Here is a 72,089-nt window from a genome sequence, read left to right on the forward strand (position 1 = left end):
GTGGACACAGGTGTTCAACAAAGGATCGCACAAACACATATTAAATACTACAAACTGAGGCAGATGTAAAAAGGCAAGGATGTCATGGGAGGTCATGGTGAGGGCACCTATTCTGAACCAGGAGGACGGCTGGGATGGATCAGGCAAAGCCTCTCTTCAACGAACTTGAAGCTGGATCTAAAGGATGAGCAGAGTGCAGCCAGGCAAAGGAACAGTGTTCTCCTTAACCACTTCTCATGCTGGGAAGTGCACAGATATCTCTGGCAACCCCAAGTGACAATAACAGCAGCATCTGCCCAAGCCAGCTTCATCCAGTTTTCAACATGTGTCAGACTCAGGGCCAAGCACTACACAATATTACAAGAGCTTAATGGACTCCAACTTCCTGGGCTTGAATCCCAGCTCTACCTTTGATAAGCTGTGTGAGTTGAAGCAAATTAGTTCAATTTTCTCATCTGTACAGAAGGGATTATTCATGGTACCTGCCTCATCACATTGTTGCCAGAATTAAGTGAGTTAACCCAAATGGATGGGGCTTAGGAAAATGCCTGGGGCATGGTAAGTACAAAATAAATTGCCAAATAAAGCAGTAGGGACCCAAAATCCTTAACAACTTGCTTCAGGCAAGCACCACCTATTGGCACATGCAAAGAAGCCCATTCGCCATCCCTGAACTAGCTGATTTCCAAGAGGGTTATCTTTTTTTCCATTCTAATATTCTAAATCTAATGGGACAGAAGGCTGAAGTCTTCAAATCTGCAGGGCCCTACAGACAAAGGAAGCAAGGAGAAAGGGAACTAGTCTGACTCCCTGCCCATAATTGCCATCTCTGGGCCTGGATTCACCATCACTCTCTCCTGGCTGATGATTTTCCAGCTCATCACCAAGGACACAATTGATTTCTCCAGAGAACTATCATAATGGAATTACAGTATGTTTACTGGATGCAGAAAACCTCTGGCTAGATAGTTAATTAGTGTCTTCACAATGCTGAAAAATCTTCAAGCTTTCAAGAGGCCTAAACAGATCCGAAATGCCAGGTTCAAGTCACAACAATAATTTAAATTATTTTGCTGAACTGAACATCATCTCCCATATAATATGATTTAAAACGGTTCTCCAAAGATAAAACTCAATCTTGGCTTTGGGGAGGCATCGATCATAAACCTGCAGATTCAGAGACAAAAAAGCAAGCTGTTCCCATTGTACACAGGCTGCATCTAATTCCCCAGGATGGGCAAGAACAGGGAGGCTTGGCTGGGCATTCACAACTCCCGTTGCCGGGAAGTGGTGATGAAAATGAGGAGCAGGCCTGTTACTTGCAGGACTTGCTGTGTATTTCTGTTCACATCCATCTTCTCCATTTGTCCTCTCAGTATCTCGCCAAGGTTGGCAGCGCAGGGATTTCAGCCCCACTGCACCTATAAGGAAACTGAGGCTTACGGTGGCAAAGTGACTGGAGTCAAGACAGGCCAGTAAGTGGCACAGAAGGATGAAAACTCAGATTTCCTGGAGTCGAGGAAAGATGAGGGAGGTGGGAAGAAGTAGGAAAAGGGAAAACAACATACCTTTACAAAATGGCAGGAAAAGGATAGAAACTGTCAAGGCAAAACCCTTGTTTGGAACAACTCTGAGCAAATTCACACAAAAAGACCGGCTGTTAAAATTATGCTTGTTCCTACACACTCTTAGAAGATGCTGATATTATTATACAGTTCCTGACATAAAATTACCTACCATCAGCCAGCAACTTACTATGGGCTAAGGATGTGTCTAAACACTTTTCACAAATAATAAGCCCCATTTTATCCTCAAAACAATCTAAGTAGAAACTGTCATTTCACAGTTGAGAAATTCAGGTTCAGAGAGGTAGATTATTTGCTGAAGCTCACACAGGTAGTGAGAAGTAAACACTAGACTTGACCTTGGTCTGACTGCCAAGCCCACCCTCTTAATCACTTTATTATGCTGTTTCCATAGGTCTCAGTGGGAAAAGGTTAGCATTAATTGGGACCTAGCTATAGGAAATGAATGAATTCATACCAACCAACGAGTGCTATACAGTTCCTGTGTGCCCCATCAGGCAGCTTCACTGGGCCGTAACTTCTGTTATTCACTTGACAAATATTTATTAAGCACCACTATGTATCAAGCAATGTGCTTAACATACTGGAAATATAGCCGTGAATAAATAAATATAAAAATCCCTGCCCTCATGAGGCATCTACTCTGTACAGGAACAGACAAAAACAAAACAAGTAATATAAATATTATGTTAGCTTGTAGTAAGTGCTGCAGAGAAAAATCAAAGCAAGCAAGGGAGATGGGATGGAATTTTTAAAAGAATGGCCTGGGAAGGCCTCACTGAGAAAGAAGGTGAGCTTTAGGTAAAACCCTGCAGCAAGCGACGCAGCGATCCATGTTGATGTCTAGGGAAAGAACATACCAGGTGTCGAGATGAGCAACTGCAAAGGCCTTGAGGTGGGAACAAAAGGACTGTGGATAGGGACTTCCCTGGTGGTCCAGTGGTTAAGACTCCACACTCCCAACGCAGGGGGCCCAGGTTCGATCCCTGGTCAGGGAACTAGATCCTGCAGGCCACTACTAAGAGCCCACATGCCACAACTAAAGATCTCAATGCCTCAACTAAAGATCCCGCATGCCGCAACAAATATCCCGCATGTCGCAACTAAGACCCAGCACAACTAAATAAGTAAATAAATAATATTTTTTAAAAAAAAGACTGTTACTAGAGGGGAGAGTGGTGGGAGATGAGGTCAGAGGCCACAGGTCCAGGTGAGGTGGGGTCTTATCAGCCATTTTTAGGACTTGGGCTTTGAGTAAGATAGGAGCCATTGGGGATTTAGCAGAAGAGTGGCAAGATATAAGATCCAACTCACATTTACAGATCACTCTAGATGCCACTTGGACAGCAGACTCAGTGGGCAAGGGTGGAAGCAGGGAGGCCAGTTAGGAGGTGAGAGATGATGGTGGCTTGTTTTTTGTTTATTTGTTTGTTCTGTGTTTAACTGAAGTATAGTTGATTTACAATACCATGTTAATTTCAGGTGTACAGCACAGCGATTCAGTTTATATACATACTCTTTTTCAGATTCTTTTCCCTTCTAGGTTATTACAAAATATTGAGGATAGTTCCTTGTGCTATATAACAGGTCCGAGTTGGTTATGGTAGCTTGTTACTAATAATTTTTATGATGTTAGTATGGTCCTTTACTCTTTACCAATTCCTTCACATAAATCATTTTACTTAATCTTCGCAAAAACGCTCAGAGTTTTACTCTCCCCATTTAGATAAAGAAACCAAGGCTGTGCCTTGCTTACATGGTTTGTTAAGTGGCTTGCTTAAATGTCCTCAGCGAGTTAGCAGCAGAGCTGTACCTTAAATCCAGGATGTTTTCATTCCACATCCAGGGCTCCAGTTCCCTCCCACGCAATTGCCTGCCTCTCTGACGGTATCAGATGATATCCATCTGACCATCACAGCCACATGGCCTGACTGTAAATGACATTGATGTGTGTCTGGTAACCCAGATCCCAGACAACACAGAAAAAGGAATCCAACAAAAAGAAAAGCCATCGACATCCATCCTCACAGCAGCATAAGCCTCTTGACGAATGCGTGATGGGAAGGGAGGGCAGGGGGCCCTAGGATGTAAACTGAATACTTATTCAGCACTTCTATGGGCCCAGAACAGTATTAGATGTTGTGTGGGGAAAAGGAAGAAATAAACTTCTCTGCTGTCAAGGAGATTTTAATGCAGTGGAGAAAAAAGACACACTTGAGGGTAGGAAAGGCAATGCAACTAAGGGGAGACGGGGTGTCCCACACAGACTGAACATCCAGGGGTTCAGTAAGAGTGAAGGAGATTAAACATGTCTTCAGGGAAGGGAGAAGGGGAGCTTGGGAAAGGTGCGCTCCAGACACTTTCCAAAGGTGGTCCCCAAATTTCACAATCTTCTGTATTTTTAGAGGTACGTCTATAACCATCTCAGGAAAGCCTTCAAACATTGTTCGTAACATGTTGGCATGCCAAGCAGCCTTCATGGGTCTATTATTCCTTTCCATACTAGTGTCTCTTTCAGGGCCCCAAACATACATGCTACCAGAACTGGGATTTTTCTACATTAAGGCCAAGAAACCAAGCCAAACAAAGCTCCTTAGAAGACGACCAATAAGGGTTTTAAAATATCCAAGGTCTGAAGGTCTCCAGTGCCTTCTAGTCCAGGTGTCGTAAAACTATGACCCACAGGCTGGCCTCCTGGTCTTGTAGTTTTATTAAAATACAACCATGCCCTTGGGCTTCCCTGGTGGCGCAGTGGTTGAGAGTCCGCCTGCCGATGCAGGGGACACGGGTTCGTGCCCCGGTCCGGGAAGATCCCACATGCCGCGGAGCGGCTAGGCCCGTGAGCCATGGCCACTGAGCCTGCGCGTCCGGAGCCTGTGCTCCGCAACGGGAGAGGCCACATCAGTGAGAGGCCCGCATACCACAAAAAGAAAAAAAAGAAAAGAAATACAACCATGCCCTTTGGTTTACATGTGGTCTACGGCTGTTTGCCCGAGAACAGCAGAGTTGAGTAGTTGCAACAGAGACCGTGTGGCCCACAAAGCCTAAAATATTTACTCTCTGGCCCTTTAAGAGCACTTGCTGACCCCTGTTTTATTCCAAAGCCCTCATTCTCAAGGTGGGAAAACTGAGGCCCAAAGAGGTCCAGGAAATTGACCAAGGTTATTCAATGAGTGTGAGTACCGCCCAGGCAGGAAGAGAGCAAGTCACGTGAGGGCTGGCCATCCTTCTGTTACTTTGTTGTTCACTCAGGTATTTTTTATCATCATCATTTGTCAGGCACTGGGTGAGGATACTGCCATGCAGAAGACATATAAATCCCAGCCCTTAGTGTTCCTACATTTGAGGGGGGAAGGGAATCTGGGACATTAAAAACGAAAAGCGAAGAGAATAAGTACGAAGTGTACAGAGTGCTATGAAAGAAACTAACAGAAGGATGAGTCAGGGTGGGACTTGGGGAGGGAGGGAAATATTTTAGATGGGGAGTCAGGAAACGCCTTTTCCAGGAGGTAACAGTTGAGCTAAGTCATGAAGGACGAGACCATAAACAGTAGCTGGAAAAGCATTCATGCAGAGGGAACAGCAACTGCAAGTCCCTGAGACAGCAACAAGCTTGGCATGTGCATGGAACAGCAAGAGGGCGCCTGTGGCCAGAGCACAGCCGAAGGAGAGAATGCATGAGGTGAGGTCAGAGGTGAGCCAGGGCCTGTAGGTCTACAGTGATGAGTGTGGATGATCAGCTCTCCCTTGAACATGTTTTCCTTGTTACGTCATTCTCTTCTTCATCGCCCCCTTAATGGACAGAATCTGGCTCAACAAGCGTGACCTCACATAAGTAACTTACATGTTTCTGAGCCTCTGGGAAATGAGGGTAGTTATACCTACTTCTGTGGGTTGTCTGGAGAATTAGATAAGACAAGGTAGATAAAAGGCTTAGCCTTTGCATGGTGCCTGGCATATGCTCAACAATTTGATAGATAATAATTAGTAGTAGTGGGATACATGGAGAACTTGCAACTGGGTCTCAATCCTTGTGAGCCAAGGACATCAAGTTATCAAATGTACTGGTAGAGTAACCAAAGTCCAGAAAAGCCAAGTGACCAACCCAAGGTCACACAGCAATTAAGGAGAAAAGTCGCACAAAACTCAGCCCTTCAGTGCCCACCAGCTGCTCATGACATTTACCAACATGGCAGCTTCCGTTCTACTCTGACCATCAACCTCTAGGCGAATGCCAGTGTACTCTGAAAACAGCAGTTGGGAGGGGATGAAAGGGATTTTTTGAGCATCCCTGCAGAATTCAATTCAAAAGTCCTGATGAAGTACCTGCCACACATCATGGATACAAAGTTGCATCATCTATGCTCTCTGTAGCCTTGAGGAATTCACAGACTTGTAGGGAAGACAGTTATGCAAACTATTACAATCTTGGGGGATATAAGGTTTACTAGAGGCACTGGCAGATAAGGTTAAATTATATACTCTGCCCAGGGAGGCAGGGAAGGCTCTAAAGAGGAAGTGACACCTGAGCTGACCCTTGAAAGGTACTGAGGGAACCAGAAGGTGTGTACTTTGGCTGAGCAGGGAGGGCGAGTGGCAAATGGTAAGGCTGTGGGATGGGCAGGGCTCATGGAGGACCCCAGACCCCGGAACCATGCAAGCTTGAACTTGGTGGGCAAAAGGGAGGCACTGAAGGGAAGAACCTCAGGGTGACATGAGATAAGATCACTCTAGCTGGAGGAAGAAGGCTTTGAGGGGACAGGACAGGAAAGAGAACCACCGCTTCAGAGCCTCCATTGTCCATCCAAACCTAAGCTATGACAGTGACGAATGGGAGGAAACAAGGGGACAGGTTCTGGAGCCTGTGGGGAGGAGAATCAGCAGCACGTCATGACAGACAGGATGTTGGGACAGGGCAGAGTGAGAAGGGACACGGGCTGGGCCGGGCCCACCTTCCAGCAAGAGGGGGAACCCTGAGAAGGAGCAGGTGGGGTCAGGGAGGGAGGCCATGAGGTCAGTTCAGGGCAACAGGAGCCCTCAGGCACAGGGTTGCAACAATGTTGTTTTTCTTTTCACCCTGTGCAAATGTCTCTTAGAAACTCCCTGGCATGAATTGGAGGAAATCAGAGCCACTCCAGGTGGAGGGGAGGAAGGAACAGAGACTGTTCAGCTCATCAGTCCCAGAGAAGTGAGAACCTCTCAGCTCTACCAGTCTTCCACCCCGTACCTGGAGGGCTGGGCCCCTAGAACCAGGCAATGCAGTTTGAATCCCTGCTGTGCCACGCCAGCCAACAGCAGGCGGAGAGGAAGGGCCTAGAACGAAGGCCCAGGCAGTTGTAGCAAATCCACAGGAGATCCATGGCCTTGACTGCATTTCCCATTCTCCGCCACCCAACAGGGATGCTCCCATCCCTCCTTTCAAAATTATCAAAAATATAAGATTCAAATCTAGACTACCAAAGAGGCTGGAGCCCAGATTCAGAGCCTTGGCTCCCTGGGCCACAGCACCGTGACAGTTCTGTTCCCAGGAGGCCAAACCAGCCTCTCCTTCCTCCCACTCCACCTGCCCACCTTGTTCTCACGGCAGCCCCGACCCCTCAGCCTCCAGCCAGGCGGAGAGCCGATGCTGTGTCACCGTTGCACCACGCTGCCTTCCTATTTTCCCTGGGCCTGATTATTTTAAGCCTCCTCTGAGGCCTCACCAAGCTGTGCCCGGCGTTATCTCCTATGCACAGTCACCACCTTGTTAAAAGGCAATCAGAGGAGCTGACTTTAATAAATGTTAACACCCTCAGCGTGAAGTCTGGCAATTAAAACTCCTCCCCAGGACCTCTGAAACAGGCCTGTGGAAAATCCCCCGTTTTAATAAGCTCCTGTCATTAGAGGACACTGAGAGAAAGGAGGGATGAAAAGGAGGCATTAAAACTTTGAGATGGGAGGGAAGTCAAGGGCAAAGGCCCTTTGCCCACTTCTCACCCCTCTCTCTGAGAATCCCACAGAAGGCCCCTCTCGTGGGGCAGGACTTACAAGCAAACAAAGGCAGTCAGGGCTGGGAGACCAAAGGGGCCATCTAGTGAAGTGGTTTTCAGACTTGAGGGTGCATCGTACGGAGAGCTCGTTAAGACAGATTGCCAGGGTTCCCTCCTCAGAGTTTCTGATTCACTGGGTCAGGGATGGGGTCTGAGAATTTGCACATCTAGCAAGTTCCCAGGTGATGCAGATGCTGCCATTCTGGGCACTACAGTCTGAGAACCACAGACCTAGGCGAACACCCTCACTTTACAGACAGGGAAAGCAGAGAGGGACAGGGACTTGCCCATGATCTCATGAGTTAGCGCAGCCCCATTCAGAAGGACCAAAGCAAGCCTATTGAGAGCGAGCCCCAAATGTATGTTTTTAGTTCCTTTTTTCCCCATAAGTACATCATGTTTATTAATAGTCATCATCACCAACGTCATCATTAGCCTGAAATGAGACATTTGCAAGTCAAGGGGAGAAAGAGTTGGCAGTTGGCACGCTGAGCGACGGGACAGCCTGCCTCATCAATACACACGAAACCAAACTGGAAAGGAACGCTCGCTCCTGAGTTCTTTGATTTCTGCAAATGACACGATTTCCTTTGTCTCCATTTCCTTTGGATCAGAGACAGAGATTCTCAGGGCACTTAAACGTCGTCTAGTCAAAGTTCTTCGCTGAGGCCCAGAAAGGGCAGGAGGCTTCCCTGAGGTCACACAGCAGGATGAGTGGCAGAGTAGTTTCCTGGCTCTCAGTCCAGTACTTCTTCATCTCCATGGCCCCCCTGGGCCTCTCAAGCATCAGATGCTCTAGTCTCACTAACATTCCAAAGCCCAGCCTCCCTGGAGCAAGGGAGTGAGGAGCCGTCTGCGGCATCCCGCTGGCTGAGGCTGCAGGGCTGCATTTTGCTTCTACCGCCACAGCCGGCAACACCCCTGGCTGAACTAATACTTGGCCTCTCTCACCTCTTGGCTGTCCAAATGGCACTCAGGGGTTTGTTATCATTCCTTTTGTCTGGAATTTAGAAGTAAAATCCTATCAGTTATAAAACCTAAGATTCTGGGAAACAGGAGGCAGTGCCCTGGAGTCGTTAAGAATATGGCCTTGTGCATTCATTTCCTAGGGCTGCCGTACTACAGGCTGGGTGGCTTAAACGACAGAAATTCATTGTCTAACTGTTCTGGAAGCTAGAACTCTAGAAGCTAGAACCCTAGAAGCTAGAAATCAAGGTGTCAGCGGGATGCGTTCTTTCCAAAGGCTTGGAGGGAGAACCTGTCCCATGCCTCTCTCCTAGCTTCTGACGGTTTGCTGATAATCTTTGGCAGTCCTCGGCTCATAGAAGCGTCATCCCCATCTCTGCATTTAATGTTTCATGGCGTTGTTCCTGTGTGCATGTCTGTGTCTAAATTTCCTCTTTTTAGAAAGACATCAGTCCTAATGGATTATAGGCCTCCCTATCTGGTATTATCTCATTTTAATTTAACTGATTAGATCTGCAGCAACCCTGGTCTCAAACAAGGTCACATTCTGAGGTACCGTGGGCTAGGACTTCAACACGTAAATTTGGGGGGCATACAATTCAGCCCACAGCTGCGTGGATCACCCACATCTGAGTCTGTCTGCCAGCTATGAAACCCACAGCCAGTCCTGACCCCTCTGAGCACCATTTTCCTCAGCTCCAAAAATTAGAGGATTGATTAAGGAACGCATAGACAGTCACCAAACGCCAGCTACTGTGCAACACTGGCACGTGTGGGGGAGGATAAAGACCACGCCTTGAGCCCCAACTCCACCTGCTAGCTTTGTGGTCCTGTGTTCCTGGGTGTTTTCATTTATCTTTAACATCAGAGTTCAGTTTTCCTCACTGAATAAATGGGGATAACAATGATATGAATCCCACAGAGGAGAATACGAAAGGTTTCATGAGAAAAGCACTTTGAAAATTCTCAAGTGGGACCACCGACACTGGTGGTGGTTGCCTACCACGCTGTGCAAGCTTTGTGAACTACAGCGAGGGGTGCCGTGAGGAAGGCCGGACGATAGTGCAGATGATGACTGGGAAATGGGCAAGAGTGAATCAGCAGCCCTGGGGGCTTGCAGGCAGCAAGACAGCTGACCTCTCAGTGGGTTGGGAGGCCAAGAACTCTGGCAGAGACACGCATCGGAGAAGGTTAATTCACTCAGATCCTGGGGCCAAGGTACTGCTGTGGGTGAGGCCTAGATGGTCTCTGCATGACAGGTGCTTCACTTCCTCTGAGGCTGCCTAACTCACTCCACCTCCCTGCCTGCCCCTCCCCACCGCCAACCGGCTCCTCACCCATCTAAATAGCCTCCACGCATCTAACTGGTCTGTCAGCCAGTGAAGGGAAAAGATGGACTGGGGGCCTGATACAGGACTGGAAGGTGAAATGACCTGTGTTAGAATCCTGACATTGCCACTCACCGACTATGTGACCTTGGGAAAGATACCCCCCATCTCTGAGTCTCAGCTTCTCATCTGCTAAGTATGGTTAGTTGCAATACCTGCCTCATTCACAAAGAGTTAATGGACGTAATGGGTGGGAAGTGTTTACTGCAGTACCCACCCTCTACAAAGAACATTTTTTAAAGAAAGGAAAGGATAAGAGAAAGAAATGAAAAATAAAATTTCCCATGATAGAAAGAGCTCTGATCTAGGAGGTAAGAATCTACCACCAACTTCCTGTGTGATTCTGAACAAGTCACTCAACCTCTCTGGGTCTCAGTTTTCTTCCGTCATGTGAAAGGGTGTGCCTGAATGGTTTTCCAGGTCTGTTATCTGTATCTGTTATCTGAGACTTGGTCACTGCAGAAATGTTTCAGAGCCACAGAGAAGGGAGAGACCCAAGAAGGCAAGGGCAGCAGAAGAGGGGCAGCTGTGCTCACACCCATGCTCCGAGAGGGACAGGCCCCATCCAGCACTCCCCTGCCCCTGGAGCTCATGGATGCAGCACCTTGCCCCCCGCCTTCCCTGCCTTCCTCACCTCAGTCCTGTCTGCTCCACCTAGAATGACCTTTTCCTGTTCCTTAACTCTCCCGAGCCAGTTCCCACCTCAGGGACTGTGCATGTACAGCTACTGTCTCTCCACATACCCACCGTGTGCCCATATATGTGCATGTGTGAACACACAGACACACACACACATCACTTTCTCTGCCTCTGGCAGGTCCACTCCCAGCAGGAAAATGCTGCCATCAGCTGCCTGCCTGCCCAGAAGACACTCAGCCCCTGCCCCAGTCCTGACATCCCCACACCATGGGAATGGTGTGGCTAAGAGCCGCTGGTGGGGGAAAGGAGACACATGGGGGAGGCAGAGAGGGACGCAGCAGCATCAGCTTCCTGGAGGGCAATTTGGGAATAAACCCTGTATCACCTCTGGTGAGGCAAACCTGACAGTGCCTGGGCTGGAGTGGACCTCATTCTTTGGGGAACCCACAGGACTTGTTATTCAGAACCCGGGCTTCAGAGAAAGGCAGGTGAGAGTTCAAGTTCAAACCCTGCTGCTAACTTAGGGTTTTGATCTGGAGCTCTGGGTCAGATCCAGCAAACATTTATTGAGAGCTTCACATATGCTGGGCAGTCTTTCAGACCCTAGCAGGGAAAATCAACAGACAAGGATGACTGCCTCCATGGAAATGACCCCCTAGCAAGAGGAGACAGACAATAAACATAGTACACATATGGTGTTTTTCTAAATGCTATGTTGATGGCGAAAAGAAGCAGAAGAGACTAAAGGGAAATTGGAAACAAAAGCAGCAGAGGGAGGATGGCCAAGCTAGGCCTCACGGAGTAGTGCGACTTGAAAGGAGACTTGAAGGAGGTAAAGAAGTTATCCAAGGAAGACATCTGCAGCAAAGGGAACAGTTGGACAGAAAGTTCTAAGAGGTTACATGAGTTGAAATCCTGGATTTACCACTTACCAGCTGTGGGGCCTTAGTGATACTGAGCAGCACGCTGCAGGGCTCCTGGGCACAAAAGCCTTTCCATGTCCCCTGTTTCTTGCTTGTAGGAAATGGGCTTCATTCAGCCTCCATGACCTTCTCTGAGTTCCAAACGGCAGGTTCAAACAGCTGCTAATCAGGGAAGGGAGGAGATGTGGAGACAAGGGAGGAGCAATCCGGAAACAATAGTGCTGCCTTGGGGCTGGGTCCTGGTTCCCCCTCCAGGGATACACATAACAATATCTTTGAGCTGTTTTGCTGCTACTGAAACCCTCACCAGGTGGAAGAAGTTAACCGCATACTTCCCATAAGCCCATAAACCCCAGACCCTTTGGAACCAGAAGGTTGGTGATGCTGACTCCCATGTACCTCACCACCAACCAATCAGAAGAATGTCCACGAGCTGATCACACCCTCTTTGAGCCATTACTATCAAACTCCTCACTACCCCCTCCAGGTTGGGAAACACAGTTTTGAGGGCATTAAGCCCCCTGTGGTCCCCTTTGCCTGGCAAAACAATAAAGCTATTCTTTTCTACTTCAACCAAAACTCTGTCTTGGAGAATTATTTCGGAGTCAGGGTACAGAGGCCAGATTCAGCTTCATTAGGAAGTTAATGAATCTTTCTGGGCCTCAGTTTCCTTATTTGCCAAAAGCACATCATGACAGTACCCACCCCAAAGGGTTGTCAGAGCAGTTAAAAGTCACCAAAGGCCAGAATGGCAGAGTATGGATCTCAGCGGCCTCCCGTCCCCTTGAAAACAATGAAAATATGGGCAAAACAATGAAAATCAACCACTTTAGACGCTGGCAATTAACCAAGCCACAAAATGATCTGAAAATCATCTATCCAAGAAAGGCTGCTGAACACCAGCAAAAGAGCAGAGCCTGTGATATTTTAACTTCGGGCTATTCCCTCCCCCGTCAGAGTCCTGGTAGCCAACAGCCAGCAGCTTTGTGGACAACAAAAGAGATCTGACTGCACTGGGGACTCCATTAAAAATGTAACATAGCAAAACAGGAGGCAGAAAAAGGAGTGTTTAGAAGCAAATTTATAGCTGTAAATGCCTATATTAAAAAAAAAGAAGAAAGATCCCAAATCAATACCCTAAATTTCCACTTTAAGGAACTAGAAAGAGACAAGCAAACCAAGCCCAAAGCAAGCAGAAAGCAGAAAACAATAAACTTTAGAGCTGAAATAACTGAAATATAGATTAGGAAAACAATGGAGAAAAAACAATGGAACCAAAAGATGGTTCTTTGAAAAGATCAACACAATTGGCAAACTTTAGCTTGTCAGACTAAGAAAAAAGAAAGAAGACTCATATTACTTAAATCGGCAATAAAAGAAAGAATATCATTACTGACCTTACAGAAATAATAAGGATAATAAGGGACTACTATGGAAACTATATGTCAACAAATTAGATAACGTGGGTGAAATGGATAAATCTCTAGAAACTCACAAATTATTGAAACTGGCTTAAAAATTCGATAATCTGAATAGGCCTTAACAGAGAGACTGTGTTAGCAATTCTTAAACTTTCAACAACAGCAAAAAAGCCCAGACCCAGGGGACTTGACTGGTGAATTCTTAAAAACATTTAAAGAATTAATATCAGTTCTACACAATCTCTACACAAAAACAGTAGAGGACACTTTCTAACTCGTTCTATGAGGTCTCTGAAGTCAAACCAGGCAAAGACATCACGAAAAAAGAAAACCACAGACCAATATCCTTTGTGAATATAGATGTTAAGATCCTCAACAAAATACTAGCAAACTGAATCCAGCAACATATAAAAAGTACTATTCACCGTAACCAAGTGGGCTTTATCCCAGGAACACAAGGTTGGTTTAACATCTGAAAGTCAATCAATATAACTAACACACCATATAAACAGAATAAAGCCTTAACATCACTAACCATCAGGGAAATGAAAACCAAAACCGTAATGAGATATCACCTCTCACCTGTTAGGATGGCTATTATTAAGAAAAAAAAAGATAACAAACGTGGGTGAGAAAGTGGAGAAATCAGAAGTTTTGTGCACTGTTGGTGGAATGTAAAATGTTGCAGGCGCTGAGGTAAAGTATGGATGTTCCTCAAAAAAATAAAAACAGAACTACCATATTATCTAGCAATCCCATTTCTGGGTATATATCCAAAGGAAATGAAAACAGAATATCAAAAAGATGTCTGCTTTCCCACGTTTATTGCAGCATTATTCATAATAGCCAAAATACAGAAAGACCCTAAGTGTCCATCAACAGATAAATGGATAAGGGTGATATATATATCATATATATATATATCACACACACACACACACACACATACCATGAAATATTATTCAGCCATGAAAAAGAAGGAAATCCTGCCACTTGCAACATCATAGATGGAGCTTGAGCACATTCTGCTAAGTGAAATAACTCAGACAGAGAAAAACAAATACCATATGATCTCACGGGCATGCACAATCTAAAAAGCCAAACTCCTAGAAACAGAGTACAATGGTGGTTACCAGGGACTAGAAGGCGGGGGAACTGGGAAGACATTGGTCAAAGGGTATAATTTTTCAGTTAGAAGATGAACAAGTTCTGGGGATCCAATGTACAGCATAGTGACTATAGTTACATACTTCAAAGATGATAAGAGACTAAATCTTAAATGTTCTTACCACAAAAACGAAATGATTACTATATGATGTGATAGAAGCATTAGCTAAAAGTGCAGTGATAATCACATTGCAACATTAAAATGTTTCACATCAACACCTTAAAGGCACACAATGTTAAATGTCAATTACATCTCAATAAAAGAACATTTTCCCAGTCCTCCCAATACATTCAGCTCCTCAAGTGCCTACAGAAGGCCTGAAAATCTCAAGTACAATGGAGACTGTTTAAATCATCTGTCACTAACCAGCCCTGGAACCTCGGGAAAGTCACCTCTGAGCTCTAAAGCAACCTCCAACTCTAATATCCAAAGACTGGGTGTCACAGCAAAACATAAATCAGGTCATGTCATCCAGCTGGTCGGCCTGGCCTTTAGGGTCCTGAATTATTTTGGCTTCTGTTACTCTCAGCTTCATCTTGACCACTGTCCCCTGTGACCTTCTCCTGTTCCTTCAACACAAGACAGTTTCCCACCTCAGAGCCTTTGCATCCACAGTTCCCCCTGCCTGCACACACCTCCCCGTGCCCCTCCCACACTGGCTCCCCCTCATCATTCAGGTCTCAGCTCAAATGTCACCTCCTCGGAGCTGATTCCCTGTCACCCAAACCAAACACATACCATCATATTATTCTTATCAGTCTCTGAAATTCTTAGATGTTTTCTTGATTTCCACCAATCTTCTCTTCTAAAACACAGGTTCCATGAGAGCATGGATGTTCTTAGAACAGGGCCTGGCACTTACAGGTTTTCAATAATTACTTGTTGAATGAATGAATATTCTTTTTTTTTTAAAGAAGATGTTGGGGGTAGGAGTTTATTAATTTATTTATTTATTTTTGCTGTGTTGGGTCTTCGTTTCTGTGTGAGGTCTTTCTCCAGCTGTGGCAAGCGGGGACCACTCTTCATCACGGTGCGCGGGCCTCTCACTATCGCGGCCTCTCTTGTTGCGGAGCACAGGCTCAGTAGTTGTGGCTCACGGGCCTAGTTGTTCCGCAGCATGTGGGATCCTCCCAGACCAGGGCTCGAACCCGTGTCCCCTGCATTAGCAGGCAGATTCTCAACCACTGCGCCACCAGGGAAGCCCCTGAATGAATATTCTTAACTGAGTGGGAACCGTATCAGCAAAGGAAGGATTCATTTGTCTGATGAGTTTACTGACACTTGGCAGGATGCTGAGTCCTGAGGCCACAGCGTGGCAAAGCCTTAATCAGGTACGAGGCAGGTAGGTTACCCTGGCATCCAGGTCCCAGGAATCAGCAGAAGAAAGGTTGCTACAAGGGCAAAGAGATTCTCAGGACCAATCCCAGACTCGGTTCTTCAACCCTGCAACACACACATAAGCACACCAGCGCTCACACGCACTGCTCCAAACTCTGCCTCCGAGAAAAACATCTCAGCAGTGCCAGCTCCCCAAATCACAGCCTAAGATCCCAGACAAGGGGAAAGATCATTCTTTGTAATTACTGCATAGGAGCTTCCATACGGCACCCTGCTGAGAGCCGGGAAACAAGCCTGACCGAACAGAAGGCTTATTAAATTATCTGCTGCAGCAACTCAATGAGCACTTCCAAATGGCTTGATTTCTTTTCCCTATTTTTTTTTTCTATCCATGGGTGTCTTATTATTTGCTTTCTTCCCTCTGCTGTTTAGAATTTCCCTTAGGTGTTCAGATCACTGCTTTCTTTCTGCCAGCGGCGGTCTTTCATCATCCACCTCCCTGAATCTTTCATGTAGTGTGAGGCATTCAGCAAGAATCAAGTTGCAGGCTGGTCCCATCTTCCGAAGTCAGGAGACCCACATTTGAGTCTTGGTTCTGCGTAATCCAGGGCAAGCTAGCAACTTCTCTAAGCTGCGGTTTCCTCATGGGTAAAATAGGGGTTGTCGGGGAAGGGAACAGTCCCCCTTTACCCCTTTTGAGTTCTTGTAGCTGGACTATTACTAAGGTTAAAAATATACAGATTAACAGGAGGAAAAAAAACACATTTTAATTGTGCACACAGAGGTCTCATAGAAATGGGACTTAAGAAGTGGCCAAGGACTTCCCTGGTGGCACAGTGGTTAAGAATCCACCTGCCAGTGCTTCCCTGGTGGCGCAGTGGTTGAGAGTCTGCCTGCTAATGCAGGGGACGCGGGTTCGTGCCCCGGTCCGGGAAGATCCCACATGCCGCGGAGCGGCTGGGCCCGTGAGCCATGGCCACTGAGCCTGCGTGTCCGGAGCCTGTGCTCCGCAACGGGAGAGGCCACAACAGTGAGAGGCCCACACACCGCAAAAAAAAAAAAAAAAAAAAGAATCCGCCTGCCAATGCAGGGGACACGGGTTCTAGCTCGCATCCGAGCTCGGGCCCCGTAAGATCCCACACGCCACGGAGCAATTAAGCCCATGCGCCACAACTACTGAGCCTGCGCTCTTGAGCCCGTGAGCCACAGCTACTGAGCCCGCGTGCCACAACTACCGAAGCCTGCACGCCTAGAGCCCGTGCTCCGCAACAAGAGAAGCCACTGCAATGAGAAGCCCGCGCACCACAACGAAGAGTAGCCCCCGCTCACTGCAACTAGAGAAAGCCCGCACGCAGCAACGAAGACCCAACACAGCCATAAATAAATAAATAAATTTGGGGAAAAAAAGTGGCCAAAACAGACAGCTTTTATACTTTTTAGACAAACTGTGAATCTGTGAGGAATTGACCACACAAAGAAACTTAGGTTTTAGATGTTCAATTAGTGAAGAATCTAAACAGAGTTTGGACTTGGGGTAGCAAAGTAAAGAAGTAACAAGATTTGTTTATACAAGCATTTTGGCCCCAGTTCCCTGTCTCTGGCGATGAGGGTGTCCTTCTCCCTCCAGATGAAGGGAGTGCACTTTTCACATGAGATTTATTTTCTGCTTTCAGGGAGACAGAGAGGAGGATCAGAGTACCCCTCTTGTGTTGGCCGTTTCTCAAGTTTAATTCAAAATAATCAAATGCCATTGGAGCATATTTGGGGGTGGCCCCCTGAGCCCCAACAGGGTCATAACACAATTAAGCTGCCACTCAGGATGGGACAGAGCTTAGAGGGAATGACATATATCAGCCTGCTTAGCTGTCAGGGCCATGTCAGCTGGATCTCTGCCCTTTGTCTAAGACACAGTCACTTAACAAGTGCCAGGAAGACATCTTCTGCCTCCAGATAGCTCTACAGACATGCTCCATGGAAGAGTTCTTCATTTTGATTAATGGGTATCTTTGAAAATGTAAACAGATTTGTGAAAGAATGCTAGCTACTAGTAATTCTCACTTTAGTGTAACTCTGATTACAGGGTTTTCCTTGAAAGGTCCACATAACCCCTGCCTGGATGAGGGAATGAATCTTCTGGTAGCACCCCTTAGAAGCTGTGTGACCTTAAAGAAAATTCAAATTCTCTAATACCCCGGTTCTTGTCTGTAAAATGAGGGTACTAGTATCTACTTCATTGAATCATCATTAGAGTTAAATGAGATAAAGTATAAAGCACTTAACATGAGCACAGCACAGAAAAAAATTTAATGAAACTTAGCTACTGCTACCATTACTACTAGTAATACCACCATCATCATTATTATTATCATATTTATTATTACTACTATTACCACCACCACAGGAGTACAGCTGCCAATAATCAGCACAGCACCTTCAGAACCTTGTTTGGAAAGATGTGCATCTTTCAAAGCCTCTTTTCTATCATTAATCTACTGCTGTTTAACAAACTACTCCAAAACTTAAGTGTTCCAAAACACCAACAGTCATTTATTTTGCTCGTTAATCTGTACTTTATTCAGGACCTAGGGAGACGGCTCACCTCTGCTTCATGTGACATCAGCTGGAGTAGCCTAAGTGGGGACCAAAGCATCTACTTTCAAGATAACTCATTCACATTGCTAGAAAATTGGTGCTGACCATTGGCTGAGAGCTCAGCAAAGGCTATGGGGCTCAGTTACTCTCCCTGAGTTAACTGGGCTTCCTTGCAGCATGCTGACTGGGTTGCAAGAGTGAGCATTTTAAGAGCATATGAGTGGCTTCCCTGGTGGCTCAGTGATTAAGAATCTGCCTGCCAATGCAGGGGACATGGGTTCGAGCCCTGGTCCAGGAAGATCCCACGTGCTGCGGAGCAACTAAGCCCGTGTGCCACAACTACTGAGCCTGCCGTCTAGAGCCCACGCGCCTAGAGCCCATGCTCTGCAACAAGAGAAGCCACCGCAATGAGATGCCCGCGCCCCGCAACGAAGAGCAGCCCCTACTCGCCGCAACAAAAGAAAGCCTGCGCACAGCAGTGAAGACCCAACGCAGCCAAAATATACATTAATTAATTTTAAATTAATTAAATTAATTTTAATTTAATTAATTTTTTTAAAAGACTGCATGAGCATTTCTTTTTAAAAAAAGAGCATATGATAGGACGGCATTTTTATGACTCAGCCTTAGAAGTCACAGACCATCACTTGCTCTGTATTCTATTTGTCTAGCAGTCACAAAGACCCATTTATGTTCAAGGGGAGGGGACATACACTCTACCTCTTGATAGAGAATTTTAAGATTCTAGAAAAACAGGTAACAATCTACCACACCTCCCAGGTGCCACTTCTCAAGACAGCCTTCCCTGATTCTCCGACAGAAGGAGATAGAGTCCCTCCCTTTGTGTCCAAATTTCTTGTGGCAACCACATTACCCTAAACCTCTCAGCACTTTTTGTTTGTTTGTTTTTATTTTTGGCTGCGTTGGGTCTTCATTGCTGCACGTGGGCTTTCTCTAGTTGCGGAGGCTACTCGTCCTTGTAGTGTGTGCGTTTCTCGTTGTGCTGGCTTCTCTTGTTGCGGAGCACGGGCTCTAGGCGCACGGGCTCAGTAGTTGGGGCATGTGGGCTCAGTAGTTGTGGCTCGTGGGCTCTAGAGTGCAGGCTCAGTAGTTGTGGTGCGTGGGCTTAGTTGCTCCGTGGCATGTGGGATCTTCCCAGACCAGGGCTTGAACCCGTGTCCCCTGCATTAGCAGGCACGTTCTTAACCACTGTGCCACCAAGGAAGCCCTGTTTGGTTTTTTTTAATATGCAAAATAAATAGCACAGATGATGACAGAAGGGAAAAATAGAGATGCTTCACAATTTGATCCTGCTGTCACTATTTGAGCAGACAGCTCTGAAACATAACCTCATTCATTTAGTACTTTTCAAACCCTCAATTTCTTCATCTGTGAAATCGGGAGTAATAATAACTACACCTCAATGAATTTTTTGAGAAGATTAAATTAAACAAGTCTAACTTCATGAAGCACTTAACACATATTAGTAATCCTGGCTTCTAAGTGTTAGCACAAAAATGTTAGCTATTATAATGATGCCACAAAGTTGGAGTTGGCAACAATTCATAATGAAAATAGATTTATCTTACCTTAAGAATACACTTGTATTATAACCAGGGAAAGTTAAAGGTAGAGAAAAAAGGGTGGAGTAGAAGAGGAAAGATATTTTAATTATTTATGGCACAACTTTTTTAAGCCTTTGGCATAGCAGAGATGGGGCCTGCAAGGTAGCTCAAAAGTTGAGTCATTTGGGAGGGGCAGGGGAGAGGGTGGTTGTCACAGATGGTGGGGAAGGGCATAAGTGAGACTATAGTCTGCGGGCATGAAGGATCCTCTTAGGGCAGAGAAGGCCCTGCCAGGTTCAGCCAGGTCACACGGTGAGGCAGACGACATTCCAGGCCCCTTCCAGCTCTGAAAGTCTCTCCTCCTTCACTAGCAGAGGTTCTTTTGATTACCGACAACAGAATCTGACTTTGGCATCTTAAAACATAAAGGAAACTTAGTGAAAAGATATCGGAGTATCAAGAAAGGCGGCGGGGGCGGGGGGCGGCTTCCCTGGGGGGCTTCCCTGATGGCGCAGGGGTTGAGGGTCCGCCTGCCGATGCAGGAGACACGGGTTCGTGCCCCGGTCCGGGAGGATCCCACGTGCCGCGGAGCGGCTGGGCCCGTGAGTCATGGCCGCTGGGCCTGCGCGTCCGGAGCCTGTGCTCCGCAACGGGAGAGGCCGCAACAGTGAGAGGCCCGCGTACCGCAAAAAAAGGAAAAAAAAAAAGAAAGGCGGGGGCTCGGGTGGCCCTTCTTACCAGAGTGCTGTCATTATGGGAACTCAGCTCCAAGGGCCACCAGGTCAGTCTCCCCATTTCCAGCTTCCACTCCGCCGTGTCTTGCCCATGACTCGTTACCTTCCGCCAGGCGAGCGGGGTCCCGTGCTGTGGGAGTGGCTGCTGTTAGCTCCGCCCACGTGAAGGGGCAGCTGTGGTGAGTCAGGCACCTGAACCACACATGTACTCAATCCCAGCCTTGGGCCTGGCTCTGAATGTCTCCGTCTCCTCACCTGAGTACTGCGTGCCATGCTCAGCTAAGACCCACTCACGGAACTATAGGAAGCAGAGCCTTGGTGTGGGGCGAGCCTCAGCAGTTTTGGCCTTTGAATAAAAAGCGAATGAGGCGAAAAGCATCAGAAATGGGGGGAGAGGTCAAAGAAACTTACCACGACACAGAAGAGCTTTCTTCTCCTCTCTCTCCATTGTCACAAAAACTGCCCTGCACCGGGTGGGGAGCTGGGGGACCCGGAGGAGAATTTGATCACCAAGATATGTTTCTTATTCGTCTGCCACGTGCCAGAGAGTGTTTTGGTGCTGAAGATACAGAGATGAATAGACTTTGTTTCACAGCAGACAATATGCTCAGTGGTTAAGACCCTAACTGGGAAAGATAGAGACCAGGGTTCAAATTCCAGTTCTACCCCTTTTGTACTCTGTAACCTTGGCTCTGCCTCCTCAAGCTGCAGTGAAATGTGGCCAATAATTGGGCCCACCTTACGGGTAATTTCAAGGCATAAATGAGAGCAGGTAAGTAGAGCCCCCGCGCACTGCCTTGCACCTAGAGAGCCCTGGGTCTTCTGTTACTCTTACTGTAACAAAAGAAAAGAGGACCTCCTTGTCACTTTTACCTGTCAGTGCTAGAGGAGACCATAGAGACCACTATTCCAAGGTAAAGACCGATTTCCTGCCCAGTGTGTTCCAGAAACAGGAACATCAAAATCACCTGGGGAAACCTGTTAACGATGCAGCCCTGAGCCTTACTCCCAGATCATGTGATTCAGGAGATCATGAAAAAGGTCTGGGATCTACATTTTAAGCTGCATCTAAGTGATTTTGACGCACAATTAATATGTGTACCAGTGTTCTAGACTAGAAAATTCTCTTACTTAAAGACAAGAAAAATGACAACCATAGAAAGGAAGTAACTCAGGTTCAGATCTCACAATGAGAAAGGCTGGGCATATTTGCTGCATAACAAATTACCACAAACTTAGTGGCTTAAAACAACAAATGTATTCTCTCACAGATTCTGTAGGTAAAACGTCTAAGCACGCCATGGCTGAACTCTGTGCTCAAGATTCCATTAGATTGAGATTAAGGAGTCGTCTGGGCTGGGCTTGGCTGCCATCCTTTCTATAGCCTGGGGTCCTCTTTCAAGCTCACATGGCAGTAGGCAGAATTCAGTTCCTTGAAGTTATAGGACTGTGGTCCCCATTTCTTTGGGGCCGTTGTCCAGGGGTTACCCTCAGTTTCTAGAGGCAGTCTCCCGTCCTTGCCACGTGGCCCTCTCCATCCCTGAAGCCAGCAATGGATAATCTAATCTTCCTCAGGCTTTGAATCTCTTACTTCCTCCATATCTAATCTCTATACCCAGATTTAAAGGATTCATATGGTTAGATGAGGCCCATCTTTTTATTAACTCAAATTCAACTAATTAGTAACCTTAATTACATCTGCAAAATCCCTTTCGCCATGTAACAAAGCATAATCATGAGAGTGATAGCTTATCACCTTCACAAGTTTCACCCATACTCACAGGAAGAAAGCTGTGACAAAGCGAGAGAGACGCATGGACATATATACGCTACCAAACGTAAGGTAGATAGCTAGTGGGAAGCAGCCGCATAGCACAGGGAGATCAGCTCGGTGCTTTGTGACCGCCTGGAGGGGTGGGATAGGGAGGGTGGGAGGGAGGGAGACGCAAGAGGGAAGAGATATCGGAACATATGTATATATATAGCTGATTCATTTTGTTGTAAAGCAATTATACTCCAATAAAGATATTTTTTAAAAAATAAATAATAAATAAAAGAGTGAGGGTCACTTTAGAACTCTGCCTACCACACTGGGATTATAATCCAAGATTCTGACAAAACAGAACCTCATCAGTCATGCTGAAGTCACTATCCCCTCAGCTTACAGCAATAGTTTCCTAACTAACTCCTCTCCCTAAATCAACATTTGTCCCTCCAAACCAAATAGTACAAGAAAAATTTGTCAGTGTAAGAAGTAGTTTATAATAAACTTCTAATTCAAGCCGTTCTGAGCACACAGGTTGTTGATTCCTTGAACAAACACTTTCCTGGGTGTACTTATGTGACAAATTAACAACCTAGCTCATTCACCATTCCCAGCCTACATCCGGTAAGCACCCCTAAGATGGATCTTAAACTCACCATCCAAGCCAACTACACACAAAATCATGTGCTCACACAGAATCAGGTGGGAAGACAAAGGAACCTAACCTATTGTCCCATCTACGTAAAATCTTCTATGTAAAATCTCCGGCCTTCTGTGAACATTATCCCATTTAAGAGTCAAAGCAACCTTATGAAATAAATATTCTTATTCCTATTTTATAAATAAAGAACTTGAGACTTTGGTTACGTAACTTACTCAAGAAAAACATATGTTTCAAGAGGCAGCACCAGGATTCAAACCTAGATAACTCCAATTTCAAACCACATATTCTATCCACAGATCCAATATCAATAAATGTTGGTTCTCACTCTGTGACTTCAGCCATACAATGTCATTTAAAAACGAAACAAAACAAAACTTCAATCAGCAAAACGGGGCAGTGTCCTTCATGCAGCCTTAAAAAAGAATAAAGTACTGCGTTTTGTTCTCACCCTAAGTAAAACTAAATCTCTCCAACAGTGTCAGGTGTATTACTAATTACACAATTACATTAGGCAGTCATGCTGGTAATAAAATTCTTGGAGTGCTTTCAGCAAATTCAAGTTTGCAGAAAATAATGGCTTGCTTTAAAATTATTTACTAAATTAAGCAATTCTTTACTCAACATTGTTTTTAATAATTCAAGAACAGGATGATTTATTATGAACGTTTCCGAAAAACAAGTTTAAAAATAATTTTATTCTTATTAGTATGCACATGGTTGCTCCAGTAAGGTATATTTTTAAAAATATTTAATATTCCTGCTTTGCCAGGCAGTGGAGAGTTTTTAACCCTTTTGATTCTTTCAACTGAGATTAAATTGTGTCTCCCTCCTGCCCCGAGAACTGGCAGAGCTGGGAAGACAAGGCCACAATTTCATTTACTTCCCTCAGCGGGGACCACAGATGTTTGCAAATCCTTGGGAGGGAGGGAAAAAAAAAAAGATGCCGTGGCAGAAATTTTGACTCCTTTTCAAAGATAACTGCAACATCTCCCATCCCACAGGCTCTCAGCAATGTGACTTTGCCACCCCATCGTCAAGAAGTGGAATCTACTTGATCTCCGTGAATCTTCGTGGGCCTGTGACCGCATGGACCAGTAGAATATGGTGAAAGTGAAGTGGGCTCAGCCCTTAGCTGGGCTGGCGGCTTCTGCTTCCTTCCTCTTGAAACACTCCCTCTTGAGATGCTCCCTCTCAGGACCCAGCCGCCATGCTGTGAGACACCCAAGCCACCTGCAGAGACCAGGCGCGGGCACTCTAGTTGACAACCAGCCCTACCCGCCAACACGTGAGAGAGCCATCTTGGATATCCAGCCCACTCCAGCTTTCAGATGCCTGCAGCCTCAGCTGCCATCTGAGCATGAGCAGCCCCAAGCAAGACCCACCCAGCTGAGCCCATTCAACCCGAAGAAACATGAAAGATGATAAATGGTTGTTTTAAGCCATTGGACTTCGGGGAGGTTTGTTATGTGGCAATAGATAACCACATACCCACCTCTTCCAAGTAGTCATATGTATGAACCAAAGTGAGATTTGGCCATTAAGTGAGTGTCTGGGTCTCCATGAAGGCACAATTAGAAGTTTCTTTTTCTTCTTTGGGTCTCTGTTTTCCCATCTATGAAACACAGATGTAGGGCTAGATCAGGGTCACGGCCTAGAGGTCATCACTGGTAGTCACTGTTTAGAGACAATAATTCTAAAAACTGGATGCAAGCTGCACACTTACCTGTAATAAAGCCACACTAGATATAACCAAAAAACAAATTTCTCCTGTTTTTGGCTGACATGATACAACCTGGTGTGTCAACACTGTTCCCTTCTGCTAGCCAGAAGTTGGTTAGCGGTCACATATGGGCCTTAATAGCTAAAAATGAAATAAAGAATTAAATGCTGCTTAATTCAGACAGTTTGTTCAGCATAAAAAAAAATGTCAAAACGTGAGCTTCCGGGCTGAAAAGGAGTCCTCAAGGATGAAAGAAATGGTAATGACTAGGCAGTGCCACCTGTAATAATGCTAATAACTACCATGTACTGACCACTTACAATGGGCCAGGGCACACGCTATGCTACCTGTGTTATAAGTATTAGCTCATTTAATCCTTCACATAACACGTGAGGTGAGTCCCATGCCTTCTTCAATCAAAAGATGCTATTTACTTTGAGCTTAAAATGCAAACAATCCTGAGATGGTTTGCATTTTAAAAGAAGAGCCTAATAAGGGCTTTCAAGACCTGAAGACGGAACATTATGATGGTGGAATGATTCTCACTGGATCCTGCTAAATCTCTGCTCAAATCATATTCGGTCATTTTAGAAATATTTACTGAGCACCTACTAAGTTCCAGGGATCAGAGGCTGCCACGTTGCATATCTCCAGGGAAAGTGATGGGTGCCCCTGCAGTCATGATCTGCAGGCCGTGGGTCCAAGATCTGAGGGATACTACAATGACAAGGCATGAAAGGGGCATGCCTTACTCACACAGGTGACCACCCCAAATGGAGTCAGAGTATATTCAGTCATGGATGATCTCTGTTGTCCAACTGCTTCAATTTACCCAGTAGGGAAACAGAGGCCTATAGACGGAGCTGGAGTTGGACTTGAACTAGTCACTTTTTCTCCCTGAACTTCTATTATTCATCTATAACAAAGTGGCTGTATAAAGAATGGAAGATCAGTTTTGTATCATGAGCTTCCTCCACTCATTTGCTAATGGCTGTCTGGAAGTGCAATGCTAAGAAGGATTATGTGGCCAACTCTGAACTCAGTATAAAAGCCTGTCAAGATCGATTGGTGATGTCTGCCATGGGCATAAGAAGGGTGAGAGGCAACCCCCCTGCTAGGTTGAGGCCATCCATGGACTAAATGAGACCTGAGGTTCTTCTGCTCTGACAGTTCATCATTTCTCTTCTTTTATATCCAAAGTATAAGGAGTACTTTCAGTCAAATTTTCTCAAATTTTTCCAACAAAGTATCCCAAATGTCAGAGGTGAATTAACTAATACATACTTTCAGCAGACGAATAGAATGAAGATATAAACAAAAGCATAATGAAGGAGCCTTTACCAGGTCAGCCCCTGCAAAACCAGATGGATTATGTTTCCCATCTTTGGTTGCCTTGAGATTGCCTGCTATATTCTTCAATAAACCTTCCTTTATCTGAGTTAGACTGAGTTGATTGCTGTTGCTTGCAACCAGATTAACACTGCCCTTACCAAGAGCCTATCATAGTCACCACTTATTGAGCCCTTACATGTACAGGCATTGTGCTAAGAGCTAGACTTCATTTCATTTAGTCTCCATTGTCATCCTATGAAGTAGGTATTAATACCTCCATTCCACACATGGTGAAATTGAGATTCAGAGAGGTTAAGTCACTTGCTCAAGCTCACAAGTGCCAGAGCCAGGATTTGGTGCAGTTTTGCCTAAATACAAGGCCTGTGTTCCCAACCTCCATATTTGCAAAACAGCTTCCAAATTATATCCCTGTTAATTTTAAACTTTAAAGGAGGAGGGGGCGTTCCGAGACCAACCACTACTATAGAACGTGCCCTGTCTATTCTACGACCTCACATGCTTTTAGGGCACAGTGCCATAGACTCCTGAGGATGCCCTGGTGCCAGATGGAAACACAGAATATCAAATAGATCAATCAAAACTTATTCATGAAGGGCTATACTGACATCCTTTCAGAGAGCAATTGGGTACTTTTCTGAAATTGCCAGCTCCCCCAGGCTGGTGACCTCACTCACCTACTCCATCTCAGGAGTCCACACGCAGCTACGGCAACCTGACTGCACTCGCTGCAGAAGCAACCTCTGGCTTCAAGTCCTCTACTCCTGTCCTCTTTCTCAGAAAACCTTTCATCTTCCAAAAAGGCGTCCAAAAGTATTTCATAGTTTATTTACTGGGGAGTGATTTAGAAGTAGAAATATTTAATTCCCTCGCCCATTTTTTTTTTTTAAGGGAACGCTATTTATTTATTTATTTATGTGTTGGGGCTTCGTTTCTGTGCGAGGGCTTTCTCTAGTTGCGGCGAGCAGGGGCCACTCTTAATCGCGGTGTGTGGGTCTCTCACTGTTGCGGCCTCTCTTGTTGCAGAGCACAAGCTCCAGATGCGCAGGCTCAGTAGTTGTGGCTCACGGGCCCAGGTGCTCCACGGCATGTGGGATCTTCCCAGACCAGGGCTCGAACCCGTGTCCCCTGCATTGGCAGGCAGATTCTCAACCACTGCGCCACCAGGGAAGCCCCCCTCTCCAATTTTTAAATCACGAGTTTGATTTTAAGATATCAGGTTGGTGAGCTGAGCAATAATAACATGCCCAAGAGTGGAGAAATACTATCCTATTAATGAGTACCTTCAAATTAATCTGAGCATATTTCCAACATGGAAATACACCTCTTAACACCCTTATCTTTTTGGGCTCACGCACCTGGCTGTGGAAGAGATTTACACTAGCAAATTCTAAGCTCTAAGAGAGTAATAGTTCTGCTTCAAACAAGCTTCAAGCTGTTCTTAAAAAAAAAGAAAGAAAAAGAAAGAAAAGACTTTGTTGTACTTGGCATTGAGATTTATTTTGTGCAAGGAGGTGGTATTTGCAGGGATGAAGGAAGAAGGCATATTTAAGGACCAGCATAAAAAGCTGGAAGGGTTGATCTCTCAGGGGGTTTCAGAACAGACCCCCTGGGAAGAAAGACTTTTCTATTTCTGCAAATTTCATTCATTTTTATTGTTTTGTTTGGTAGGGCTGAGTTTGGGTTTGACCAAAGAAGTCTGCTGGTTCCCTCCAGGTAGAAGTAGGGAAGCAAATAAGAACTACAGAACAATTACAGATGTTTATTAAAGATGCACCATATGTCGGGCACTGTGTTAAACTGTCTACTCTGTATTATTTCATTTAGCTCTAATCCTCTCAGCAACCCAGGAGGAAAGTCCTATTATTACCACTATTTTACAACTGATGCAAATGAGAGGCGGATAGACTCAAAAACTTACCCAAAGTCACACAGGGAGTAAGTGGCAGAGCTGGGGCATTCTGAGCCCAGAGGCTGCCCTCCCGGTCACTGCATAATGTGCCATTATGGAAAGGTCCCCCAGACGCCAGAAGCTACAGTCCTGACCAAGGTCACCTTTGCCAGCCCTGGAAAGGAGCCCCTGGACTCCAGGGTGAGGACGCCAGCTCTGCAGTATTCTCTATTCCCCCAAGGACCCCACAAACTTGGGGTCCTTTATGGCTCAAAGAGATCTGAAATATAACCTAGTCCCTTTCCCCACTCCATTTTACCATGAGGTCACTGAGGTCCAGGAAGTCAAAAATAGCTTATCCAATATCAAAAGCAAGAACAGTGCCTCCAGGACCATTCTTTCCTCACTGCCACATCTCTACTGCCACCTCCACCACCCTCTTCCACCTGGGACTGCCAATCACAGCCCATCTTCATTGAATGGTACTTCTCCTACACCCACCTCTGTCATCAAAACATCCATCCAGCATCCCAACACCACAGGTTTCTGCTAGTTGAATCCCATTATGTTGAAAAATTGAAAGAATCCTGGAGTGTCCAAGTAGAAAAACCTCAAACACGTTATCTTGTCCATTTCCCTCATTTAAACATGGAAAACAGTGTCCTGGAGAAGAGAAGGTACTTCACAGTGTCCATGAACCTCAAGGAGCATGCAGGCTTGGAGTACAGGAAGAAAACAAATCAGAACCTCTTCTTATATTCATTTTTATGTTGAAATTGAGAAGGAAATCAAGCTTTGCTACTTCGTAATGTGCAGGCTGGCACTAGTTCCCTCTGTCTGAGGTCAGGAGGTCACTTATTATCAAAAGTATGTGACGGATCTAGAAAGAAGGATGGAGTTACACGGCCCAGAGGAGTCAAAAGTGGACCCCTTCTTGCTTACGTGGTTTTAGAGTATTTCAGTGTATTTAAATTTGCATGCTCCAGAATGTCACTAAGGTTGTTAATTTATAAAAGAAATAAGACTGCTAAATAGTGGAATATTTATACGACTTTCTAATAAGGTACGAAGTAATCATGAAAATCTTGAGTGCCCAAATAAGATTAGCTGATTATTTTATGGGAAAATAAGAGCTGTTGAAATTAAAGTTAAGCTACTCATTTTTTTACTTAAAAAATTAGAAATTTCCAAGTCTGCTTTAAAAAACAACTTTTTTTTTAAATAAATTTATTTATATATTTTTGGCTGCGTTGAGTCTTCATTGCTGTGAGCGGGCTTTCTCTAGTTGCAGCAAGTGGGGGCCACTCTTCACCGCAGTGCGCGGGCTTCGCTCTGCGGTGGGCTCTCTTGTGGTGGAGCACGAGCTCCAGGTGCGCAGGCTTCAGTAGTAACAACAATTTTTGCTATGGAGAGATCATTTTGGAAACAGATGCTGGACATGTTTCCCCACTGTATATTCTAAAATGGTGTCCTATATAAAAAGTCTACTTCCTAACCTGTTTGGAAGTCTTTCAAATGAAGAATTTCAGTGGTTTTAACCCAGCTTTAAAAATAAACCAACTGGGGCTTCCCTGGTGGCGCAGTGGTTGAGAGTCCGCCTGCCGATGCAGGGGATGCGGGTTCGTGCCCCAGTCCGGGAAGATCCCACATGCGGCAGAGCTGCTGGGCCCGTGAGCCATGGCCGCTGAGCCTGCGTGTCCGGAGCCTGTGCTCCACAACGGGAGAGGCCACAACAGTGAGAGGCCCGCGTACCGCAAAATAATAATAATAATAATAAAATAAAATAAAATAAACCAACTAACTGACATCTAAGGAGATAGACATTTACTGGCTGAATTTCAACCAAAACCTTTACATAAAGGGGTGGATAGAATTTTAAAATGAACATCATGATTTACAAACTGCATCCAATTATACCCTTCTTCTATGTGGATCAACATATCTCTGAGCAGTATCTTTGTGATTTTGATAGTCAGTAAAAATTAAGTATCAAAATAAACTGAACTTGGACAAGAATTCATAAATATCGAAGTCCTAAAACAATTTTTTAAAAAAAGCCTAGTGAAGCATATTCAACCACATTGATCTCCCTAAAATATTAATAATACACAACTATTTTACATGCTGTATGAATAATAATATTTAACTGAGAGAAAAATGGATTTTTTTATTTTTAAATATTTTATTTCCACTTATACTTTTAAATTTTCTATTTGTTGTATGTCTTATAATGTACCGAATATCTAGTACAGTAGAGTTTGAATGTAATTTTAAAGTAAATGTAACAATATTTTACTGAGAAGGGAACTGATCCAGAAAGTTTGATGGCTTCTGGTCTTAAAGCTCACAGCTAGAAGTTTGGAAACCCAGGGCCCAGCAGCACTCCTGGCCTCCAGTCTTTCTTGCCAGAGTCAGAGCTGCTCAGATTCAGGCGCCAAGTTCTTGCCGCGGCAGCGGACAGATAAGAACAACTAAGACATGTGAGTTCCCTGAATCCAGAGAAAACCCCAAGGGTCACCCTCCAGCCCTATCTCAAGCCTAACAGGCTACAAGCTATTCGAAAAGCTTCACAGGGTTTGAAATTTTGTGCCAAGCTGGTATCTATTCATGTTAATCCTCTCCTTGAAAACCTTCAAAATTTCCCCTTGTCCAAAGTTTACAGATCAGGGACCTTTCCCTCATTTTCCACTAGGTCTCCCCTACAAAATATGGAATAAATCTTACAAGAGGAAATTGGTTCAAGACTTCGGGGTACCTCAACCCAATAGAAGTATAGGTAACCATTAAAATAATTAGGGAGATATATAATTATTGATATGATGTAGAATTATATCCATGATCTATCATAAAGCAAAAAAGCATATGTACAGGATATGTACAAGGCATATATGCCGAATAGCTCCCCTATACACACACGTACACACACACACACACAATTCATCTACAGTTATCTCTGAGTGATGGGTTTAGGGGTAATTTATTTTTCTTATTACTCATCTGTATATTTTTTCTATTACAAACTTGCATCATTTGTATAAAAAAAAAGTTGCTTTTTTTAATTGAATTGATCCAAATAGACATTTCCACTACACAGCCCCTAGTCAGGGTTTTACTTACAACAATGAGATTGACAGCAACCAACCCTTACCATAGGAGAGCAGTTTTGTTTCAAAAGCCCTTAAAAAATATTATACATAGTACTTCACTCTTTATGTTAAAAAAAAAAGCCATTTTTAGTCCATATCTCCTTCAACCTTTACAACACAGTGATATTCTCAAAGCACCGTCTGAAATTCTCTCTCCCCTCCTCAAAACACTTTCTAAGCCTATCCACTATTTCAGGAAAAAATTCCAAAATCATTTGTATGACATTTAGACCTTTTGTAATCGGGCCTCATCCAACCACCACAGCTTCATTTCCTGATGCTTCTCACCACCACACACCACAACACTCTGTTCCTGAATTCACCACGTACTTTCCTGCCTCTTATATGTTTTTCTCTCTAGAATGCCCTTTCTGTATGTTCTTATTTCTAAACTCCTGTCAGCTCTTTAAAACACAGATCAAATGTTTCTCTACTGAGAAATCATGACTTAGGCATTTTATACTCTCTATCCTCATAGCCCGTTCTTTCATTTTTCTTTTAAAACATGCTTTCCTGACTGGACAGCAAACCCCTCAAGTGTAAAGGCCCTGTTTATTTAATTCTGAATTCCCCAAAACAAGCACAATTCCTGGCACAGAGGAGGCACTCAATAACTAGCAGCTGCCTTAAGGAAAAGAAAGGCACCCCCTGCATAAGACATAGAGAAGAAAAATTGGATTAAGGTAGTCTTCCTAAGAGACCTAGCCAGACTTTTTTTATTAATTCACTTTTTTATACAGCAGCTTCTTATTAGTTATCCATTTTATATATATTAGTGTATATATGTCAATCCCAACCTCCCAATTCATTACACCACCACCGCCCCCTTCCACCACTTTCCCCCACTGGTGTCTATACATTTGTTCTCTACATCTGTGTCTCTATTTCTGCCCTGCAAACTGGTTCATCTGTACCATTTTTCTAGGTTCCACATATATGCATTAATATACGATATTTGTTTTTCTCTTTCTGACTTACTTCACTCTGTATGACAGTCCCTATCTAGATCCATCCACATCTCTACAAATGACCTAGTTTCGTTCCTTTTTATAGCTGAGTAATATTTGATTGTATATGTGTACCACATCTTATTTATCCATTCATCTGTCAATGGGCATTTAGGTTGCTTCCACGACCTGGCTATTGTAAATAATGCTGCAATGAACACTGTGGCACATGACTCTCTGAATTATGGTTTTCTCTGGGTATATGCCCAGGTTTTCTCTGGGTATATGCCCAGGAATGGGATTGCTGGGTCATATGGTAATTCTATTTTTAGTTTTTTAAGGAAACTCAATACTGTTCTGCATAGTGGCTGTATCAATTTACATTCCCACCAACAGTGCAAGAGGGTTCCCTTTTCTCTACACCTTCTCCAGCATTTGTTGTTTGTAGATTTTCTGATGATGCCCATTCTAACTGGTGTGAGGTGATACCTCATTGTAGTTTTGATTTGCATTTCTCTAATAATTAGTGATGTTGAGCAGCTTTTCATGTGCTTCTTGGCCATGTGTATGTCTTCTTTGGAGAAATGTCTATTTAGGTCTTCTGCCCAGTTTTGGATTGGGTTCTTTGTTTCTTTAATATTGAGCTGCATGAGCTGTTTATATATTTTGGAGATTAATCCTTTGTCCGTTGATTCGTTTGCAACTATTTTCTCCCATTTTGAGGGTTGTCTTTTCATCTTGTTTATGGTTTCCTAGTTTCATTAGGTCCCATTTATTTATTTTTATTTCCATTATTCTAGAAGGTGGATCAAAAAAGATCTTGCTGTGATATATGTCAAAGAATGTTCTTCCTATGTTTTCCTCTAAGAGTTTTATAGTGTCCAGTCTTACATTTAAGTCTGTAATCCATTTTGAGTTTATTTTTGTGTATGGTGTTAGGGAGTGTTCTAATTTCATTCTTCTACATGTTTTCCCAGCACCACTTATTGAAGAGACTGTCTTTTCTCCATTGTATATCCTTGCCTCCTTTGTCATAGATTAGTTGACCATAAGTGCATGGGTTTATCTCTGGGCTTTCAATCCTGTTCCATTGATCTATATTTCTGTTTTTGTGCCAGTACCATATTGTCTTGATTACTGTAGCTTTGTAGTATAGTCTGGAGTCAGGGAGTCTAATTCCTCCAGCTCCATTTTTTTCCCTCAAGACTGCTTTGGCTACTTGGGGTCTTTTGTGTCTCCATACAAATTTTAAGATTTTTTGTTCTACTTCTGTAAAAAATGACATTGCTAATCTGATAAGGATTGCATTGAATCAGTAAACTGTTTTGGGTAGTATAGTCATTTTCACAGTATTGATTTTTCCCATCCAAGAACATGGTATATCTCGGCATCTATTTGTATCATCTTTAATTTCTTTCAGCAGTCTCTTATAGTTTTCTGCATACAGGTCTTTTGTCTCCCGAGGTAAGGTTATTCCTACCTATTTTATTCTTTTTTTGCAGTGGTAAATGGGAGTATTTCCATAATTTCTCTTTCAGATTTTTTATCATTTGTGTATAGGAATGCAAGAGATTTCTGTGCATTAATTTTGTATCCTGCAACTTTACCAAATTCATTGATTAGCTCTAGTAGTTTTCTGATGGCATCTTCAGGATTCTCTGTGTGTAGTATCATGTCATCTGCAAACAGTGACAATTTTACTTCTTCTTTTCCAATTTGTATTCCTTTTATTTCTTTTTCTTCTCTGATTGCCATGGCTAGGACTTCCAAAACTATGTTGAATAATAGTGGCAAGAGTGGACATCCTTGTCTTGTTCCTGATCGTAGAGGAAATGCTTCCAGCTCTTCACCTTTGAGAATGATGTTTGCTGCAGGTTTGTCATATGTGGCCTTTATTATGTTGAGGTAGATTCCCTCTATGCCCACTTTCTGGAGAGTTTTTATCATAAATGGGTGTTGAATTTTGTCAAAAGATTTTTCTGCATCTATTGAGATGACCATGTGGCTTTTATTTTTCAATTTGTTAATATGGTGTGTCACACCGATTGATTTGCATATATTGAAGAATCCTTGCATCCCTGGGATAAATCCCACTTGATCATGCTGTATGATCCTTTTAATGTGCTGTTGGATTCTGTTTGCTAGTATTTTGTTGAGGATTTTTGCATCTATATTCATCAGTGATATTGGTCTGTAATTTCCTTGTTTTGTAGTATCTTTGTCTGGTTTTGGTATCAGGGTGATGGTGGCCTCATAGAATGAGTTTGGGAGTGTTCCTTCCTCTGCAAACTTTTCGAAGAGTTTGAGAAGGATGGGTGTTAGCTCTTCTCTAAATGTTTGATAGAATTCACCAGTGAAGCCATCTGGTCCTGGACTTTTGTTTTTTGGAAGATTTTTAATCACAGTTTCAATTTCATTACTTGTGATTGGTCTGTTAATATTTTCTACTTCCTCCTGGTTCAGTCTTGGAAGGTAATACCTTTCTAAGAATTTGCCCACTTCTTCCAGGTTGTCCATTTTATTGGCATAGAGCTGCTTGTAGTACTCTCTTAGGGTGCTTTGTATTTCTGCGGTGTCTGTTGTAACTTCTCCTTTTTCATTTCTAAGTTTATAGATTTGAGACCTGTCCCTATTTTTCTTGATGAGTCTGGCAAGTGTTTCTCAATTTTGTTTATCTTCTCAAAGAACCGGGTTTTAGTTTTATTGATCTTTGTTATTGTTTTTTTGTTTCTATTTCATTTCTTTCTGCTCTGATCTTTATGATTTCTTTCCTTCTGCTAACTTTGGGTTTTGTTTGTTCTTCTTTCTCTAGTTCCTTTAGGTGTAAGGTTAGATTTTTTATTTGAGATGTTTCTTGTTTCTTGAAGTAGGCTACTATTGCTATAAACTTCCCTCTTAGAACTGCTTTTGCTGCATCCCATAGGTTTTGGACTGTCGTGTTTTCGTTGTAATTTGTCTCTATATATTTTTTGATTTCGTCTTTGATTTCTCCAGTGATCTCTTGGTTATTTAGTAACGTATTGTTTAGCCTACATATGTTTGTGTTTTTTATGTTTTTTTCCCTGTAATTGATTTCTAATCTCATAGCATTGTGATCAGAAAAGATACTTGATATGATTTCAATTTTCTTAGATTTATGGAGGCTTCATTTGTGACCCAAGATGTAATCTATCCTGGAGAATGTGCCGTGTGCACTTGAGAAGAAAGTGTAATCTGCTGTGTTTGGATGGAATGTCCTACAAATATCAATTAAATCTATCTGGTCTATTGTGTCATTTAAAGCTTGTGTTTCCTTATTAATTTTCCATTTGATGATCTGTCCATTGGTGTAAGTGAGGTGTCAAAGTCCCCCACTATTTTCGTGTAACTGTCGATTTCCTCTTTTATAGCTGTTAGCAGCTGCCTTATGGATTGAGGTGTTCCTGTGTTGGGTGCATATATATTTATAATTGTTATATCTTCTTCTTGGATTGACCCCTTGATCATTATGTAGTGTCCTTCCTTGTCTCTTCTAACATTCTTTATTTTAAAGTCTATTTTATCCGATAAGAGAATTGCTACTCCAGCTTTCTTTTGATTTCCATTTGCATGGAATATCTTTTTCCATCCCCTCACTTTCAGTCTGTATGTGTCCCTAGGTCTGAAATGGGTCTCTTGTAGACAGCATATAGATCGGTCTTGTTTTTGTATCCATTCAGTGAGCCTGTGTCTTTTGGTTGGAGCATTTAATCCAGTCACATTTAAGGTAATTATCGATATGTATGTCCCTATTTCCATTTCCTTAATTGTCTTGGGTTTGTTTTTGTAGGTCCTTTTCTTCTCTTTTGTTTCCCACTTAGAGAAGTTCCTTTAGCATTTGTTGCAGAGCTGGTTTGGTGGTGCTGAATTCTCTTAGCTTTTGCTTGTCTGTTCAGCTTTTGATTTCTCCGTCGAATCTGAATGAGATCTTTGCCGGGTAGAGTAATCTTGGTTGTAGGTTCTTCCCTTTCATCACTTTCAATATCTCATGCCACTCCCTTCTGGCTTGTAGAGTTTCTGCTGAGAAATCAGCTGTTAACCTTATGGGAGTTCCTTGTATGTTATTTGTCATTTTTCCCTTGTTGTTTTCCATAATTTTTCTTTGTCTTTAATTTTTGTCAATTTGATTACTATGTGTCTCAGCATGTTTCTCCTTGGGTTTATCCTGTCTAGGACTCTGTGTTTCCTGGACTTGGGTGGCTATTTCCTTTCCCATGTTAGGGAAGTTTTCAACTATAATTTCTTCAAATATTTTCTCGGGTCCTTTCTCTGTCTTCTCCTTCTTGGATCTCTATAGTGTGAATGTTGTTATGTTTAATCTTATCCCAAAGGTCTCTTAGGCTATCTTCATTTCTTTTCATTCTTTTTTCTTTATTCTGTTCTGCAGCAGTGAATTCTACCATTCTGTCTTCCAGGTCACTTATCTGTTCTTCTGCCTCAGCTATTCTGGTATTGATTCCTTCTAATGTATTTTTCATTTCTGTTATTGTATTGTTCATCTCTGTTTGTTTGTTCTTTAATTCTTCTAGGTGTTTAATTCTTCTAGGTCTTTGCTAAACTTTTCTTGCATCTTCTCAATCTTTGCCTCCATTCTTTTTCTGAGGTCCTGGATCATCTTCACTATCATTATTCTGAATTCTTTTTCTGGAAGGTTGCCTATCTCCACTTTATTTAGTTGTTTTTCTGTGGTTTTATCTTGTTCCTTCATCTGGTACACATCCCTCTGCCTTTTCAACTTGTCTATCTTTCTTTGACTGTGGTTTTTGTTCCACAGGCTGCAGGATTGTAATTCTTCTTGCTTCTGCTGTCTACCCTCTGGTGGATCAGTGCTTTTTTTTTTTTTTTTAACCTCTTTATTAGAGTATAATTACTTTACAATGGTGTGTTCGTATCTGCTATATAACAAAGTGAATCAGCTATACATATACATATGGGAGACTAGCCAGACTTGATACTGCAAACAAAAACTAATGAGACAGACTCAAGAATGGGGAAAAAAAAAATCTGACAGCTGCTATGTCTGAACCATCTCATGCAATCAGGGTACCTAAAGGTCTCAGCTTCTCAGATGGTCTCTGACCTCTGATGACAGTCAAGAATTCGATCCTTTTCAGGAAAGTTTGGTAAGCCAATACTTGGTAGGAGCTTTCCACGGTCCTGAACCTGTTAAACTCTCATCTACCCATTTCCCTGCACTCATCCAATAAGGAATTATTGCTTTTCTTCTGTAATAGAATTGTTCTAGGCTCTAGATTAGAAGCACTGTGGTCAACAAGATAAATAATAGTTCTGCCTTAATGGAACTTACATTCTAGTTGTAGACAAAGACATGAAGACACAGAAAGGAAAAATATATACCCAATTCTGATAAAGGCTATGCAGAGAATTAGAATAAGTTGACATGGTAGATGAAAAAGTGGCTACTTTAGATTGGATAGTCAGGAAGGGCCTCTCTGAGAAAGTAATATTTGAGATGGGGTCTGGATATAAGAATCTGTCAGACAAACTAAGAGCAGTTCCATGCAGATAAAACACCCTGGGGAAGAATGAGGTTGGTATGTTCAAAGAACAGAAACAAAGCCTGTGTAGCTACAGCTTGATGAGGGAGGGAAACAAGATCAGGGAGAAAAGAAGAGGCATAATCAAAATAGGACTTTTTATGCTAGGGTAAGACATTTCAATTCTTTCCAAATGTACTGAGATAACCCTGCTAACAAGGACTTTCTAGGCAGGGCCTACAGATGGATGGAGGGCTTTAATCCTCCTCTGGCCTAACTCTGGACCTTAATCCTTGGGAATAGCCAAACTTGTGATCTCTCTAGTTATAGTCTGATCCCTAAGACCAGACTATCTGAAACTGGGTTTAGCAATGAAGCCAGAGAGAATATATGTAAGGAGTACACAGAGGTGAGAATAGGTAATTTATATGGTTATGAGAGACAAACATAAAACCCAGAAGAGTCCAGTGGAAAGTTGATCATTAGACCACTAGAATGTAAGCTTCACACAGTCAGGGACCTTTTCGGTCACATTTATTACTATATCTCCTGTATCCATCATGGTGCCTGACCGTATTAGGTGCACAATATAAACCTACTGAATAAACAAAGTGGGAAAAAATGAACAAAAGATGTGTTTGCCATGCAAATGTACCCCACACATCTTCAACTATAGGGAACATAATTCATCAAGGGCCCCTGCTAATGAAATCCACCAAATTTCTCCACCACTGCTCCCAACCAACAACTGTGTGTGGCAGGAATACTATGGCCACCCACTCCTGGAGATAGCCTTGCTGAACTCACCTCTGAGTACCCATCAGTCTATGATGCTTCCAGTAAGCCTCCCTTCCCTCTCTTCTGCATTAGGAATAAGATTTGTGCCCCAGTCTGACAGTTCTCCCAGACTCTCTTGCCTCTCTCACCATTTTTTTCTCCCAGTTGTTTCCCCTAATGAAATCCTTGGACATTTAATTCCATCTTCGTTTCTGCTTCTTGGAAGACCCAGACTAATGTGAAAGATGTAGGGTACCACCAACCAAGCTAGATACTAACAGCATCTGTTGCTCCTGTGGGGTTATCTACTTATGTACTTCCTTCCAAGGCAGGAATTAAGCAACACTGAACCCAAAGGAGAGGACAGGCAAATAACTGCTTCTAAACAGAAAGGGAAATTAAGGGGGAGAAGTTGGAGGAAGATTCTGGAAAAATCTTCCTTCAATTTCCTTCTCTTTCTTACTGTACTGGAGCTACTTTATATCCCGTGTTTAAAACTCTACTAAATTCTATTTTAAATGGTTTAAAAATTAGTTCCTCTATCACTATAACTCCAAGTGTTTGAACAAGAAGCATTTTCTCTAGTCCGTTGAATTGCAATTGGTTGATAAAGGAATCAGTGACTGTGGATTATAAAATAATTGTGCTGTACTTTAACATATGCAAATCTCTTATGCATCTTTGAACAAAAGTTATTCTCCCCACAACCATGTAAATTAAATAGAGTAAGGGATATTATCCCATTCCATAAGTGAGGACACTGACATTTAAGAATACAAAGTAGTCCCTTAGTAATTTACAGAATACAGAGTACCCAGACCTCGGTCCTTTGGCTAGGAGCACATCATGCTACCTGTCATAGCTAGTCCATGGAATAAACACTTTTTTTCCCTCCTGGCTACCATTCTGCTTTCTTCTGATAAGAGTATCTCTCCTCCATTTTCAGATCATGTGTTAATTATAGGATTAATTCTATCACAGCTCTGGAGGTGAACATGTGATCCAAAATAGGCCAATCATAACACTGAATCCCCCATGGTTAGGCATATAATTCAAACACTGAGAGCCACCTGAAATCCTTACTGAATCCATTGGGTAAAAGGTATTTTCACATGGGTTGCTAAGCTGGTAGGCTGTAAACTATATCACCATCACATGGAAAGTCCCTGCCTGGGTGAAGCAATAACAGTAAAAATCAGGGCTGAGAGGTAGAGAAACATGAATTCCCAGTGATCTCATTTGAGCACCTGGATCAAGGTATGCCTGAAGCCTTGTACTCTAGACTTGACAGTTGTGAGAGCCAATAAATGCCCCTTAGAAATAGATAGCTTGAGTTGTGTTTCAGTCAATTAACAAAAGCTTAACAAATTGAATCAATATTATACATTCAAAAAGATATATTCACCCCAATGTTCACTGCAGCACAATTTACAATAGCCAGGTCATGGAAGCAACCTAAATGTCCATCAACAGAGGAATGGATAAAGAAGATGTGGTACATATATACAACGAAGTATTACTCAGCAATAAAAAAGAACAAAATAATGCCATTTGCAGCAATGTGGATGGACCTAGAGATTATCATACTGAGTGAAGTAAGTCAGACACAGAAAGACAAATATCATAAGATATCACTTATACGTGGAATCTTAAAAAAAAGTGGGGGGGTACAAATGAACTTATTTACAAAACAGAAGTAGATTCATGTAGAAAACAAACTTATGGTTACCATGGGATAAGGGTGGGGGAAGGATAAAATGGGAGATTGGGACTGACATATACACACTACTATATATAAACTAGATAACTAATAATAACCTGCTGTATAGTACAGGGAACTCAACTCAATATTCTGTAATGGTCTACATGGGAAAAGAATCTTAAAAAAAAAAAGAGTGGATGTATGTATATGTATAACTGATTCACTTTGCTGTACACCTGAAACTAACACAACATTGTAAATCAACTATACTCCAATAAAACTGTTTTTAAAAAAATAAGTTACAAGGATATATTATGTAACACAAAGGATATAATCAACATTTTACAATAACTGTAAATGGAGTATAATCTTTAAAAAATGTGAATCACTATATTGTACACCTGTAATTTATACAATATTGTACATCAACTATACTTCAATAAATAATTAAAATTTAAATTTTAAAAAAAGTAGTAATAGGAGAAAAGTTACCTCGGAAAGGAAAAAATTGGTAACAGCAAACAATTTTCATGATTTAGATATAGAATGTCGGTGGCTTCATGCAAACTAATGCCCTCATAATTCATTTTTATTTCCTGTTTTCACCAATGAGCAGAGAATACAACTGAAATCAAGCATTTTTCCTTGAACTTCAGAAAGCCAGCTGGATAATTCTCTGGACATGTGAATGGCTGTAGCAGAAAGAAAAGACACAGTATCTTTAATTCTATGAGCTTTAGATTTGGGGGTGAGGGGTAGTTGGTCACTGAAGTAAAGAAATGAAAAGTGGGAATAAGTGTCTCTCTATAAGGTTCTCAGAGGAAAAAGAGGAAAGACTTTGGATCACTACTGGATAATGTGAAAATTTAAATTTACAGGTCTCATTTATGTGACTTGCTCTATTTTTCTCTGAGCACTTGTCATGTGACACACAATATGTTTGTTTGTTTACTTATTCCCTACCTCCCCCTATCAAGAACATGGTCTCCATGTGGGCAGTGGCTATGCCTGTTTTTTTCGTTGCTCCATACCTAGTTCCTGGAACAATGTTGGTGCATAGGGGGTACTAACAGATAATGGTTAAATATTTGTTGAAAGGTGTTTGCATTTGTACTACTCTTGTTCTAAATTATGTATTGGAACAACATTAAAATATTCTAGCAATACCATTGATGGTCATGTTCAATTATTTAAATAGGGAGTTCTATATTCATACAAAAAGCAGAAATGTATATGTCACATCTCCATTTACCATACAAATTGGGACCATGGTTGATTGAATAGTGAATCATGGCAGCATCACATTGTGCACCAAAGAAACTAAGAAGGAGCAAATAGGCTGTAGAATTGTGCTAACACATTAATCGCCAGCCACATGTGGCTATTGAAATGTTGCAAGTCTGAATTGAGATGTGCTGTAAGTATAAAAAGCTACACAGGAGTTCAAAACCTGAGTTAAAAAGAAAAAAAAAACTATCTCATTAAGAATTTTTACTTGGATTGTATATTGAAATTATAATATTTTTTATATATTTGGGTCAGATAAAACACATTTTTAATTAATTTCTCCTGCTCCTTTCCTTTTCCTTTCTTTAATGTGTCTACCAGAAAATTGAAAATTTGCATCTCACATCTCTGGCTTATGGTTCACATGCCAGAAAAGCTGTGGATTGAATTTGTGGCTCATCTCCTACTTCTGATGGCGAGATCACTATGGCGTGAAAGCTTTGCAAACTCGGGCCTGGAAAGTTGAATAGTGGATCCTTGAAGTCCCTTTCTCTTCTCTCTCTTGATCATTCCAGGAAGCATCAAGAGTCATTGTTATAATAAAAACTTTCTCTTGGCTACATTCTTTTTTTTCTTGAGCCAACTGTTTAAAGTCTTCACAAAGTAATACAATTTTTTATGCCAAGGATTTTCAGTAGTGGAATTCTTGACAAAGCAAAGGCCACAGAGGGTAGCCACAATATGCCCTGTGTACATGACATTTGTGACTCATTCATTTTTATGCCAGAGACAGTGTGATACCTCTCGCTTAAATAAATAAATAAATAAATGATAAATTCCACCTCAGATCAGCAGCCTTGAAAACACCGGCTTCTCTCAATCCTTACTCTCTTGCTACAAGGCAGTTCATAATGTTCTCTTCCTGGGATTCCTATTTCATTTTTTATGAGCTTCATATGTTTTCTCTTCTAGTCATGTTAACAGAGAGCCTTTATATGTTGCTTAACTCCTTTTGGTGTCTGTTTGTTTCATGCCTCATGTCCTGGAGTGGGATTACATTAGGGTTCACATTGCCTTTCTCTCTAACCCAGTCATCGTCTCAGAGACAAGGCCTTCTAATTCTTTGCTTCAGTCCTGGTTCTCAGTAGGTAACAGTTGAAATGCATGAATGAATCCATCTAAACCCCCAGGAATACTATCATCATTATTCACCTGATTCTCAAAACCAAAAGAAACCCAGAGAAACTGCCCTGATTTCCAACAATTCAAGGTTTAGATGCTACCATGACCCTTCCCTGCTTTGTCATGCCAAGTCCACTAGCTAGATTTGATTATAAAAAGACAGGGAGGCAGGGAGATGAGATAGTGTGGCCCTCATACCAGGCACTTCACAATCACCCAGGGTCTTGTTAAAAACACAGATCACCCTGTAGTTTGAGAACCAGGGTAATAAAGTGTAACCAAAGGTCTGGAAGGGAAAACATAGGGAGAATACTGTATGGGAGCAAAACCTGCCACCCCAAAATATATCTTTGGCATGTGGATTACTTCAAGCTGAAAACAATCAAGGCCCAAAAGACTCAGAAAGAATCTGTGACCTTCCCCCAACTGCCTAAAAGACTGTAGATAGAGGCCCTGTTCCAGGAAGGGAGCCATCACCACAGATAATTATAGCATGAACTAGGTGTGTAGACAGGGAGGAACCTAGCAAACTCTGTTAAAATTCCTCTCTGTGTCCCACTGCCTCTGCACGGCCCAGCAAACATTTGTATACCAAACGTTTGCTTTTCCATCTTTATGTAAACTGCCTTCCTCCCCTATGAAGTCCCAAACCACTACCCCCAACATCCTCTTCAGTCTTTCGCTGAAGATCGTATTTAAGGTAAGGTCTTCGGCCCTTTGCGAGACTTGTTCAGTTTTCCTGGGTCTCTCCCATATAGACATGTTATTAAACTTTTGTTTGATTTTCTTCTGTTAATCTGTCTCATGTCAGTTTGGCTCTTAGACCAGCCAGAAGAACATAGCAGGGTAGAGAAAATTTCTTCCTCCCCAACAAGATTAAGGGAGAAGCAGAGAAAGGCAGGCATGAGCTTTCCCAGAGGGTGGTATAACGTGTGAACTGGACCCCTATTTCCATATCACTGTGTAAATTTCCCACTTCCAGTGTTTTTCTTTAGAACACATTGCACATTGTACCACACTCACACACACATTGTCTCCTAATGTGTCTGTGCCAAAGATAACTGGAGCTTTGTGCCAACAGTTGTGGAGAATAAATAAGGGTGGACCACAGCTACAGCAAAGGGGCTATGGGTTCTTGTTGAAAGAAGAGGAAAGTAATAATGGGAAATAGTAAGAACCAGGAATCACAATCTTGGGCATAAAGACACTTGGGAACGGCAGCCAAGCTGAAACTCATAAATATAGATATGAATCCAAAGAGAGGAAATAAAATAGAAAAGAAACAAGCTTTAAGGAAGAAGATAGAGGCAGAGTAAAAAAAAAAGAAAAGAAAAAACGCTCAGCTTACTTGTAAGAAATTGATCTGTATTCTGGGGTCTGGAGTGGGAACAACAGCTGTGGCTGAGAATTTGGAGTCATGAACAGATTTAATTTTGGAGGCCCTCATGCTTCTGTGGACAGATTCCCTCTGAACCTTGCAAAGACAGTGATCACACCTCCTGCAGGCTTGTTCCTCTCAACAGCTGGTGCAAGAAGCTTTAGCTTGGGGACCATATTAGGGTTCTCCAGAGAAAATAACTAATAGAAGACAGATAGATAGATGAGACTTATTGCAAGGAATTTCTTCACATGATTGTAGAGATTGAAAAGCCCCAAGATCTGCAGAGTGAGTGGGTATACTGCAGACCCAGGAAAGCCATTGGTGTCAACTCCAGTCCAAAGAGGAGCAGCCTCAGGAAGCAGGAAGAGCCAGTGTTTCAGTTCACGTCTAAAGGTGGGATAAGACTGATGTCCTGGCTCAAGGCAGTCAAGCAGTCAGGGGCAGCCTTTTGTTCCATTCAGACCCTCAACTGATAGGATGAAGCCCACCCACATCAGGGAGGCCAATCTGCTTTACTCAGTCTACCAATTCAAATGCTGATCTCACCCAGAAATACCCTCAAACACCCTCAAGGATACATCCAGAATGTCTAACCAAATATCTGGGCATCCCAAGGCCCAGTCAAATTGACACGTAAAATGAACCATCACCAGGGCTCTCATCCAACCGACTGCAAATGTACTCACACTACAGCTCCAGCTACCAACTGCAGCTCCAGCTACAACCACAGGATTTCACTTGAGAACACTGGCATCATCAACTCCTGCCCAGGAGGAGCTGGTGGGTTTTGTAGAAATTCATCACAAAAGTTAAACAAGGGGATCTGAACATCTCACTAATGTAAATCACACCTCAATAAAAAAAAAGAAGTGTAATGAGGGCAATGCTGTTGCCACACTGGCTACAGTGAGACCTCGTACTTCTACAACTGTTAGGAAAACTGCAGGCCCTGGGTGGATGCCCAGCTGGAGAGTCTAGAGCCCCAAGCTGAGGAGCAGTATGTCAGGGAAGTGGGATCCCTGAGACCACCCCCAGGTTTTGATCATTCACTAGAATGACTCAGAGGATTCAGCATATAGTTGTACTCAAAGCTAGAATTTATTACAGTGAAATTTATTAGAAGAAACAAAGCAACATGAGTGAAGGGAAAAAGCATGTGGGGTGAATTCCAGAGGAAACTAGGAGCAAGCTTCAGAGAGTGCCCTCCCAGGGGCGTCACAGAGGATGTGCTCAATTCCTCTGGATCCAATTGTGACAAGTATGAAGTGTTGGCTTCCAGGGAAGCTCTTTAGAGACTTAGCACCCAAGGGTTTTATTGGTGACTGCTCATGTTGGTGTCCTCTGCCATCACATACCAAAATTCTAGACTCCCAGAAGGAAAACAAGTGTAGGGGAGGAAGAAATTGTCCTCTCTCCTTCTAGGTTCTTCTGGCTGGTCTAAGAGTTCAATTAGATATGAAACAGATTAACAGGAGAAAATCAAACAAAAGTTTAATAATATGTGTACATGATGGAGACCCAGAAAAGCTGAGTAACTCACCAACATGGCCATAGCCCTCACCTTAACTACCGTCTTCAGCTAAACACAAAGGAGGTTGTTGGGGGGTAGTGGTTTGGGACTTCAAAGGGAGAGGAAGGCAATTCACACCATGATGGAAAACAAATGTTTGGTAAATAAATATTTGCTGAGTCATGCAGAGACAATGGGACACAGCGTGGACTCTGATCTGTAGGCCCTGCTGAGTTTCCCCCAGCACATTTAGCCCACATTCTTTGCAGATGGGCCTCTTCCGCAGAATACAGCTTCTATCTAAATTCTTTTAGGCTGTTAGAGGGAAGGTCAAAGTTTCTTCCTGAGTCTTTTGGGCCTTGTTTGTTTTCAGCTTGAAATAATCTGAATGCCAAAGAGATATTTTGGGGTGGCAAGTTTTGCTCCCCTACACAAGTGTGCAGCATAAACTACATCATTTGTACAAACAGTTTAGGCACAGTGAGAGAATCAGTTAGGGAATGATGGGAACCTCCCCAAATCCAAGTTCTCAGGCACCAGCCAAGGGTCAACCTTGTCAGCAGGCCTCTCTAAGGGAAGCATTCCCAAGCCTACTATTTAACCTTTATTTCTGCACAAGCAGCAAAGACTTCCCACACCCAACCACTGGGTGCATGTTGAAAATGAGGATGGAGAAAAGGCAGCCACTTCAGAAAGGATGTAGGGAAAATGAAACTCAGCCACAGAAGGCTGCACTAAGCACCGGACTTTCTTCTGCCACAATATAAGGAGTTTGGAGACAGGCTGCCGCCAGCGCAGAAGTTTGTGGAGAGTCAGAGCGTGGCCAGTCATGTCAATGGTCACATAAGGAAGGTAACAGACCTTACCAACTCTCAGAGAGTGTAGCCGCTTAGCCAGAACATATGGACAAGAGATCACAAGGTCCTCCCTGAGCAACTCGGTACATCCAGAGGTCCTACCCATACTAGTGATCTGTTCCAGCAGAAATGCCAAGTCCTAAAGGTGTGTGTGGACAGCCCACAGTGGTTGAGCAGAACTGAGCCTCCCAGCACGAGTCAAGGAGACGGACAAAGGTTGCAGGGTTATAGCAAGGACAAGGAACACAGCTACCAAACACTTGCAATTGAATGAACTGATCTTCAGGATGTGACTATTGAATTATTCATTGCACACAAGTCCTAATGATGCTAGAGTAGAATTTGCTGCTACTAGAGCTTCTTTGGTTGCAGTAAAATATTCTCTTTTTTGTCATTCAGAAAATAAAATTTAAAACTCACCTGTAATTCCAGGAACATCTGCAGAAATAGCTTTGCTTTGTTTGGTCATGAGGTTAGAACTGCAAATAAGTATCATATGTTAGCAGAAAACTGCCCTTAAATCCAGATACAAGGACACTGTAGAGCATAGATCTTGGGCAGGAATGAGAGGGTAGGTAATCTCTGGTGCTATGCAACCCCTCTTGCTTTAGGGTTGAGGGTGTGTGTATTTAAAAGGTGATTGTTTTTATTTTTAAAAGCAATTGCCTGAAAATTCTTGCCATCATCTGAGAATAACCTCAGGGACAAAAAGAAAATCTAAATGCAAAAATGCCTTGGATGGAAAAAAAAAAAAAAAAGCCTTGGATGGCACCGATAGCTCTTTATCTCGGACTAAAGAGCTTTGCTACGCTTATGCCCCAGTGGTCTTTGCATTTTAGCTAAAAGGATGTTCCCTTTAAAGGTGTAAATATCTTTTATAATCAGAAAAATCCTTCAGATACCAACCCAGGGGAAGATTGAAAAGCAAGATGAGCCCATCTGTTAGCTTGATAGCAAAAGCTTGGAGCCTGGGAGGGTATACATAATGTCTCTGAAGAGCATCTTACTCCCTGTCTCTGATTCTGTTATACTGATAATCATCTATTAGCAATTTGCTTTTGAAAAGACTAAAAACTTGAATGTCTGAAGTCAAGGGGAGACACCATCTTTGTTAGGTTAGACAGGAACTAGGGAATTGCCAAGAAGAGATTTCTGCCTCAGTCTATGAATGATAAAGGAGTCTGTCCAGAGATGTAATCATCCAATACATAGTTCTGTGTCCTGTACTCACTCACAGGAAAGATGCTCTCAAAGCTTTTATCATTGCAGGTGTCTTGTGTCTTCCTCCATCTTCCTAATCACTAACAAGTGGTAGAAATAGTTTTATTTGGTATTTACCTTTGGGGGGAAATCTTGGTATGTTAAAATGCACTTCATGATTCTATCTACCATAAATCTGATTGTAAAAACACGAAACACGGAGGAAGGAAACTAGATTGTGTTCCTGCTGGAAAGCAGTGGGTGGGTGCAGAGACATTGATCAAGTTATCTTCATCCTTCAACTAGGCTGGGGGATGACAGTTTTTCCCATCACCCTCTTGGTTCCCAAACCATATTAGGCATCTTCCTGGCTGTCTGTAATTTCTCCCCCGCACCAGATTTCTGAGTTGCTTCAGAGACAAAACGAAGCGAGCCTAGCATACTCTCACATTCTAGAATGACTATGGCCAGAAATCTATTAGATTTCTTGTGGAAAAAGAACTTTCAGGGTCAGAGTTAGAATGCAATGTCGGATAGTGTAGTGGTTATCCAAGTGGGCCCCCCCTCCGCAATACCCCATGGTCTTTGGATGTGCTCCGAAGGAGACTAAAGGAAAATCAGAATGGTAGAGCTGGCCATTACCCTTACTTTAATCAGAGTCACTCCATCCTTATCTGTATGTGTGTGCACGCATGTATATGTGTGTATGTATATGCACATATATATACGTATCCCTCAAATGATTGATTTGAAAAAAAGACTCTTTTGCAAAAAATAATTTTAAAGTTTATAAATCATTTATGGAGATGATGAAGTAGTGGACTGGGAATCAAAAGATTAATTGCCTCAGCAGCCTCAGGCAGGTAACTTCACCCTGATCAGCTAAATAAAAGGGGTCGCCTTTCTGATGTCCAAGGTTCCCTCTAGCTCTGGAAGTTTATAATGCTTTGATGGAGGAGGGAGCAGTCAGAAGGAAGGACTCAAACTGTCATGAGTGTAGAGAACTCTCCCCAGAAATCAGAGCAGCCATGAACACCTTCAGAAAAAGTGAACTGCGTTTTCCTATAGTATATCAAATGTAATACTTGGCAAAATGCCACTCCAAGCCATGTCTGAGTTGCCAATTTCTGAGACAGCTGCTGGGCTAGGGGAAACAGTAGTCCAAGCCTTGCATTAAATGTAATGGCTTTTCCTCCCTGGAGACTTACCTTCATTTCCATGCCCCTCCCCGCATTGTTGTGCCCAGCACCAGTACACCTGTGAGCAAGAAAATCCCACATCACCCTGGAACATTCAGACTATGCACGGAGATTAGAGATTGACTGGCAGCCAACCCTCTAGAAAGGGTCAGCCTATCAGCAAATCATGAATGGGGCCGCAGTATCTTCAGCCCATTTAGCCTCACTTTCTGGAACTTCTCCCTCTTGAACTCTTCAAGCACCAAGCATCAATCTGACCACTGCGTGATGCTATGCTAGAAGCCAAGTTTGCAGAGGTGAGTAAATCATGGTCCCCACTTTGAGGAGCCCCTGGCCTATAGGTACTCATGTACAGTGCTGAGAACTCTGATAGGTGAGGGCAGGGATGTCTTGGGCATCACCCTCTACCCAGTGTCTAGCAAAATACCTGATACTCAATAAATAGTAAGTAAATAGTAGGTACTCAATAAAGTTTTGTAGAATGAATAAATGAACCTAAAAGAATGTAGAAGGGAGAGTAATTAATTTTGACTGGTTGTAGGTGGAAGAGAAAGCACCTGGAACTATATTACTTATTCATTGAAAGACTCTGATAAGGTATGAAATGCCTGATGAGACTTGTTGCTATTCTCTCTAAGTAGATATTCATCTTTTCAGGATGCAGGCAGGAAACTTTAAGCCAAAGGAATAAATATCTAATGGTAAAAAATACAGATACAACTGAGTGGGGTTTCTGAATGTTGGTTTGTTTAGTTTTTAGGGTAGACAATGGAACACCAAAATGTTTAGCCCAGGTTCTAATATTTACCCCATGGATATACCCTTTTTTGCATTGTCTCCAGCCCGGCCTTCCAGGAATATGCACCCACGGTAATAAATGATTTATAACTTAATAGCCCCACACTCTCATTTATTGAGAGGTGCTAAAACACTAGAAGCTCAAAAATATGATTAATCAATTTCAATTTACTCAAACCTTCCTCTCCAATTATAATTAAGGGTGTTGGGATTAGGATTGCCAGATAAAATAGTGGATATCCAGTTAAATAATAATTTCAAACAGTGAATACTCTTTTGTACAAGTATGTCCTAAATATTGCATACGACATACATAACCTCACAAAACAGCTAGGTATGTCAACCCTAGTCGGAGGGAGAATAATTAAAAATGTGGAGAGCTGTGTCCTTAATTAAAGTTACCGTCGGGCTTCCCTGGTGGCACAGTGGTTGAGAGTCTGCCTGCTAATGCAGGGGACACGGGTTCGAGCCCTGGTCTGGGAGGATCCCACATGCCAAGGAGCGACTAGGCCCGTGAGCCACAACTACTGAGCCTGCGCGTCTGGAGCCTGTGCTCCGCAACGAGAGAGGCCGCGATAGTGAGCGGCCCACGCACCGCGATGAAGAGTGGCCCCCACTTGCCGCAACTAGAGAAGGCCCTCGCACAGAAACGAAGACTCAACACAGCCAAAAATAAAAATAAATTAAAAAAAAAAAAAAGATTCCACATCTTCCCCCAACTTTGGCTTTCCTTTAAAAACAAAAACAAAAAACAAGTAACTAGGTCCAGACCACACTCAAGGGGAGGAGATTGCACAAGGGTAACCACTGGGGGCCATTTTTGAAAGCCAGCTACCAGACAACACTAGTATAAATCTAGATACAGAGGCTCTTCTTATAAACATATTAGATTCCAAGAGCCTGCTTCTTCAGCCCATTTGTCTTAAAGATGGAAGGAGTAAAAGAGATGTAAGCTTTCAGTCCTGACATATACTTATACCAATGAGAGCAGGTTATTCCAACATGGGCTTATCCATGAAGTCCTTGCTGAAATAAATTCTGTCAGGCATCCTTCACCAAAATAGGCTGGTTTCAACTCCAGTGAAGATCTGTAGAGGCAAGAAACCTCTTCTGTTCAGCAAATGCTGAAGAGAATTTTTTAGAAGCTGGAGCAACCTCACTTGATCCATTGTCATTCATTTTCATGCCATGATGATTCCACAGGGGCTTGAATCCCTGGGACCATTAATGGCTTATGACCAAAATTTTATCAGCAACACCTTCCACCATGCTTAGCCTCTAAGCTTTCAAACTGCCAGCCTTCTGTGTGAGTCTTAAAGTAGAAAATATCTTGCAATGCTGCTTATTTCCTGGCCATACAGTCAGAAGTTTGTCCATGTCAACTTCATCATTAGGCTTTTCTGTTCAGTTCTCTTCACTTAGGCACAATATTTCTTGTTTATATGATTCATTCTTTTTTTATCCTCCCGGCAGCCAGTTCTCTTCGCCTTTTTTTTTTTTTTAGTGGCACCTCCATTCTCCTGGACAAAGACATGAAAATAATCTTTTCATCTGTGTTTCTTCATTCAATATATTCAGTGGGTCAACTTCTTCAGTTTCTTCTTTTGAGTCATATCTTGGATTTGAACTTGGCTCTCCTTTTTCCAACATCATCTGGGTCTGGATTACTGCCACCTTATGCCTGTGTGTGTACATGTGGAAGCACACGCGTGCGTTTATGTATGCATGTGCACGTGTGTGTGTGCATACGTGTGTGAGTATGTGTGTACACAAACAGTTTTAAGAGGGCAGATCTTAGGTCACTGCTGTATCCCTGCACTTAAAACAGACCTCAAATCCAAGTAGGTGGTCAGTTGATATATTCTGAAGTGAAGAGATGGATTAGGGGAAGAGGATGGGTGGTTTAGCTGCTTTGCCTATTGGGGACTGCCCTCTTAGGAAGAAATCAGTCTGTCTACCCTCTATTCCCCTGACCATCCTTTCTTTATTCATGATTGCCTGAAATCCCTTGTGAAAAGATTCAGGTTAAAAAAAGGAATTAATTGCAGTTTTAGCTAGAACTCTGTCTTAATAGAAACTGACTTGAACTAGATCAAATAAAAGCGTGAAACTTATTGTAAGGCTGTGGGTTGTTTTCATGGAAATCACAGAGATGTAGCTGGATTTTGGAAGGGGAATGAAGATGATGAGACTCTTTGGTCTCTGGACACTTTTTTCCTTTCTGAATGTCTGATTTTGTCTATTATTTTTTATTAACCCTGAAGAACAGTTTCCTCTCCTTCTTGGACCACAGGAATGTCAGATTATAGCCACAGTACAGCTCCTGAATTTGTATCTCCTCTATTCAAGAGACTAGCCTAGACTGAATTAGAATCTCTCAGTCTCATTTCCAAATTTTCAAAAAAAAAAAGGGCCAAGCAACTGTGACTTGGGGGCAGGACCATGTTGTAGAAGCTCAGCTTATGGGGGCCCATGGCCTGAGGAGTACTTACGGGGACCTCAGGGAGTTTGCAGACACCATGAAGGGGTCCACAGTTACTATCATAAGCCAGTCCATGGGAACAGGCTTTATATATATATATATATATAACCGTTTGTTTGTTTGTTTATTTTTGGCTGCATTGGGCCTTCGTTGCTGTACACAGGCTTTCTCTAGTTGTGCCGAGCAGGGGCTACTCTTTGTTGCGATGCGCGGACTTCTCATTGCCGTGGCTTCTCTTGTTGCGGAGCACAGGCTCTAGGCACGTGGGTTTCAGTAGTTGTGGTGCACGGGCTTAGTTGCCCTGTGGCAAGTGGGATCGTCCTGGATCAGGGATCGAACCCATGTCCCCTTTATTGGCAGAAGGATTCTTAACCACTGTGCCACCAGGGAAGTCCCAAACAGGCTGTTTTTATCAGCCAAACTGGCTCATCCAGCTGGACTCTCTTTTGCCTTCAGCGTGCACATTTTGATGAAGCAAGCTGCCATGTAGGAGAGGCCCGTGTGGCAAGGAACTGAGGGTAGCTTCTTGTTAATGCCAGCAAGGGACTAAAGCCCTCAATCCAACAGCTGCAAGGAACTTAGTTCTGCCAGCAAACACGTTAATAACAATGAAAGTAGATCCTTCCATAATCAAGCCTGCAGATGAGACCACAGCCTTGGCCAACACTTTGATTGCAGCCTTGTAATTCCAGCTAAGCCATACCTGACTCCCAGAGTCAGGGAGGCCCCAACTGAATGGCCTCTCACCCATCAACTCTGCTTCTCCAAGAACTATCACTCTCTGTAAGATTTAGACAAAGTCCCACTCCTTCAGGGAGCTTGTCCTAATCTTACCCTTCTCTAATTGACTTGTCTATACTGCTATACTATACTTGTAAGTCTATACTGCTTACAAGTCACTTTGGCCCCTACCTTATACTGCCCTCTCTAGCTAATTGGGACAGCATTTTTCAGGTGGGCTGTGTATTGGCAGGAAGAGACTCCACACACTGACACTCACTGAAAATTTCTGGGTATTTGCTAAAACAAATCTGAAACGTTCAAAGCAAAGTGATCATGCAAAACAAAAACCAATGCAGCATGTCTCAGATGTGCCTCAAATCTCCTAGTGGGGGACCCTCAGCTAACTATGACTTCCTCCACCAAAGCTAGGGTCTTCCCTGACCTGAAAAACTTAATTTTAACTGTATTCAAGTCTTTTTGTACTGCAGCCCCACATCACCATTCAGGAAGAATTTACCCAAATAATCTGTGCATGTAATGATTCCATGTGAGAAAATGTTTCTAGATATCAGGCTCTCCTTGATCCTTGAAATAATCTCAGTATCAGTGAGACCCTATCTTCCCTCAGGAGGGACAAAAGTAGTTTCCATGCCAAGAAAGCAAGCTCTTTCAAGCACCCCAGGTAGCTATTGCCCTTTCCTTGGTTATTGGATAATTTATAAGCATAAGGTTTCACCCCCAGTGAGACTGTAAGGGTAGGGGAATGAGAACCAGTGCTCACTGATCACTCATCGTAATCATCAGGACCATCATCATATTAAGCGCCACAAATTTGCCTCACATGGGCCAAGAACGTGGCATAAACTCAATATTAAAAAAACATACAACCCAATCCAAAAATGGGCAGAAGACCTAAATAGACATTTCTCCAAAGAAGACATATACAGATGGCCAAGAGGCACATGAAAAGCTGCTCAACATCACTAATTATTAGAGAAATGCAAATCAAAACTACAATGAGGTATCACCTCACACCAGTTAGAATGGGCATCTGCAGAAAATCTACAAACAACAAATGCTGGAGAGGGTGTGGAGAAAGGGAACCCTCTTGCACTGTTGGTGGGAATGTAAACTGATACAGCCACTATGGAGAACAGTATGGAGGTTCCTTAAAAAACTAAAAATAGAATTACCACATGACCCAGCAATCTCATTACTGGGCATATACCCAGAGAAAACCATAATTCAAAAAGACACATGCACCCCAATGTTCACTGCAGCAGTATTTACAATAGCCAGGACATGGAAGCAACCTAAATGTCCATCGACAGACAAATGGATAAAGAAGATGTGGTACATATATACAGTGTAATATTACTCAGCCATAAAAAGGAACAAAATTGGGTCATTTGTAGAGACATGGATGGATCTAGAGACTGTCATACAGAGTGAAGTAAGTCAGAAAGAGAAAATCAAATATTGTATATTAAAAAAATATTTTTTTTAAATATTGTATATTAACACATATATGTGGAACCTAGAAAAATGGTACAGATGAACTGGTTTGCAGGGCAGAAATAGAGACACAGATGTAGAGAACAAATGTATGGACACCAAGGGGGGAAAGTGGTGAGCGGGGTGGGGGGTGATGAATTGGGAGATTGGGATTGACATATATACACTAATATGTATAAAATGGATAACTAATAAGAACCTGCTGTATAAAAAATAAATAAACTATTTTCCACTTCAAAAGAAAAAAACAAGGTGGTGGCATATATTATCCTATTTCCTGACAATGCTGTGAGGTAGATATATCACTTCTGCTTTTCCAGGTACAGACACAGGGTCTCAAGGTCAACATCTTACCCAGGTTTGCATATCTCACAAGTTGCATGACCAGACATAGAATCAGCCTTCAAAGCCTGTGATCTTTCCAGTACCCGGTGGGCCTCTCTGTAAATCCCCCATATCCACTCTAATGTGTGAAAGACCATCTCGGTCAAGCAATCCTCCCATCTGTCTAACCGAATTCCTTCAAGCTACAGCTTCAGGCCCTCCCTGCCTCTTCTGTTTTTGGAGGAACTGGTACCCAGACTTTAATTGCTCTTCCACTAAGATTGTTAAATCACCCCTTGACCATCTTTTAGGCTGAACCATCCTGTCTTGCCAGGCCTGATTTGGGGGGCCATTAATCATTTCCATTCTCTTGACCCAAACACTTTTGATTCTCTGTAGCCCTCTGATGTACTGTCTCCATTTTGAAAGGTTCTTAAAATTGTCCAGGTTTCGGGGGTGGGGCATGACATTTGGGGGTAGGGAATCTTTCCATCTCTCCAAATAGAATGCCTTGTTCCTGAGGGAAGAGAGATTAGAAGAAAGCTCAGAGGGCTGGGGCCAGGGAAACAACGTAGAGAATGAAAATAGATGAGTTCAAATGAAGATGAATCAGAAACACGGGATTAAATTTCCCTGAGGCCTTCAATCTTACCAGGAAATGTGCTGGATAAAATAGATTTGGATTTGATTTGTCAAATGCAAAATGATTTCTTCCTTTAAAAAAAAATTAGGCAGGGCTTCCCTGGTGGCGCAGTGGTTGAGAGTCCACCTGCTGATGTAGGGGACACGGGTTTGTGCCCCGGTCCAGGAAGATCCCACATACCGCGGAGTGGCTGGGTCCATGAGCCATGGCCGCTGGGCCTGCACGTCCGGAGCCGGTGCTCCGCAACGGGAGAGGCCACAACAGTGAGAGGCCCGTGTACCACAAAAAAAAAAAAAGAAAAAAAAAAATTAGGCAAGATGCAGTGAGTACCCTTCCAGACCACGCACGGTTGGAATTAAGTACCACAAAGCCAGCACTGCCCCTGAGTAGGAGTCAGGTCAAGGCTGGATGCCTGCCTGTGTCTCCCTGGAGCCAGCAGTTTCCAGCAGGGTGCCTCCCATGTTAATCAGCACAGGAGGCAGCAGGGGTGTGGAAATAAGAGTGCCACACTGGGGACTTCCCTGGTGGCGCAGAGGTTAAGAATCTGCCTGCCAATGCAGGGGACACGGGTTTGAGCCCTGGTCCCAGAAGATCCCACATGCCGCGGAGCAACTAAGTCCCTGCGCCACAACTACTGAGCCTGCGCTCTAGAGCCCACGAGCCACAACTACTGAGCCTGTGTGCCACAACTACTGAAGCCCGTGTGCCTAGAACTCGTGCTCCGCAACGAGAAGCCACCTCAATGAGAAGCCCACACACCGCAACGAAGAGTAGCCCCCGCTCACTACAACTATAGAAAGCCCACGTGCAGCAACAAAGACCCAAGACAGCCAAAATTAATTAATTAATTAATTAATTAATTTTAAAAAAAGAATGCCACGCTGGGAATCAGGAGACCTGGGTTCTAGCCCCAGCTCTTCCAGTAACAAGTGGATGATGCTGGCAAGTCCCTTCACCTCCCTGTGCCTCAATTTCCCCAAATTTAAATCCAAGGGCTTCAGACTAGCTAATCCCAAGCGTCTTTTCCTGGTCTCACACTTCATAATTCTCCATTGAATATCAGCAGTTGCCAAAATGGGGTCCACCAAACACTGAATCTACAAGATGCTCAGTGAAAAGACAGCTACGTGGTCCCCTAGGTTTGGGAAATGCTGTCTATGAATTCCCCTTTAGAGATTCAGAGTGGATATCAGCACATTAAAGATTCTGTGCCTACTATATATGAAATAGATAACTTATCAGAACCTGCTGTTTAGCACAGGGAACTCACTCAATACTCTGTAATGGCTTATATGGGAAAAGAATCTAAAAAAAAAAAAGAGTGGATATATGTATAACTAATTCACTTTGCTGTACACCTGAAACTAACAACATTGTAAATCAACTATACTCCACTAAAAATTAAAAAAAGATTCTGTGAAAATCTAATGTAAAAGAAAAAACAAAATATGTTTAACTCAACCCATCAGTTCCCTAATCTTATATCACAGAACTTCTTTAGTTACTACCTATGACCCTATGGAATGTATTTTGGGAAACACTGACATGTAAAAATTCTATACCTCCTCCCTCCTTGCCTTCAGGGTTTGATCCTCATGTGTGCCTATCTTACCCAGTCACAGCAGGACTTGGACAGCCCCATGGGGAGCTGGAGGCTCTGAGCACTTGTGTCCTGAAAGGAGCACATTGGTCAGCACGCAGTCAGCCCAGGATAGTCATGTGCTTGCAAACAGGACCAGGGCTAAAATGGCAGGAAAATGAATTCGCTGTGTATGAGTGCTTTAGGTGTCATATAGGTAAGATGCAGGTGCTTCCCTGTCTCTGAACATCACCTCACAGGATGGACCCTTCCTCAGGGTCTTGGGTGTTTCTGGACAAACAGAGCTCGGAGGCCATCAGAAGAATGACTTCTATTTTGGAAAAACCTAAATTTACTGAGGTGGTGCATTAGTCTGCCAGGGTTGCCATAACAAAATATCACAGACTGGGTGGCTTAAACAACAGAAACTTATTTTCTCACAGTTCTGGAGGCTGGCAGTCGGAGATCAGGGTGCCCTCAGGGCTGGTTTCTGATGAGACCTCACTTCCAGGCTTGCAACCAGCTGCCTTCTCCCTGTGTCCTCACTTGGCCTCTTCTCTGGGCCCACAAATCCCTGGTGTCTCTTTCTCTTCTTATAATAAAGCCATTAACCCCCCACCCTAATGACCTCATTCAACCTTAATTACCTTCTTAGAGGCCCTATCTCCAAATACAGTCACTGATGTGAGAGGGGTGGGGAGTAGGGCTTCAACTTATGAATTTAAGGGTGGGACACAATTCAGTCGATAACAGGGGGATTCCTCTGGATTGTTACTCAGAGGGAGAGAGAAAGGTGAGTTTGGGAGTTTAAGAAACAGAGTCAGAAAAGGAAGCAACAGAAAATGTCCTCCAGGGCTGAGTGGATCAAGTGGTCTGTGGGTGCTCCCTGCCCCTTGCAGGGCTGGGAAGTACTAGGAAATCAAAGGGGATGTCTTGTGACATACCTCGGGAGGCTGTGCCCTGTGTGCCTCCCAGGGGCCAGCTTGGCCTGGAAGATGCAGAGCCCTTCAAGATCCTGTAGACTTGGAGGAAGGTATCAGCTGTGAGTGTGTGGACACAAGGTCCGAGCCACCGCCCAGTACACAAGACCTCAGGGCATTTCCCCACACGCCAGGGACAAGGGAGGGCCCCAGGGATGAGTGAAATGGAACTACCCACCACCCAGAATCATGAAATCTTGCAGCAGGTTCAACTTGTTTCAGAGACATAAAATAGCTATTGCACACACCTGTGTTTGCAGCGGATTTCACACCTGACACTGAGTACCCTTCCAGATCACTCACTGTTGGAATTAAGCACCACAAAGCCAGCACCGCCCCGAGTAGGAGTCAGGTCTCAAAGGGCTGGTCCAGACCTAGGTGAAAGATTCCCAGCAAGGCTGGACCAGTCAAAACTCGTTATACAGCATTTGTATTAATAAGCAGTAGAGTAGATGCTGACCCCTTTGGGACAACCAGGCCCAGTAACTCACCCTGGCTTAGCCACTCTCTTTGACTTGGTGGAAGGAATATTAGTTTCCTGCCAAAAAAAAAAATTATCACAAACTTGATGGCTGAAAACAACAGGAAAATGGGCTTCCCTGGTGGCGCAGTTGTTGGGAGTCCGCCTGCCGATGCAGGGGACTCGGGTTCGTGCCCCGGTCCGGGAGGATCCCACGTGCCGCGGAGTGGCTGGGCCCGTGGGCCATGGCCGCTGAGCCTGCGCATCCGGAGCCTGTGTTCCGCAACGGGAGAGGCCACAACAGTGAGAGGCCCGCGTACAGCAAAAAAACAAAACAAAACAGGAATTCTTTCACAATTCTGGAGGCCAGAACTCCAAGAGCAAGGGTCACCTGATTTTGTTGACCTTCCCTCCAGAGGCTCCAGGGGAGAATCTGTTCTCTCTTCCAGCTCCTGGTGGCTGCAGGCATTCCTTGGCTTGAGGCCACATCACTCCATCACGGCCTCCATCCTCACATCACCTTCTCTTCTTCTGCGTGTGTCTCAAAATTCCCTCTGCCTCTCTCTTATAAGGATATATGTGATTGCACTGAGGGCTCACTGGATAGTCCAGGATAAATGCCCCCTCTCAAGATCCTTAACTCAATCACACTGTCTGCAAAATGAGGTCCATTTACAAGTTCCAGAGATTTGACACAGATATCTCTTGAAAGGTAATTTTCAGCCTACTACAGGAGGGTCAAGATCTTGAGAAGCTTAGCCAAGTGTGACCCATCCCGCAGCAGCCAGGCCCACCACCATAGCTCCTGGGACAAGGCCTGGCACACAGTGTGGTGGGCTCTTAAGATTTGCTGAATGAAGAGTTTGTTGATAAAAGCCAATAAGACGGGAAATAAAGCCATGGGCTAGGCTCACCCTTGAAAGGACTTATCTGTGGACTCTAGATTTTAATCAACTAGATAAACCTACTCACAAACACAAAAGTTGGGAGGGGGGCATGCACGGAAAAGTCCCCACATAGAACTTCCAGCCTTTTAAATTGCAAAGTGAGGAGAGTAAAAGAAAACACCATTTACTTTCATAATCATTTCATAAAAGAAAGAACATTTTAACAACAAAAGGAAGGTCATTGCCTCGAATAAAAGACAGTCCTTGAAATTAAATAAACCTAGCCTCATTAAAAATTCACTCCCAGTTCTTTTTTTTTCTTTCTCAGTTTGCCACAGACAAATGAAAATTCCATCATAGACCCATTCCATTTGCAAATGGGCATCTGGAAGCAACTACAGAGAAAAAATGTTAGAAGGGAAAAAGTTAAACCCAAGCAGGATCCTGTGGGGCTCCTGCGCACAAAAGCCTTTCCATGTCCCCTGTTTCTTGCTTGTAGGAAATAGGCTTCATTCAGCCTCCATGACCTTCCCTGAGTTCCAAAGGGCAGGTTCAAATAGTTGCTAATCAGGGAAGGGAGGGGATGTGGAGACAAGGGAGGAGCAGTCCAGAAACAATAGTGCAGCCTTGGGGCAGGGTCCTGGTTCCCCCTCCAGGGATACACATAACAATATCTTTGAGCTGTTTTGCTGCTACTGAAACCCTCACCAGGTGGAAGAAGTTAACCGCATACTTCCCACAAGCCCGTAAACCCCAGACCCTTTGGAACCAGAAGGTTGGTGATGCTGACTCCCGTGTACCTCACCACCAACCAATCAGAAGAATGTCCACGAGCTGATCACACCCTCTTTGAGCCATTACTATCAAACTCCTCACTACCCCCTCCAGGTCGGGACACACAGTTTTGAGGGCATTAAGCCCCCTGTGGTCCCCTTTGCCTGGCAAAACAATAAAGCTATTCTTTTCTACTTCACCCAAAACTCTGTCTCCGAGGTTCAATTCAGTACCGATGTACAGAGGCCGAGTTTCAGCTACAAAGCTATTCAATTCTAAGAATGAAGGAATGAGCATTTGTTGTTCAGGGAGCCTTCCCTCCCCACAATTTCCCAAACTGGCCATCAGAACTCCAGGCCATCAGCCTAACTGTGCCCTTTCCCTGCCATGAAGCAAACGCGTGCATCCTTCAAGAGCTTCTCCCTCACCAGGGGCCACCCCAGGGTTATGCCAACAGCATCTGCTTCCTAAGGACCTAATGTGTTCTCTTCCCCATCACTAGGCCCAGGTGAGGTGAGCTCCAGGTGCTATTGTGGGGGAACACAGCCAGGGACGGTGCTATTGACCAGGGGGATTTCACTGCTGGGCTCCATGAAGCTTTCAGGACACCTCAAAGAAAGAAGTCACTGCATCCCAAGAGTCAAGCCTGTGAAGTCCCTGTAGCTAGGCAAAAAGTCCCCTCTGATACCTGAGAAGAACTTAGGACTCTTGTGTATTGCTGGCTGACCTGGAATTCACACAACTGTCTGGAGGACAAAAAAAAACACAAAACACCAAATACCTAAAAACAAGCCAGATGAGGGGCTGAAGGGAGAAGGACATAGTGGGTGCTGTCCAGCAAGTGTAAAGCTTTGATTATCCTCCCATAGATTGCCTATCTCCACAGCAGTTTAAAAAAAAAAAGTTTCGTTTATGCAAGATGAGTAGGTTCTAGAGATCTGCTGTACAACCTGTACCTATAGTTTACTATACTGTATGTACACTTAAAAATTTGTTAAGAGGGTAGGTCTCATGTTATCTGTTCTAACCACAATTTTTTAAAATAAATAAATAAAATAATTTTTTTAAGATAGCTCTTTGACCCAGTAATCCTACTGCCAGGAATTATGAGAAAACATCAGAGATCCATCTGCATTTTAGGTATAAGAATGTTCATTCTAGTTACATGTAATAGGAAGGCATTGGGGAAACTGGAAATACCTACATATTGGAATATCTTGAAGCTAATAAAGGTTACCTTGTACAAAAGAATTCTTAATTACATTTAGAAAACAGTCACAGTAGAATAATAAATTGAGATATTCACTGGTGCTCACTGTCACTCTGAAGAAAAATCAGGAAGAAGAGGAACTATTGTAGCTTGTTCTCCTTACATATCTTCCTCACCCACACAGGCCAAGGCTGTGCTGCTCACTGGCCTCAGGGGAGATTGGTGATGCAACGCAGCCTCCCTTCCGGGTTTTCATTCTAAATTCTAGAGTCACTGGGGTAATCTGCAGGGGAAAGGGAGAAGCTGTTGATAGGGAGAGAAAGAGGTGAGAGGAGAGAGGGCGAGAAAGGTTTGCGGGATCTCTGCCCCTCCTCCCTTTCCCTGTCTCCCATCCCCTGACTGCACCAGAGGCAGATGGTGGCCCCAGAGGCGTGGCAGCAGCCTGCCCCAGGGGGCTCTCCCCCAGTTCCAGCCCCAGCCCTGCCCCATCTTGACCAAGGTCCCCTTGGCAAACCAAGCACAGAAACTGCAGCAGGCCCACCATCAAGGAACATCTGGCAATGAGCCCACAGTCCAGCACATGCAAAGGACCTGGGACAAGACTCACGATTTCCAGGCCAGTTCTAGGGAGACCCAAGGTACGGACATGGGGAGCCCACCAGTGGGGCAGGGTGGATAGGCAGAAGGAGAAAAGATTTGCCTTAAAGAGCTAATCTGCCTCTTCTTACATGCCTAGATTTATGGAATAAAATCCATATTGACTATAGTTGCAAAGTGAAAAAAACAAGTCATAAAATGGTGTGACCTGCATCATCCCATGAGGAAGGTGATGCCATTTTCCCCATTTCACAGATCAGGAAACTGAGGCACAAGGAAATCAAGCAGCTCCCTGAAGGCCATGCAACTACCAAGCGTCAGAACCAGGTTTTGAACCCAGGTTGTCCAACTCTAAAGTGCCCCTCACTGTCCACAGCTCGCACAGCCCATGTCACACCCGTGTGAGTGCACCCTGCAGAAACATATGGACTAAAAGGGTCTTAGTCTAACCTTGGTAGTAAGTTTTCTCTGTTCTTGTCCATATTCTGTAATAAACATGCCTTTCTTTCATAATTAGAGAAAATTAAGTTATATTTAAAACAGGGGATACAAAGGGCCTCTGTGTTCCCTGAGATCCCAGGAAGTACCCAAAACTCAGAACAGCCCCAAGGGAGGGCAAGTCCTCCCACAGCACGCCCCATCCCCAACCCCTGCAGGCTCAGGACTCTGCTCCTTGCCCAGCAGGACTGGGTCTAGCTGCCTCTTTGGGGCCCAGGGGAGAAAGCCACATAGACACAGAGGTCAGCTGAGTTGCCTTCTCCCCTCCCATTTAGAGAGTCCAAAAGGGACCCCAAAGGGCAGCTCCACTGCACCCTGACACTGCTTCCCCCTACTCGCCAGACCCCATACCCTGAATCCACTCACACACTAGGTGGGCGGGCTCCTGGGGCCTGTCAGGCTGCAGAAGGCTTGGCTGTGCAGGAGCTGCCCTCCCAGACTCAGGGCTGGGGGGCAGCCCAGCTCTGGCCTTGACGTCGGATCCCACCAATGAGACCAGGACTGGTAAGGGAGGCTCAGATTCCACTGAGTGGGGATGGCTTACTAAAAGCCCCAGTGAGAGGGGAGGGCAGAAATTTCTCTGATGGTCAGAAATAGGTGTGGGCAGAACCCAGCAATTTTCACCCATCCCTGAGAACCAGGTCAGCCTCAGGGCAGAGACACTTTAGGAGCCTTTGGCCACCCATCCCATTCAGCCTCTGACAGCTCTGTCCTCTTGTAGCATCCACAGTGGGCTCTTCTTGTTTGCCCTATCTTATCCCAGCTGGGATAGCTTTCTAACTTGTTCCAGGAGGTTCTCTTTTCTCCTCCTGATGTGTAGTCTGTCTTATTTTTATTATTATTATTATTTTTGCGGTATGCGGGCCTCTCACTGCCATGGCCTCTCCGGCCGCAGAGCACAGGCTCCGGACGCGCAGGCTCAGCAGCCATGGCCCACGGGCCCAGCCACTCCACGGCATGCGGGATCCTCCCAGAACGGGGCACGAACCCATACCGCCTGCACTGGCAGGCGGACTCTCAACCACTGCACCACCAGGGAAGCCCATGTAGTCTGTCTTGAGCACTCCACTTCAGGAGTTCCAAGAGCACAGAAAGCCTTTTCCTGCCTCAGGGCCTTTGCACTTGCTGTACCTTCTGCCTGGAGCACTCACCTTAGGACAGGCTGGATCTTCAGGTCTCAGCTTGGAGTCATCGCCTCCAGAGCCCCCTGACCTCCCTAAGTTGGGATCCAGGTCCTCAGCACAGCATCCTCAGGCCAAAGGTCACCAACTCAAAAAGATGAAACTGGTCCAGTGCAGGTGGATGAATGGCTATGGCACTGGGCTTCTGGGCTGGACGAAGATGGGGAATAATGGGGATGGTAGCAGACCGGAGAGTGGATACCTTGTCCAAAAGGGGCAGCCAGCACACAGCCTCAGTCGGGGGTGCTGCCTTGCAGAAATGTAGGCTGTGCTGCTGAATTTCTAGTTTTCCAAGAAGATTCAGAAACCTGGATTTCCATGGGAACTCTTTAGATTGTTTCTGTCCATTTCATGCGCTGCCGCAGGCACCAGCAGGTTCTCCTCTGAGTCCCTGGGGTTGAGCTCCACCACTGCAGCCCGAGCTTTCCCCGGGGCTCAGGCCCCTTGCCAATCTCCTGGTTCCTCACCTCCTCTGGCCACTGTCCTCAGCTCCATGCCCCACACCCAGGGTATACCTGGTGTCCTGCTCTGGCCTCGCTGACCCGACTGCCCAGAGGGCAAAGCTGGTGACCTCACCTCTGACCCAACTGAAGGAAAGGGCCCTACAGGGTTTTTCCAAGGCTGCCAACCCCATGTGAGTGCCCAGCAGCGTCGGTGCCAAATCACCGGGGAACACAGACAAATGCCATCCCCACATCTCAAGTTGGTGAGCTGTTTCCTACCACATCCTGCCCTCCCATCCACAATCTGCAAACCAGCATGTGTGCCTCTGTTTCACTAATTGCAGGCTGATGGATGGTGCTAGAACAGTATTCTGGCTCCTGCATACCAGCAAGCAGAAGCCTCAGGAAGGTACTGCCTGGACTCAAGTGGGCCAGGGCAGGGAGCTGACCCCTTCCCAACCCCATGAGCCCTGGGGTCTGTCTCCCTCATAATTTGGAGCAGATCCCAACACTTTTCCCAGCTCTGGAGCTCAGTCCCTAAACTCCCCAAGAAGGGATTTCCAGCTGGAATTAGTTTGTCCATTTCCCAACCTCTTCAGGCCATTCCTCCACTAATCCACAGAGAGACAGCCGAGATTCCAGCTGTGGAGGAGGCAGCGTGACCTTCTCTGGCTGGTCAGTGGAGTGAGGAGATACCCCATTCCCAACGCCAGCTTCCAGGCTGAAATCGATGTGCAAAAGCAGGGGTTCATTCATTAGTTCAAAAACTGCAGCAAACACGCTGGCAGGGACTGAGCCGTGCCTGGTACCACGTGGGCCGTATTAGCTCATTCAGTCCTCATGGCAGCTGGATGAAGTCAGCCGACACTACTATCTCCTTTTACAAACTAGGAAACTGAGGCACAAAGCTTTTAAGTAACTTTCCCAAAGTCATATGGCAAAGAAGTGGCAGAATTGGTATTGAACCCCAGCCACTGGAGGCTCCAAAGCCTTAACGCTGCCCCGTACTTGTCAAGAATCCACTGGGGCACTTGTAAATGTATGCTTATTCACATGGAAACATGCTCACAACCTATTATTAAGTGAAAAAGAAAGTGGCAAAACAATACATAGAGATCAACCCTTTGGGGAGAAATAAATATATACATGAACATGCAGTTGCACAGGCTAGAACGTGAAAAGTCATGTCCCAATGACAAGGTGTTGGAAGATGGTGGGCCAGACAGACCTCAGCTGAGTCCTGGCTACTCCACTCTCTCCTCCAGTGGTGACTTCCAACAAGTCACTTACCCTCTCCAGACCTCAGTTTCCTCATCTGTAAATGAAAGGCTGCATCTAACATCATCCATATATGGATGAAACACAAAAGACCACCCAGCGCATTGTTCCATTTATATGAAATGTCCAGAAAAGGCAAAACTATGGAACCAGCAAATAGATTAGTGGTTGCCTGGGGCTGAGGGTTGGCAATGGGGATTAAGTGTAACCGGGCCTGAGGGATTTTATTGGGACAATGAAAGTATTCTAAAACTGGACTATGCTGATGGCTGCACAACTCTGCAAATTTACTTAAAAGTCTCTTCATTAAAATGACTCATTAATTAAAATGGGTGGATTTTATGATTTTATATAAATCATACCTCAATAAAGTTCTTAAAAATTATATGAAGTGGCTAGTACACAGCAGACCCTCAGCATATAGAGGTGGTTATTGCCATTATGATTGTTAATAGAATTGTTGACAAGCTTATGAAGTGGTATTTCAAGTGAATTAAAATATTTATTTCTGCTTATCTGTATTTTTTATGTTTGTACAATAAATATGTATTTCTTGCGTAACAAAAAGAGAAAGAGAAAAACAGTTCCACTAAAATACCATTGAAAAGAGGGACTCTGTTATCGTGCGGGTGATTTTAATTTTCTTCCTTTGGCTTATTTTCTCTTTGGCAACAGTGAATATGCACTGCTTGGATAAAACAGACTGTTGTTTTCATATACAGCTAATTTTATATTCAACCTTGGGCTAGACACTGTGAAGCATACACACAGGAATATGAGAGACTGTTCCCTAGGGTCTTTCCATCTGGAGTGGAGGCAGGACAGATAAAGGACTGATCTGGAAAGTTGAAGAACAAGGAGACAGTCTGTGCTAAGAAACAAAATGCACACCCCCTGCAGGGCTAGAGGACCCCGTGGAGGAGGAACACCTGTGGGCTGAGAGCTGAGCAGCCAGGGAACATGGCCTGAGAAGACAAAGAGGGAGAATGTCCATTCCCTCCATAAATATTAATTGAGCACCGACTGTATGCCAGACCATGCTAGGAGCTGGGGACACATGGTGACAGGACTGACAAAGTCGCTGCCCCACAATGCCATGCTCCCGGCCACCCCAGCCCGGCTCTGAACACAGCACCAGCCAAGCATCCTGTGCCTGAAGAGGGTAGGGGTGGGGAGTCCCGCTGTCCAGGCCCTCACCCACAGCTGTGGGAGCACAAGAGTAAGAGGAGGCCCAGAATTATGAGATGGCCCGGACTCTTGTGCCAGCACTGCCACTAATTCCCAGGAACAGGTCTCTTCCTTCTCCACAGGTCAGTTTCCCCATCAGTACAAATGAGAGCGTAATGATTATGGGCACAGCTCTGGAGACAGAAACTTGCAGGTCCAAGCCTGGCTCTGTCACTGAACCAGCATCTTTACCTCCACCAGGTAGCTTAGCTTCTCGGAGCTCCAGTTTCCTCCTCCGAACAAATGGGTGACGTGATAGCACCTAACTCGAGAGGGTTTGGGGGGTAGCGAGTATTAAACAAGGTAATGCATAGAAAGGGCGCCAAACGTATACTGGGCAAATGTAAACCACAGCTGCAGCTTGGTTTCTTCCACCGGCTCGGGGAGATTCGGAATTCCTGGGGCAGCCCAACCACGAAGATCAGACCTGAGGTAACAAACAGCACCAGCTCAGCAAATTGAAACCGGATAGCCTAGAATGTGGGAGGGAAAGAGGCTGCAAAACCATTTGAAGAAAACAATCGAGGATAGTCCTCCAATTAGCTTCTCCAGCCCCTTACCCACATACTCAGTCCAGCACTGCCACCTGCTGGAGGTTTGCAGGAAAAGACACCTTTCCCACTGGCTGGGTATCTTTAATCCCAGCTGGAAAAGACGGAGTGGGAACACTAGAAATGGGGTGGGGCAGCATGCAGCTAATTCCATTGGAAAGTTGTGGGTGGAAGAGATTTAAGCTCTGGAGCTATAAGACTCAAGTCCAAAGCCTGGATTTTCTATTTATCAGCTGTCAGACTTTGGGTAAACTACTTAAACCTCCCCACGCCTAAATTTTCTCATCTGTGAAATGGAAATAACAAGGTCTCCTTCTAGGGGGATAATACATGCAAAGTACCTGACACGGTGAGAACTCAATAAAGGGTTTTTCCCTCTGGACCTCTCCTCTCACCACACTGCACCTCTAGGGTTTAGAAGGTGAGGTACAGTGCAGGGGTCAAGTTCTGGGGTGTACCATCATCCCTGAGTGCTTGTCAAAAATAAAGATGCTGTGCTAATTATTAGAGAAATGCAAATCAAAACTACAGTGAGGTACCACCTCACACCAGTCAGAATGGCCATCATTAAAAAGTCTACAAATAACAAATGCTGGAGAGGGTGTGAGAAAAAGGAACCCTGCCACACTGTTGGTGGGAATGTAAGTTGGTGCAGTCACTGTAGAAAACAGTGTGGAGGTTCCTCAGAAAACCAAAAATAGAACTACCATATGATCCAGCAATCCCACTCCTGAGCATATATCCAGACAAAGCTATAATTCAAAAAGATACGTGCACCCCTATGTTCATAACAGCACTATTCACAATAGTAAAGACATGGAAAAAACCTAAATGTCCATCAACAGATGAATGGATAAAGAAGATGTGGCACATATACACAATGGAGTACTTACACTCAGCCATAAAAAAGAATGAGATAATGCCATTTGCCGCAACATGGATGAAACTAGAGATGATCATACTAAGTGAAGTAAGTCAGAAGGAGAAAGACAAATACCATAAGACATCCTTAAATGTGGAATCTAAAATATGATACAAATGAACCTATCTGTGAAAGAGAAACAGAATCACGGACATAGAGAACAGACTGGTGCTTGCCAAGGGGGAGGGGCTTGGGGGAGGGATGGAGTGGGAGGTTGGAGTTAGCAGATATAGGCTTTTATATGGAATGGGTAAGCAGCAAGGTCCTACTGTATGGAACAGAGAACTATGTTCAATATCCTATGATAAACCGTAATGGAAAAGAATATTTAAAAAAAGAACATATATGTATGTATAACTGAATCACTTTGTTATACAACAGTAATTAACACAACATTGTAAATCAACTCTACTTCAATTAAAAAAAAAATACAGATGCTCAGGCACCACTGAAGTTGCTCCAGATCTGCTCTCCAGGGATGATAGTCTAGGAGTCTGCATTTTAGCTAAGTCCCATGTGATTCTTTTTTTTTCTTTCTTTCTTTTTTTTTTTTTTGAGGTATGCGGGCCTCTCACTGTTGTGGCCTCTCCCGTTGCGGAGCACAGGCTCCGGACGCGCAGGCTTGGTGGCCATGGCTCACGGGCCCAGCCGCTCCGCGGCATGTGGGATCTTCCCAGACCAGGGCACGAACGCGTGTCCCCTGCATCGGCAGGCGGACTCTCAACCACTGCGCCACCAGGGAAGCCCCCATGTGATTCTTATACTCAAACTTTTAGAGTCACCAGCACAGTGCAAAGAGCACCAAGGTAGGAGTTCTAGTTCTACCAGAAGGGCATGTCCTTTAGCCTTGCTCAGTTTCTGTGTCCCTGCCCATGAAATGTGGCCAAGAGTCCTGGCCGGTGTGCCTCACAGTGGGGGGGCGGGGAGGATGCACTCTGGAAACTGTTGTGCCAGTGCTAACAGAAGAAGTAGGGGTGGTCAGAACAGCAGGGTATGGAGGCGTGATGGGGGAGAGGAGGAACAGGCACGGCTCCCCAGCCCCTCCTTCCGGGAAGGGCCAGGATGCCCAGGGGCTTGGTGTGCAGGGCAGACGAGCCTGATTCTCAACCCTCACAGAGCTTGTCACCTGCAAGCTATGTAACCCATGCCACGGGGAGGAGACAGAATTCCAGCTTTGGGACCCACAGCAGCCACCAAAATAGGCTGGTCCTTTCTGAGAAGAGGGTGGGAAAAAGGGGAAGAACCCAGGTTATTTCTAGAGCAGCAGCCCCTCCACTCCCCCATGCCCTCCCAGGTCACCTTCCTCTCCCCTCTGGGGTGCTGATCTCCTGGCTGGACTCACAGCCTTCCGGCACCCTGGAGGCAGACGGGGTCTTCATTTTGCAAACAGTAAAATCAAGGCCCACAGAGGAGATGAGCGCCACTTGCCCAGCATCTCTTAGTAAATCCTTAGCCCAAGGCTCACGAAATCCTCCTAACAATTACAGAGTAGGCAGGGCAAGGATTAGTATTGATATTTCCATCACAAAGAGGAGAAATCCAGATCAGAGATGTAGATATGTAATTTATCCAAGAACCCATAGCAGAGCTGAGCCTCAGACCAGGCTCTCTTCTTACTACCAAGTCACCTGTTTGTATTCCCACTGCAGGTAAGACACTGGGCCAGGTGACCTCCAGGCCTCCTCCAGTTCTACCTTTTATGATCCCAGGGCTATACCCTGTTCTTTCAGGTTTATCTCCCTCTAGTTCTCTCAACAAACCAACAACTCAGGCCTCCTCTCTGTCCTCTGGGCAAACCTCAAAACTTTCCGCTTGTTTTTCTCTATTCCAAACCTCCCTCCACCCCATCCAATCTCATGCCCACTCTTGCATATTTTTGGAAATTCTCCGGTCCTTCAAAGCCCAGCTCAAGTCCCACCTGCTCCAGGAAGCCTTCTCTAATCCCCCTGGTGAGGAATTTTATCAATTTGGTGTGGACCAGGGCAATGGGATCCGAAACGCCAGCCATTCAATTAATGAGCACATGAGCCAGGCCCTGTGCTCGGAAATGCATGTACCTGTATTATACGTATTGTGTCCATGTGCATCGTACACTTGTATACACATTCCTTGACTAATCCCCGAAAGCTCTGACAATATGTCCATCTTACAGATGTGGGAACCAAGCCTCAAGTTGCTGACATGATGCACTTGAGGTTATTTGAGAAGCTGTCATCCTGCAGAGAAAGGCTCAGGGGGAAATATTAAAACCCGGTGTGAAGAGGGGACAGTGTTACAGGGAAGCAGGTTTCAGAGCAACATAAAAAGAATGTGGAACTAAAACCCCATGAGGACCTGTGGTCACAGGGCCCAGGGTCCAGAAAGGCCTTAGGGTGGTCATTTTCCTTGGGTGACAGCAGCTGGTTAACTAGCACAGGACTTGGACAAGCCTGGTCTCACTCAGTACAATCATCTTTTTAGAAAGACAGTCTCCTCATTCTACGTAGAAGGAGTTAAAGGCTGGATAAACAGGTTCACCCTGGCCATAGTGGGCCTGGGACTTGATGCAAGCTGGATTCCAGAATCTGTGTGCTTTCTGATACAGGGGTCCCTCCTTATCCCCATGGGGTCCATTCCAAGACCCCCCATGGATGCCTGAAACCACGGATAGTACCGAACCCTGTATATACTGTTTTTTCCTATACATACATACCTATGATAAAGTTTAACTTATAAATTAGGCACAGTAAGAGATTAACAACAATAACTAATAATAAAATATAATTATTATAACAATATACTGTAATAAAAGTTATGTCAATGTGGCCTCACTCTTTCAAAATATCTTATTGGACAGATTTAGTGACTTTTCCGTTTTAGCTAAGCACTTATCATGCACTGTGGTCATAACTTTCGCAATTTGAGGTGCACAGCAAAACTAGCATGAATTTCTTTTTCCTTCTTTACCATTGCACAGATAGAAGATTCATTCTTACCATAGATCTTAGCAACCTCAGCATACAATTTCATCTTTTCTTAATAAGTTGAGAACTTTCCCCTCTTCCCTTAGATGAAGCATTTTACAGCTTCACTTTGGCATATCCGAATTGCTAGCATCACTGCTCCAGCCATTAGTAAGTAAAATAAGGGTGACTTGAACACAAGCACCGTGATACCTCAACAAGTGATCTGATAACGAAGTTGGCTACTGAGTGACTAATGGACAGTATAGCTAGACAGAGGGATGGTTCATGTCCTGGGTGGGGCGAAGCGGGACAACACAAGATTTCACCACACTGCTCAGAACAGCGTGCAATTTAAAACCTATGAGTTATTTACTTCTGGAATTTTCCTTTTAATATTTTTGGAGCTCAGTTGACCATGGGTAACGGAAACTGCTGAAAGCGAAACTGAGGATAAGGCGGGACTGCTGTCCACGACTGATATATTATTTACAAAGTTACTCAGAAATATTTACGTAGAAGGCCCCTCTGCTGATGGGCTGGCTCATGGCCACAGTCCTGACCTGCTGCCATCCTGGCTACCCGGACACCCTCCTGATGCTCAGTCGACTCTGACGCTCCAACACACTTGATCCTGTGTAAACGCACTTGTGAACCTTCAGGTCTTCATGAAAATGAGCGAGTTTCTGGAGGGGCTCACTCCTCAGTAGATTCATGGCCCGGTGCCAGAACAAGTCCCTGGACAAACAGAAAGCACCACAGGGAGAAAAAGACTGGAGAAAGGGTGCGCGTCCATTCACCCAGCAAGGTCTGAGGGTCCCTCTGCTGGTGTTGGGGGTACAGTGAAAACAAGACAAACCTGGCCATGGCCCCCGGAGTCCCAGACACAGAAGCTTCCTCCTTCTCAAGTTAGCCATGGAAGAGGAGAGCACAGGAGGGCACCTCCTACCCGGGGACCCTGGTGGTCCCACCCTCCTGGAGCCCCTTCTTAGCAGCTACTGTGGGCTCTACCACTCTCCACAGCCAGAGAGGGGGAGGGGTCAAGGTACCTGTCAAGATACCCCAAGAGTTCTGCCCGCTCTTGGCCACAAACTCTACCTCTTGTTGCCCTTCCAGGCTCAGCTCTGAGGGGACCTTCCCTGGGTAACTTCCCAGAATCCCAGCTTCCCCACCCCACCCCCCAGCTGGAAGTGAGCTCTCCCTCCATCCTGTGTCCCTCCCCCTTCCCTGTGTGTCCATCTGATCCACCCAAACAGAGCCCAGGCCAGGAGCAGGCTCTGATCCCCTCAGGGACCTCTCCAGGGTCTTGGAGGTGCTAAAACCATTTTCTAAAAGAGCGAGTGAGTGCGTGCTGTCAGGCAAGAACAGAAGGGGCCAGCTGTTCCACAGTCCTGACCTTGTGAAGGAACCTGATTGATGACAGGGAATCCAGGCAGAAGAATGCGAGTAGTTTGGGTTAACCTTGTCTACCTGAGAAGCCACCTGGCAGGCAGCACCACCAAATGCAAACGAAGGGCAGCCAGGTAGGTGTCCACAGGAAGCATTAAAAAACTAGAAACTGTGGTCAGTGGTGACTGGGTTATCCAGTGAGTTCAGGCAGCATTTCTACAAAAAGGGTCCATGGAAGCTTAATTTGAGAGGTGATCTGTAAGAACAGAGGTCACGGTCAAATTTGTTTAGTGAATATAGCAC

Source organism: Pseudorca crassidens, chromosome 3 (genome assembly GCF_039906515.1).
Source record: "Pseudorca crassidens isolate mPseCra1 chromosome 3, mPseCra1.hap1, whole genome shotgun sequence".
Taxonomy (NCBI): Eukaryota; Metazoa; Chordata; class Mammalia; order Artiodactyla; family Delphinidae; genus Pseudorca; species Pseudorca crassidens.